Source organism: Necator americanus, chromosome III, assembly GCF_031761385.1.
Source record: "Necator americanus strain Aroian chromosome III, whole genome shotgun sequence".
Classification (NCBI taxonomy): Eukaryota; Metazoa; Nematoda; class Chromadorea; order Rhabditida; family Ancylostomatidae; genus Necator; species Necator americanus.
Genome location: NC_087373.1, coordinates 34,645,468 through 34,703,170, shown reverse-complemented (window position 1 = coordinate 34,703,170; position 57,703 = coordinate 34,645,468). Strand labels below are relative to the sequence as shown.

The following is a 57,703-nucleotide window of genomic DNA, read 5'->3' as shown; positions in this document are numbered from 1 at the left end:
AACGAAATATTTAAAGAAATTTTAGAGAGTTCATATTCAATCGCGAAGTATAGCCGGGTCAAAACGACATGAAGCACGGTCGTGGGCGTAATGGTTGGAATCTAGAGGGGATCTTCCCTGACACTATTGCTCGCTGTAGTCCCACGTCGATTCCAACCGCAACCTCCACCGCACCGCTTCGATCACAGCCGCTTACGCAACTGCACCGTGCCTCATGTCGTTTTAACCCGACTATCACCGAACCACCCGTACGTATTCTTGGGATCGATACGGGCTGAGATCCGTAGGGTATTAGCACACGACGAAGAGAGAGGGTAGACGCGCCAATAAGTCAATGATAATAAGTGAAAGATCAAAATGCGAGACCTCAGCATTGGGAAGGGTTTTCATTTTGAATTATGCTGCCAAAAAGTAAACATGCAAACACCTTTTCAACTGTTGCTACTACAAGTGTTCGCATGATATCATATTTTCCGTATTTATCTTACCGCTATCGTTCGTAAGTTAGTGTCATCACATGTTTTTTTTTTTTTGTTTGTTTGAAGAAAGTATTTCTCTTCCGTTTCTACCACTGATATTTCAAGCAAGCGCATTTTGTATGTGTTTGTGTGATCTTAGTTGTACCGTTGAAAGAACCTATGGCTTCTATCAACTCTCCCGCGAGTGTGATATGGTGAACTAGTTCAGTTCAATTCAGTTCAACTTCCTAAAGTATTCTAAATATCTCTTCAACGTTTCTGCTCCTTCTTGTGCTGTTTCTTTTTGTTGAACTGATTGATTGTGATTTTTTTCCTGAGAAATTGACATGTTTCTCATAGAATTTAACAAATGCGATACATTCATGGCAGAATTATTGTGAGATGCTTCGATACAGTATCCAGATCGTGCGCCTCTATTTCCATAAGTCGTCGTCGTTTTGGCAGTTTTCACTATAACCAGTCAATTTATTTCCTTTTGCTGATCAATGCAATTTCTTGCATCTTCAACAGCTTTTGCGTCTGATGCAGCTTTAGTGATTGGATCTGTTGGATCACCGCCTTGAATATCAGCATGAAGATTATAACTGGAATCATCTAGCATGTCTTTTGCGCGGATGTACCTGCAATGAGGTACAAGCATTTCTATTAAGGAAATTGCTAACATATAACTTCATAGCGAGATCACATTCAAGAACAATTAGAAAGTGTATGATGTTTTTCTATATTCGGTAGTTGAAACAAATTAGGCTAGAGTGGATCAAATCAATCAGATTAGCAATTGTCAGATTCATAATACTTTAACCGGGTAGGAGGGACGTGAAGTATGGTGCAACTGCGAAGGGGTTCGCGCAGTTGCGATCGACGCGAGACTTTCACGCATGTTGCAACCAGACTACACATATTAGTGATGGTCCCACCTCGAGCCCAGCTGCTGACTACTTCGCAACTGTACCACTTTTCAGGCTAAAGTAAAACACCGTTTTCTTTGTTTTCTCTGTGTAAAATGGTATCTATAGTAGTGTCAAAACGACACGAAGCACGTACGCAATTGCGTACGCGGCTTCTCTTGAGGCGATTCGGTGGAGCGTAGCGGCTAGGAGTGTGGTGAAACCCTTGCTGGGACCACCTATCACTGCAGTTTGCGACGGTCCCAACTCGACTCCACCTGCTGCCTCCACCGCGCCGTTTCGGGCGTGCGTGCAAATGCGCCGCAACTACACTCGTGATTCATGTCGTTTTGACCCGACTATGGAAATTTCGAGAAGTGGATATGAGACAGGAACGAAAGTTTATGTGAAAGTAATGTGTTATTTAACATCAAAAGTGGATGCATTCACAGTACAAATGAACAGTGAACAGGAGTCTAACCTCTCTCTACGACTCTAATAGCTCTATCACAGATAATATATGTGTAAGAAAAAAATCCCGTTCTATGTTAACTTGCACACTTTTTAGGCGTAGTAACCAATGTGTGAAGTGGGTATCTTGTCGTCCTGTAGTTTGAGAACCATTAAAAAGGTAAATGGACGGAAGAAAAACAAAAGACGAAGGCAAAATGAGATCCAAAGGCAGCTGGGGAGGGACACTCAACGCTGCTCTACTTGAACTGTACTTCTGAACGCTAAACATCTGTAGAGCAGAAAACCGTTCATAAATGACAAATGTCTGTTCTATTTGAGAAAGTGATAGTTCATCAAACGACTCGACTATTCATCAGTGGAAGTGAACAGCTAAGTCAGTCGGCTCCTTAATCACCACGAATCTGAGGTGGTGCAGATTTCAGGTGGAGTATTCGTATACAGGATGGGAGACTACGGAGAGGGGGGTGATTCCGTCCATTTCTTCCTAATTTCCGTAAAAAACGGCTCGGAAGATACGGCTTCATTCGTTTTGGCGCACCCTTTTTTACAAGAGGTTCGATTGGAGCGCGCCACCAGTCTTGTGCGACGCCGCATATTCCGGGCCGTTTTTTACGGCAATTAGCAAGAAATGGACGGAATCACCCCCCTCTCCATAGTCTCCCATCCCGTATACGAATACTCCACCTGAAATCTGCACCACCTCATATTCGTGGGGTGATGCCTTTAAACCTAAGCAGTAATCTTCGAGGATTCATGACATGTAAGCTAAAGCTACTAAGACAGAGTTAAAACATCAGTAGTTCTTGACCTATCTTCTTTTGTTTATCTAAGTATCTTTAGCCTGCATTTCTTCGAGGATAACGCTAGGCTATAGGGCCCGATTGACTTAGTAATGAGCTGTCGATTGATGAACTATCGCCTTCTCAAATGCTTTTCAAACGAGAAACCCATTTGTCACCTGAAGGCAGCGTACCACGAATCTGACGTGGTATGGATTTCCCATGAGAAATTTCTATACAGCGTCGTAGTTTGCAGAAAACCAGGTGTTTCGACTCATCTCTCCGTAGTTGCGGTCAAAAACGGCCCTGAGGGCGGCTTGCGTTGCAACGCGCCACACTTGCGCACGCGCCGCATCAACGAGCGAGCCTTCGAGGATTAATAGGGGTTCCTGCACCAGCCTATTCAAGTTAAACTAATGAATACACTACCGAGGGAAACGGAACGTGTGCATAGAGGCGTGCTCTAATGCATCTCGTAGAAACTAAAACGATTCCAATGCGTTTCTTACGACGATCACGAAGAAGTGAGCTACGACTTCGTGTAGAACCTTTCCATGAGAGATCCATACCACATCAGAATCATGATGCTGCTGCCTTTAAGAACTGTTTTTGTGATCGATAGACGTTTTACGGACAAAAGTAGAGCTCAATTACAGCAGCGTTGAGTGCTTTCCCCCTCCCAACTACGTTTGCACCCAAAATGATTTGCGGCAAATTATCAAAGGGAAGTAGCTTCCAGTCAAGATGTTATTCCCCATGATTCCACTGATATTTTGCTTTGTCCCCCAATAACTAACGCTATTTTTCTTGAAAAGTACCGTCATGTAGTTAAATTTGAGTAAATTTGATGTGAATTCTTCTATCACCACACCTGCTCACGTATTCCCTGCCGTGCGGTCCTTTGCTTGAGTAACTGGACATCATTGGCGTCGATGATTCATAGATATCCGGACGCCACTTCCTCAAGAGGTAGATCCAAGCTGATATTTCCGTATTATTATCCATAACTATCTTAAATCTTCAATATTTGTTGGACTTATGCACACAGTAACCATCAAAATGAATAAGAGTTCTTACCGTTTCTACTTGACGCCAATACAGAGTTGGGTAGGCTTCTAAAGCATCCAGTATTTTTAATTTTATGTCATCGACTTCGTATACTTCTCCTTGTATTTGCTGGAATGAAATTTTATAGTGAACGAATGAAATGGAAGCGAATGGGTCCTCGTGACCGAAGAGAGAACTAGGAGTGTACAAGTGATGGTTTAGCTGATAAAAGTGGTCTTGTTCCTTCTCCTTCCCTTTTCTATGGAGCCGTTTCGCGTCAGACGTTTCGTTAATATAATCGGGTCAAAATGACGCGAAGCTAGATTCAGTTGCGTAAGTGGCTACGATCGAAGCAACGCGGTGGTGCGTTGAAGAACCTTCGCTAGCACCATCCATCGCTGCAGCTCGCGATGGTCCCACGTCGATTCCAACCGCCATCTCCACCACGCCGCTTCGAGCGCAACCGTTTACACAATTGCACCGTGCTTCATGTCGTTTCGACTCTACTATATATGTTGTCGGGGAACGCTTCTAAATAAGAAAAAACAAATCATCGAATAGTTTTCTATAGTAGAGTCAAAACGACATGAATCACGAGTGTAGTTGCGGTGCATTTGCGTGCACGCCCGAAATGGCGCGGTGGAGGCAGCAGTCGGAACCGAGTTGGGACTGTCGGAAATTGCAGCGTTGGGTGGTGCCAGCAGGGGTTTCACCACGTTCCTAGCCGCTACGCTCTACCGAAGCGCCTCGAGAGAAGCCAAGTACGCAATTGCGTACGTGCTTCACGTCGTTTTGACCCGAATATATGAACGGGCGTGTTCAATTCTGATTTAGTGTGCAAAATACTGTGAGGAGACACTTACGTGTAGAGTGGCGCGGGTTCTGAGGGCAGCATTTGGGGAGGTTTCCGATGTTTGTTCATTCCATTGATACAGGTAATGTTTTAGACTTGTATTTTCTAGGATGGTGAAGATCTTTAACAAATGTAGAAATCATAGACTTCAGCTCACATAACGAGGCAATTTCTTGATTGCTTTGACCCGACTGTAGCACCAAGCATTGGAATTAATTGATTTTAATAGTTAATCGCTACACCTCATATGTAAGCTATAGCACTTATGTTTCCCTCATGACAGAGTTGTGATTTCGAGCGGGGAAGTGTTGAGAGTGGGGTAGAGAGTGTATCAACTACAGAAAGTGCGAGTTGCTGCTGGAATGTTGCGTTTCCCCAAACGAACATTGGTGAATCCAACTAAAAATAATTACTAAGCTCTTAGAAAAGAAATAGATATCTTGCAAAAGAAGTCTTTTGTAAATTCTCTTCCTTTTAACCGCAAAATGAAACGCTTATTAGCTAATGTTGATTTTATCTTGAAGTCTTAATATGACTTTAAAAAAAGAAGAACATAAGCAGGTGAAAAGACTTACGTGTCCTTTCCCCGGCTCGTTAATTACGAATGGAATGTTATATTTAGATCCAATAACAAGCGGATACGGCATTTTTGTGCGTCCCACACCAATGAAACGATATTTTCCTTCTGTTTCGCTGATTACGTTAGCATTTGGTTCACCTCGTTTTAGAGTTCCATAGACGAATACTCGAGTAGGAAAACTGATGGTCATACCTTAATAAATACAATTAATTCTACTGTGATACATATACTTACGTACTTACAAATGTGATCATTTGTGCAAATGCGGACTTGCATAACGTCTGCAGAATTGCGTGACGCTTGAGAACTTGTTTGGAAATGTCACCATCGATTAGCAGAGTGTTGTTGCATAAAATGAAGTGGAGCTGCTATTAAGAATGAGTTCAAACAGGTGTTAAAAGAAATTCGAATCGTGGAGTTCGAATTCGAGAGATTCGAAGCGATCGGGAAGTACAGTAGAGTCAGAACGACATGAAGCACGATCGTTAACGTAACGGTTAGAATCCGCAGGGGATCCTTCCTGGGACCATTGTTCGCTGCAGTTTGCGATGGTCCCACCTTGATTCCAACCGCTATCTGCACCGCGCCGTTTCAAGTGCAGGCGCTTACGCAACTGCACCGTGCTTCGTGTCGTTTTGACCCCACATAACTTCGCATGATGGTTGATGGGATCTGAACCTACTGTATGTGACCTGGTTAGTAGGTTAGTGCAGTAAGTTAGCAGAGGAATGGGACAAGGGTAGCTTATTAATGCTCACCGAATCCCTGTCGAGGACAGTTCTTGTGATTCAACACCTCTCGCCCTACTTACCGGTTTCAGCCTTCACTCTGCGTGCGTTTTTGTTTTGTTCCCAAAATGCATGGTGTTGCGGGCGTTGTTCGAAAGATGTAATGTTGATTAAACAAAAAATGACGTCAATACTGTAGCTTTTATGGGAACGGAATTTTCAAAAGAGCGCTTTAATAACTTTGGAGAAATAAGAACAACTTCGTATAACGAAGAGAATTTTCAGTTTTCCGAAGGAAATCGAAACCTAGCCGGAATATAACATTTTTTTCTAAGGCTTATCACAGAGTCTGTTGTTACCATAAAGGAAATAAAACAAAAAGCTTCGAGAATATATAAAATGGTGAACTTAAAGAAAAGAAAAAGAATTAGTGACGCAGAAAATTGTGCTCTGACTGCCTTTGACCGCAAAAAAGTGCAATAATCAATCTTTGCCTATTAGTTATCGGCTAGGCGAAGATAAGGGAAATACGACCGCTACGTAACGCTAAGAAATTTGTTCTAGGTTTCAAATCCTTGCAAGTAGTCTGATAACCTGGAATGAGTGCTTGGGACTAACAGCACTAACGATCACAGAATCCGAATGCAAATTAAATTAAATATTAAATTATATAGATGTTCAGCATTGCGAACAAAGATATCGAAAAGGAGACGTTCGTACTTCGCTAAGTAACTAACTAACGCTAACTAAGTTCGGAGCGGGACCAACAATCACAAGCTTAGAAATTTCATGCCACTACGAAAATTTCAATCCCCTTCATATTTTTGCCATTTTTTTACCTTGGCTACATGTTAAAAAGCACAATGGAACTGTTAACTATGCATTTTCGTTTTCTTTTGCTCTTATAGTGCTTATGTGACCATTGACGGAAATAATATCCAAGGATTTTTGGATGCAATTTTGCGTGAACTAATGCGGTGTTGCAGAAATCTTTGGATGCGCCGGCGGGCTGGATCTATCGTACATTGTTTACAATGGTCGAAATATCACTAAATAGTGCTTGTTATGCTCCTTGCAGTTTAAAATACCAGCATGGGTCATATTCTTGTTTTTACTATTAGTTACTCCTGACATAAAATTCCAGAAACGATGGCCAAGGGATCCAGAATTGTCGTCTGCGTTCTCAGATTCTTCTCGAGTTTTTATGTAAACTTCTGTTCTGATTTTGAAGCACAAAAACTTCAAAGGAATCTGTATGGGTGTGGTACTGTAACGCCACATGATATGCAGAGGTTCTCGGGCATGATGGAATCGAGAGGGCTGTCCGAGCGCCTTTAAGAGGGCGAAATTCGCCTTATTTCCATATGGAACTTCTACTATTTATTAAATGCGCTCTGACTTTGGGATCTCGTTGTTCGGTGGTCCACTACAGCATGGAACAAATGTTTATTAAACTTCAAGATGTATTGAAGGAAACTCGGTGCTTGTTCACTCACCACATCAAACAAAATTCTTCGAAGAGTCTGGTTGGACTGCTTAACCCTGTAGTAGCCGCGATTAGTATTATTTTCTGATCTATACCATGTTCAAGATTTTCACCCATCTTTTTTCTCGCATTTTTGGTAGTTGTGGAGCGATCAACGTTGTCGTGTTGAATATTAACTTAGAGTCTACCTTCTATCTTCTTCATTACCACTCCAACTTATAGATGATCGCATCATTTTCTGGTGGAGTTCGGCAGTCTTTGCGAAATTTGGCTGTGACGTCTTTTCGTACGGTGAGATTTACTATTTAAAGCGATTTAGCCCATTTTGTAAGCATCACTATAGTCTTCCGTTCAACGCTTACTATTTACTTTCATATGAAAGGATAGGGTTTTTGCAATCTCTGAGCTTTTTTGTTTTTAAATTGAAAATTGTTTTTAAAACTGTCCAAAGGTTACTTTCGTTGAGTTCTCCTCAGTAGAAATATTTTCTGTGTTGTCGGTTTCCACCAATCTTATGTTTAGGTGCGCACAGTTCCTTCGTCAAGTGCATCCGCGTCGAACTCAATGATTTCAACTCCAGAATCGGTGATGCCAGACAAGCTGTTCAGGTATTGTTCCTTTGTTCCTTATTAGTCAACTTTCTGTGAACTTTGTATTCTTGATCTTTAAATCAATTTGACAACTTCTAGTCTTCTCTGTGCTTCTCCAATTTCAGAGAAGAAAAAAATCCTCATTTTGCAATAAATTCCTTCGTTCCCAAAATTTTATTGTCTATTCCAATGATTTTACGCTACAATCCAGTTTGCTAGGATTGGTGATTCTTGTAGGTCTCGACAAAGACAATCTTGAAATGTTTTCAAATCGCTATAATAGGGGGTGAAAGGTGAAAGAGGTGTAGCTCAGGAGGTGCAGCTCAAGTGATAAGGATCCCTTCGCCAACCGTCCAAAGGGAAGGGGGTCCTTTTGCCAACCGTCCAAAAGAACGCATCTATGATCGCTACTCGAAATTTCACGACAGGAAAGATATGATGTGAAAGGTCCTACATATAACAGAAAGGGTGGCGAACATTGTTGGTAGGTGCGGATGTTATCGCGAACGGTAAGTTAAGACTTGGTTATTAAATCTTTGAGGTAGAAAGACTCGACGTAACGTAGACGTAACTTCATACAAATACGGGACTGCAACCACCGTCTATTTTGTTCGTTTTCAGTTCGATAGAGTTGGAATACCGCGGTCACGATCCGGAAGTGCTGAAATCCTACACAAAGTTCCTCGAGGTAGGTAGGTTCAGGCAGTTTGAAGTCTAGATTTCTCCCCTGAGCGAACGAGAAAAGCGTTTCCGAGTGCTATGATGTTTTTTTTTTTCGTATGCGGAAGTGAAAATAAGGTAATCAGGTGCAAAATGAAACAAAACAAGATATGGTAGGATTTGGTGGTATGTTTTGCTTCATGACCCGGAGAAACCTGTAGGGAAACTCTTGTCGAGCGATTTTGTGTAAAGATTACAGGAATTTTCAGCTTCCCTTATTGTGAGTTCACGGACTTTTCCGACAGATTTACAGTTCTTTTCGCTGTACGAAGATTTACTCTCCAATAGTATTTTCTTATGCGTGATCTGAACTTCTTACCTATTTACAGTCTGTATGTACGCACCTGAACTTGACACGTGGTCGGTTTGAGGTTTTACCATATGTTCGGTGGATTCAACCTGCGCTGCGGTCGAAATTCGTCCACAAGAAGTATAAACTGCATTACGAAACGCGAACTCATATCACAAAGTTTGAGGTGAGCAATTGACGCACATCGTTTTACAAGCATATTGTGTATTTGTGTATAGTTTTTTCTGGTTATATCAGCAGATATTGTCAATTTAGAGGGATTTGCAGAAAGTGCGCTCTCTTTAAATTGATTTTTTACTACTTCTTGTTTTTTTCTAGAATTAGTTTCCTTCATCATCTTATGGTCGTTGCGTATCTTTTTCTTATATCTTATTTTGCATACGTCAAAATTTTTTCGGATTAAAATGAAATTTTGGTGCCCTTTCCTTCAATTTTTCTTTTATCATGTTCGTTAAGGTGTGATCTCTGCGAAAACAGTACAGATAGAATCACTATGCACTTTTGGACGAATCCAATAGGAAATAGGCTGAATAGTTCCACATTTCGGTTGAACGCGCATAACATTTGTTTAGTTTTAGAGTAAAATAACTTATCACGCTTATAAATTGGATAATAGTGTCGATCTATGAGTACATTAGAGTTATGCACTCACGAATGGGTGGTACTTTTGTGTTAGAACCACTAGCACTTTAATTGGACTACGTTAAGTCATGTGCTCTTTTTTTCAGGTCAAAAACCTTACTGGAAGCACTGCTAGCACATTCCTAGAATACATCCAACGAAATATCCCCGAAGGTGTAGGAATGCGTGTTGGATACGTGGAAATGCAGCCCTTACCGCAAACAATCAAACCTAAGCAATAAGTCAGTGCTTAAAAGGTCAAATTGTATTGTTTATGTCCTACTACAAATATATTTCAGTGAATATAACGTATGTTTTTTTTTTTGAGAATTTGGGTTAGATTACAAGAATATACTAGGTTGAGCATGTGAATATTTTAGGTCAAGTTCGTTGCATCCTTTATAGTCAATTTTTCCGTATTTTTACAGTCTGTTGCAAAGTTCTTACGCTACTGGAATCTTGATTTCCAGTTGATGTTTACTTGTTATGATTTTTATTTCACATATATTGTTTTAATTGATGTGCCTTTTTTCCTCGAAATTAATTTGAATCCAATAAAAAACTTTATTCATTCCCTCTTTAATTGAATAATGTGGTATAACAAGGACGTGTGGAAGCATCGCTTGATTTTTTCTTCTGTATTCTTGCATCGTTTAATAATATATCGTGTAAATAAAGAGATAACTGTAGATGGTCGCTCTATCAGAGTCGGAAGTAGATGATATAACGGACGAGTTTCTAGCATTGATGCTAGGTGAGCGCGAGTTCATTGATCGGTGGACGTTTAATGTAGAGCAGGAATTAGTTCGCACAGAAGCTGCAAAAGTGGTGAGTAAATGCTTCATCTAGTTATTTTTTATTTGTTTTTCATTTCTTCCTCGAATTTCTTTCTAGTTCACTCATTTTAAATTTCAGGATGCTCCTGCTGTAACACCTGGTCAAGTAACAGGAACTAACAAACGGCAAGAAACAACAAATGCGATATTTGAGGAACTGGTCCATGCAATAGACGCTTCCTCACAGTCTTTTTTGTCATCAGGTGATGGAAATTCTCATACCATTAGCATTTTTCTTGAAGTGCTCTTTCTTTAAGTCGATTTTGCGATTTGTCATTGCGAACCTGAGTTTAACAGAGATGCATCCTTATTATTCGCTGCTCGGCTTCAAATTGATCGGATTTCGTCGAAGAAAGTGGATCGAAGTCGGTAGGTGCTTCAGAAACCTTACGTTTTTTTCCTTCTGCAACCGTTATCCCTAAGTAAACCGAAATAGACTGAACAATTGAAGAAAAAGGGAAAAGATGACGACAGCGCTTTCTTCTGCTAAACTCACCTTCCATGATGTAGCTCTATGTTGCGTAACTTTATTATTGTTTTTTAATGAGATGTCTGGATTTTCTGGATCGTTCTCACCATCGTCTATCATTTTTGACGGGTAATATCATCGAACACCGAGGCAAATCTCATTCATTCTGTCAGTTTTGTACACAAATATTATATTATATTATTAATATTATTATATTTATAATATTAATATTTTCTCAATATTATTATCTTTAGCTAGTTTCTCAATACATTAATTTTTAACTCCTCATCAGCAATTCTTCGTACAGCAGCAGCGAGACGAACGTAGAGCCAGAAAACGCTGTAACCATAGAAAACCGCACATGTTTCCTTTCTTTAGCGAGAGATGTTTAGACTTGTATTTGGAGATATCATATCATGTACTTTTGTCGTAATATTAATGACAATTTAGGGTTTATAATTAATAAAAAAAATAATTTCCGAAGATATGCATTCGCAGAATTTGTAGTATTTCTGAAGACAGGTGTTCGCAGAATGAAAGAATCCCTAGGAATACTGCAAAATATTTGCTGGTCACTATCTCTGATGCTATAAAAGAAGTTCGATAACATTGCCTTTTTTCTTGGAACACACAGATTCATGAAATATTCGAAAGTTCGATGTTTTACAAATGTATGTTGCAGACGTGAGGCAGGTGCTAGACGCCTTTTACAGTTGGTCCGGCTCTTCACAACAAGAATATCGTCGTAAGTTTTGTAACGATTAATCTTTTTACATCACCTCGGTACACAAATTGTTACGATTTTATTCCAGAGCGTTTCAAATATCAAATACATGTGCTTTTGCTACCTCTCTTTGTGATATGTTGTATACATTCTGTGATGGTGTTTCCGATTCAATCAATGAGAGCGAGGTAAATTCACATAACAGTATTTTAAAATGCACTGCTATCTTTTCGTTTGCAGGTGAGGATCATATCAGACATCCGACGTGCAACAGATGATTTTAATGAGCTCGTGGTGGAGAAATTGTCGAAGGTTTTTGATTAATCTCTTATTATGGAAGTTTAGCAAAGCCTTCAGCTTTACCTTCTCTATCCGGTCTGAAAGAAGAACTGAGTCGAAGAACGGTTTTCCCGCTCCTACACTCTTACATTACTTGCAGGCTACATTTGAAGCCAATTGTGCTAGAAAGAGCGCTGCGACCCCACCACGTCAACAATTCTTTAGTCCGCAACCGGCAAAAGTGCGCCGGCCACTGGTTCAGATACAGCAGCGTAGTCCAGGGTATCTGCTTCCTGCAGAGTTAATGAAGGTAAAGTTTTCCAAAGTCATTTCTGCAGAATTGAAATTTTGTACATAATATGGTCGTCGCGTGGTTTCAAATCAAATTAATGGTTGGTTGATAAGCATGGTCGAAGAAATGAAGTCTCATGTTAAATATCATGATTGGTGTTAAAATTTATAACTGGTAACATATTTCTACGGATAACCTAACTCTAATACTATGTTATGTGTTACTATCGGGTTTGAGCTAATGTGAAGCCTGGTAGTACTCTAGACTGTATACCAGGATAACGTAAATTTTTAACCTTAATTATGAACGTGTGGTCACGGAGGTGTCAGTGTTGCGTTGCCTACACCTTTTGTGTAAAAAAAAACCGGAGTTTTCTTGATGGGCTCGATCTTCGGTGAAACTTCTGACAACGTTTTATCTTGCAGTACCAATAATATATTCTGTAGTTTAACTACAATTCTAGAAGTGATAGCCGTTACTCTCGAATTTTTAACCTTATTCTGTACTGAGGCGGAGAAAGAATTCAATTCATTGTTACAGAAACGCCAGAAAATAGCTCGCTCAAGAAGTCAACCACTACTGTCATTGCCTTCGTCGCAGAGGGTTGGCTCCAGAAAGCCCTCATACAAACCTTTTGCATCCGTAATGTCCGTAACTGGTAGAGGTCAGTATTTTTTGTGTATATTGTCGTGTACCATGATTTTTTTTACGGAAAAAGTGGAACAAGGCGAGTACGAGGTCTAGAAAATTTCATTGAACTTTTGTAGGTTTGGAGCACAGACGAGATACAATTGCACCAGATGCATTGTTGCAACAAAAATTCGCCAGAGCAAACAAGGAGCCAGATGTTGCCACCATCCGGTGATTCGCTTATTAGTTTTGCGTGTATAATACAGTAACTCTGGTATTGGTAACGGAAAAACATGATCTATTCAGGCTTGCGAAGAAAATAAGTATGGAAGTTATGAGAGATCTGCGCCAAACTTGCGGTAAGATGGATATTGGCATTTTGGGGATCTAAAGAAGTACTATATGCTCGGCTAGCATGCCTCCGTTAGTAATCTATCCAATCGCAAGCCTTACTAACTAATTAGTCTTTTATTTCTGTATTTACTCATTTTTCATTCATCCACATCATATCATATCAGGACACTAACCTGCTGGATTTTTTTTCTTATGTCTGACTGCCCTAACACTCAAGTGGTGATGTCGCTGATTTTTCGACGTCCATTGAGTCCTCTTTTTTCTTTGGTGATCTCTTCATTACTTGTTTATCAGGACGTGTTTTATTCGGATCGTTTTACATAATCTTTTAACATTGTTGTACCTTTTATTAGCTAATTTATTCAGAGTTTGTTCGATATTGTAATAGAATTTACGTTGTTGTTGTGAAAGGGCGTCATGTTTGAAAAAAAAAATGTTATTTAGAAGGTGGAATGAACGGAATAAGTCCTAATCTTTAGTGTTATTTTACCAATTGTTTACGTTTTCGCTAAGAATGGTTGGAGCAGAAATAATTCCACACTTTCATCAATTACACGAAGGGAAGGAATGGAGATTGCAGGGTTTTCTTTTCAAAACACAAGGTGCATTGAAAAAAACAAGATGAACTGTGCGCACTACGCTTAGCTGATGAAATAATGGGGCGCACATCGTGACTAGCACTTGCAGCAAACCAACTCACATAAATTAGAGTACACCTCATATTGATTCCCTTATGTTCGTAATTCGTAATTGTCAACTTGAAATCGACGAGTCGAGGAGTGATTGAAGAGGAGTTGTCTGTATTTGTAGTCTTTTGGGAATATTTGAATGAAATTTTATTGCTCACTTTGTGACACTTATTTCTATCCAGTTGTTTCTCTGTTACATCCATCGTATTTCGCTTGAGGCGCTGATTTTTGTGATGGCAAATGGAGTCGTAGTGCATTTCATGAGCATAACACCAATATCTAGTACATAACACTTTGTACAACTTTTGTATTTAGTTTGTGTTTTTTTTTAATGACTAAAGTATTAGTACGAACTGATTCCAGTTAATATTTATGGATCACTGTTTTAAAAGTTTCTTTTTCATGTGCAAAATGGTACCATGTTTAGTTGGAAACGAGATGCATCATTGATAGTTTCTTTACTATCATGAAATCTGTGAGTCTATACGAGAAAAATGAAGAATTTGTGTGAAGCACAGGCTTTTGTGATTTTCCCCTTCTGAAGATGTGCTATTACCGCGCAAAAGAGGGAAAGGCTACTAAACGTTATCTCCATCTGATGACAAGAGACTCATACTAACGCGTTCTTTTTCTTTTTGGAAATATATGGATTCTTAACTGGTTCTTCATCTCTTTTTATCCTTACATTTGCGCGTGTTTCATTTCCTTCCTTTATGCTGTCAACTTGTTATTTCCAATTTTTTCTGTACAGTATAAACACTTTTACACTTTTGCAAGACAACACTTTTATCTATTTTGATAACAGAGATGGAATCTTCGAAAAAGAAGCAATCCTCGAAAGAGAAACTGAGACTTGGAAGGAAAAGGAAGGTCAGTTCAGATCTAACCTCAGAGGATTCCTCAGATGATGAAGAAGCGACAAGATTAGTTCCGTGGACATTGGACTTCGATGATGACGCTTCTTCGTCAGATCTCGATAAAAAGGCTGGCTCCTTACGAATTACTGAACGAACTAAGCTGTTGGATACCGGAAATGGAACGAAGTCCACTGATGCAGTTGATGACACAGAATCTTTAGATTCGGATGACAAAGACGAGACTGAGCATGTCGACGATGAAGAGTGAGTGCATTTCCTCCTTGTTTTCCATTTAAATCAGGATCCACACAGTTCCTCCGTTTGTGAAGCATTTCTCATATTGTGATGTAGATTTGCTGGTTCTGATGAGGTGGAGGACATGGATCTGGGTGATACGACCAAGAATCCAGAGGAAGACGACTACCAGAAAGAATTTAAAATTCTTGGCCAGACTGAATTCGAACCACTAAAGAAGATCAAGTATGCTGTTTTGCTATTAGTTTTTTCTTTATCATCTTCTATCGTATTTTCTTGGTAGTTATTTGGACTGTAAATCTTCAGAAGTACTGATTTTAGTGTCACAACGTCATGGGTGTCGAATGCTACTTTGTTTCCTGCTGAGATTATTAAGGAGAATGTTGCAGAGTTATCCTATGTAAGCGGTTTACCCGAACCTGTCGAAAAATTAGTAAAAGAAAAGATCAAATCGTGGTTTCCAGTACAGGTAAGCAGTTCGCAACCGAGTATTGTGTTCCTCACAGTTCTCACAGTTTTCAGAAACTCGAATCTTTATCTTATTTAGAAAGCGGTTCTTCCTTTTCTCGTTAAAGATATTGTGGATGTGCCTGTTATACGACCTCGAGATTTAGCTATTTCTGCCCCCACAGGTATCCTTATTTACGAAATTCCTGGATGGTTAGCACTCAATTATTACATGATTTTATTACATTTACATAGTGGAATGATTTTTTCCTATTGAAACAGGATCTGGTAAAACATTGTGTTATGTGTTGCCAATATTGGCTCAGATCGGAACTCGTCCACGTGGACGATTGCAAGCGCTTGTTGTAGTACCAGTACAAACACTTGTCAAGCAAATAGAACAGGTTCGATTTCTTCTGCTTGTTAGTAATTTTTTTTTATTCTGTTGAGACTCACAAGCTGCTCCAATTTCATTCCTAGTGAATTTTTAATGCGATTGTTTTATAATCTTTCCTCGTTTGTATTCAGTAACGTACACATGTACTCTTTACTACTCTTTTGCTGTTGTTTATTTGTTCCTTGTATACTTCGTTCACACAGCATGGACAACCATGTTGAGAAGAAATAAATGAACAATCTGTGTTCAAGGAATTCAACACCTACAACGCATGTGGAGTGATCATCACTGCGCTATCTGGAGCCACAGAATTCCGAAAAGAACAACGTCAACTCGCTCCAGAAGGTGTATGCATCTCAGATGTCATCATTTCAACACCTTCAAGGTTAATGGATCACTTGACCAACCCTCAGAGTGGCATAAAACTCAACTCTCTAAGGTAATCTGGCTTTTTCTTTTTCCTTGCTCCGTCATCAGTTCAAAATATTTTTAGATTCTTAGTGGTGGATGAAGCCGATAGAATGGGACCTTGGGTGCGGCAGGAATGGCTGGGTGTTGTGGAACGTCGCAGTGGAGGTGCGTAAAATAGGTTTTGCTAGTGTAAGACTTCAGTCTCATTTATTCCAAAGACAAATTCAGGTCTTACGAGGGCCACTTGCTTGGCAGACATCCTTGCAACAAGATGGGCACCACGAAAGATTCTATTGTCGGCTACTTTATCTAGAGACGTTGAAGAACTGCACATGTGGAATCTTCACCAACCTATTTTGTTTCGTGCTGATGACTCGACAAACAAGGTTGTTGAGCATCATTTAAAATGTCCTGAACGTTGGAATTTTGTTTCCTCTTTCATTTTACTTGTAAAGTAGCGAAATATTTGCCAAAATCTTCATTTTATTGCTTCTTTCTTGGTGTTTATATAAGACTTTCTTTAAGAGTATTGATTAGGGCAGGATATTTGAAAGTTCTTGATTTTCTCATTGCCCTTTTATCTAATCTGGATCGTTTTCAGGCGGACGTGAATCTTCAACCCTCAGATCATATCTCTGGCTCACTTTCTCTTCCTTCGAGTATACATCATACGGTGTTAGCTGTGGAGCAAAAATTCCATCCGCTTATATTATATTTGAAAATTATGGAAAATGATTGGAAGAAGGTGCTTGTGTTTACTAATGAAAAGTAAGTTCATGCATCTTCTGGATAATTACGATAACAATGGGCAAATTAATTTAAATGCTATTTTATGATTCCATTTTGTGCCATATTATTTGCATTTCTCCTCGCATGTTTATTTGTTTATCTATTTATTTTTTTATTTTCATTTCTTTACCTATGTTTTGTTGTAGAGAATCACTACTTTGATTCGCGAGTATGTGCTACAGTTCAATTACTTTGCAGCCATATCGTTTGAATTGTAGGGAATCTTCCCTGCGATTGTCAATACTTATTTCTCACCTCGCTAAATCTCAATTCACTGTAGAGCAACTTACTGGCGACTTGTTTGGAAATCGAAGGGCCAAAGTGTTGAAACGATTCAAGAATGGCACTGTGGGTGGTTTTTTCAACCTTTATCTGCTCCTGACCTGCTAAAAGTGACAAAGATAAAAATTTCTTTCGAGTTTTTTCATTATGTAAGCGTGCCACTACTGTTACCCATTTTTCTTTGTTAACTCATGGGCCTTTTACCCGTGCGACTCCTACGACGTCCTGCTCTCAACATTATTATATTGGTCCAAAATCGTTTTATTGCTCGTTGTTTGGAGGTGGAAAGTCCCTGAGTATGTATTGTTGCCGTTATTGTAGTTGTTGAGAGTTCCACAAGTCGCACTTTCTTCTTGTGATTTCCAGTGGTTGAATGTTGTGATCGCCTATTGATTTAAGACTCGTGTACTGATCTGTTCGGATGTATTGTCGCGAGGGGTTGACGTAGATGCAGTGGATTGCGTTGTGAATTACGATCTCCCAAAAAATGATCGGTTGTTTGTGCATCGAGCTGGACGCACAGGTAGAGCCGGAAATACGGGATATGTATTGAGTCTCGCCGAAGGAGAAGCGGTACGTAAGTGGTAACTAAACAATTTTGTGACGTCTGGTCAAATTAAATCCTACTCTAGAAATAGATATTATTACAGCGGAAAATCTTCGTGAAAAACGTATTGCGGAAGAACGGATTGTGGGTGAATAGCGAAGAAGTGGTGATTGAGAACGAGGTATTAGAACCTCATTTGAATCGTTACAAAGAAGCTCTCGGACATTTGAAAAAGACGTTTGAGAAGAAGAACGCAACAGGTGAGCCATAACCAATTCGTTTCTGTGTTGGAAAGAATATTAACGACTGACTTCTGTTCTCTTAATGTTTGGAATTCATTTTTCTTGTCGCTAGTCGCTGTCGCATGACTATATTGGTTTCTTAAGATATCTATTGACTTTAGTCACTTTGAAAATTCTTGCTGCTTGAAGAAACGCTGTGGACCTGCCACGATAATCTCTTTTTTCAGGAAAGAAAAACAAAGTCAGCGGTTTCGCTTACAGAAAGAAGTCCAGATATCAAGCAATTAAAGAAAAAATCAAGCTGAGGGCCAAAAAGAAGTGAGAGAAAAAAAATTTCATGAAATGTGGTTTGGCTGATTTTCAACTTCCTAGTTAATGTTTGTGGCTCATTTCCTCTTGTTACTGTACGTTATTGTTATCGTTTTAATGTTTTAGTGTTGTTTTTGTTGCTTGTTCTGTTCCTTGTATATTTTCATGTTGAATAAACTTTTATCTCATCTTGGTCTACTTTGCGCTATTTTATAGGCATGTCAATGCATTTTATACTTCTTCGACCCTACAATGAACAGCTTATTTTCAATGTTTTTAAGGTTGCCTCAATGACTGGGTTGTTGGCAGAAATTGTTTCGGATTCGTTAGCGTTGAATGCGTCGCAAGAATGGGAAGATGTGTTCTTATACACTCCCTTTCTTAGTGAGTTTCAGTTGTATTACAGTCGTCGTTTGCAGAAGCGAAAAAGGACAGACAGCTGCGGTTACGGTTACGCCAGGGGATATTCAGTTCATAGAAGGGCATTGATTTATTCGATTTCTTCATCACTATTTCGAGTAAAATGGGCGGGTGTAGCGCTGTCGGTAAGAGGTTCCGCTACTTGCACGATCGATTGGAGGTTCGTATCCGCCCTAGTGTTCACCAAGCCTTTCATTCCTCCGGGTCGGTAGGTGGGTGTCAAACTTGTCTACGAACAAAGAAACACTGACCTGACACATCGACCAGCCCCTGCAAGTTAATGTTTAGCCCAGTTAAACGTTCGTAAACCTCAAACGATCCTGAATTGAATTAAACGTGATGGCGCATTCTTAGCGGGTTGATTAACACCAGTCACTTTATACTCTTTATTTTGATGAGTTTTTGGAACCTGCTGCATTTCCCTATCGTTGTCATTATAGATAACGATCGCTTAATGATCTGCACTATGCTCACTACAATAATGGTCAGTGAAGTATAGAAGCTCTACGCTGTAATTTTTACCCTCTTTAGCCAGTGGAATCAAGAAAGTCGTTGATTCGAATGGAAAAACGTGACTGTAGTGAAGAATCAGTGCGCCTAGAATGACTTTGTTTCCCCAAACCTAAGCACATAGATCCGAAAGTTACAAATAAACAGTAATTGTGTGAAAAGGTTATTTTCGTGCACTCTAATTATGTTATCGGTGATCGCCGCTTGTAAGAGGGAATGTTCCATATAATTTATGTAAAAAATATCCCTCATAAAAGAGACGGCTGCAAATTTATTGCTAGCAGATGGCTTCTCTTCTGAAAGTCTTTTCTTTCAACTCTGAGACGCTAAAAAAATATTGCAGACGACCAGGCACTTTCATATGAGTACGCTGAATGTCTAGCAGCGCAAGCGTTTCTTCGTATGGCTCATCTAAGCTACTTTGTGAAGCAGCGGCCCAATGCTGAATTTATTTCCCCAACAGGTGAGTTCTAGCTGTTTTTGAGAAAGCTAGCACTCTCTCGATTTCGAGAAAATCTAGAGAAATTTTTTTTAAAGGCAAAGTTCCTCTACTCAAAGTCCGACGGACGCTGATACCCGAATTCAGTGGAATAGTGGATTTTGTGGCTAAAAAGGTCCGTCTTTTTTTCAAATTAAACATAAGCGACATAAGATTGTTTTTTTTTCTAAAACATATATGTGTTCTTCTAGGGCGTGAAGCTGTGTGCTCACCTGAGTGATTCGCAAATTGCTGAAATGCGTGCTCATATGTCTGTGATGGACGTTCTACTACGGAACGTCGAAGTAATTCATCATATCTTGCAGTTATTTTTATAATTTTCAATTGAATGTGTTTTAGATGTATGTAATGTGGAAGCACAACGATACTTATACGCAACTGACACGATATCGCTACGGATCCGTGTATAAATGGCCTCTGAATTGGATTCTACCAGCAATGAAACGAAGAGAAATTCTCACAAAACTTCAGGATAGTGGATGGGGCGATAAGGTCCGTGTTTTATACTCATAAGTTTCTATTATGAGTGAAAGATATGTGGGTTAGAAGAAAGGTTTATTTTCTATTCTACAAAGTATCGTTTTCCATCCTATGATGTACACCCAACTGCTATTTCGATGCATTTCTTTCGATTTCCAGAGTACAGAAGAAGTGCTGGAACAGTACGAGAAGGCGCTGCGAGCGTTATCGTCACAACTGGGTTCAAAATCGTACTTGTTTGGCAACGAGCCAACAGAGGCTGACGCTTTACTGTTCGGACATTTGTTCACAATAATCACAATGTCACTACCTTGCATGGATTTGAAGAATGCAATACTCAACTATACAAATCTTCAAGATTTCGTCACTCGAGTAGAGACAGAATACTTCAAGATTTAACACAAGATAATAAATTCATATTTGTAAATTCTTTACGTTGTTGGAATTAGATCTTGAATGTTACTTGATCATTTTAGTACCATTAGAATAGGCGTTAGATGCCAATTTATTCTATACTTTAAGTTGAAGTGTTGCACAATATGCTGCCCTTTTTCGCTTCTGAAAATTTGATAGGATTTATGTTCATGGCAATCCATTTTATTCCATAAATAAATCCATAATTGATACACACATCCATATCGATACTGCGAGACGGACATGTGTGGGAGTTCGTTTTGAAACCAAAGAGGTTGGGACTGTTTGTCCAATAGTTTCGTGGATAACGCGGGAAGTGTGTACTTGCGTGCGTCTCGGGACACAGGCGGTAAAATGTTGGAAGAAAAGTACAGAACTTCGCAGTCGATGCACATGTACTGGGCTATAGTCGAGTCGAAACGCCCAGAAGCTTGTTGTGTGGGGCACCGTGTTAGAACCGGTGAGGTGAAGTCAGAGGATGCGGTCGAGAAGGGACTATTTTGCTAAAACCACGCAAACTTCAGAGATGAGTAGAGTTGTCGGGGTCCTACCCAAATCGCAACCGCTGGCTCCACCGCGTCGCTTAAGCAACTGTGTGTTGGTGCGAAGGAATTGCATGATTCCTTCTTTATGCCCTATTAGTAGAGCGATAAGGCTAATGCCTCAGAATACAGGTGGTTCAGTGGTAGTGACAATTTATAATAGGCAAACGACGGTGTGCTCACTGGGAGCCACAAACACAGGAATGCCCGTTGTGGGCGGTCGTTAATAAAATAGCCTCATCAGCAATCGTTGAATAAACAAACTTCGTGGGCGGTCATCTCGATAAGATGACCACTAAAGTATAACTCTTTACAATGCCGAATGTTTGTACAACGGATATATGATACTGTGCACAAAGTATAGCATAAAAACAACACAACAGAACTGGGGTCCTGATACAAATGTCAGGACAAACTGCATCAAGTTCCAGGATTTGACCTGACTGTAGACAAGATTTGGTAGAATTCGGTTGGTAGCTCCCTTGTCAATTTAAACGAGAGAATAGTAGAATATACTTTGCATACTTGATCTCCTTCCCGGGTAAAGTGTCGTTGGGGTGGAGGCACTCAGTGGCGCCCTTATTTCCCGAAGCTCTAACTTACTTTTTTCTCTTAATAACTTGAGTTTACATGTCATAGATCTTCTAAGACTAATGCTTAGACCTCAGGGCCCCGACTGATTTCATTTATTTCGAGAAATAAGGGGGCCACTGAGTCCCCCCCCCCCAACGACACTTTACCCCTCCTTCCCTAAGTCTTGTTGAACGCTTGAAAAAAGAAGAAGAACCAGTAAGGACTGTAGCTTAGAGTAACAGTAAGGATTGCGCTACCCTCTCAGAGCTTTCTTACCAAATTGGCTTCATTGAGGAATGTGACTGGCCTTAGCCCAAATTTTTAAACGCGTTCTTGACTCATTTATGTTACATCCATGTTGACATGCGGTAAAGTTGACCTCATTCTTGAATTATATGAATGGGACCTTACTGTACGTTGGCGAAAAAGACTTCTCTTCCTTAAACTCAATTATTAAATTTTTCGAGTTTGGATTTTTATTCTGTTTATTAAGGGAAGTATAGTGTAGCATTTAGAGGTTCCACTTCCTGCACAATCGATCTGAGGTTCGAATCCACCCCAATGCTCACCAAGCCTTTCATCCCCCCGGGGTCGATAAATTGGTACCAGACTTGTCTGGGAGGATAAAAGCACTGACTTGACACATCGGCTAGCCACCGCAAGTCATTGTATAGGCCAACACGCGTTCGTAAACCTCAAACGATTCTGAATTGAAGTGAACGTGGGGGCATTGATTCCAAGCAGATTGATTAACGCCAGACACTTTATCCTCTATTCCGTATTCTGTTTACTGTGCAGCGAACATGTTCGTGTTTACGGCACTTCTAATATGACGACAACAAGGCAGCATGTTTACTTATGCGCACGCTTATCCCACTACTAATGTCGATGTTGTGGAGTTTCTGCTATCTAAAATAAGATGGACCTTAATCCTGTACCAAATAGTATATCTTCTGCTACAAATGGAGAGGCAGGAGATATTCGAAGCCGATGTTTAGCAGATTATGAAGTGAGTTGTTCCCGTATGAAAGTACTTTTTATATGTTTTGTTGATCTTCCCATTAATATCATATCTTCTGTTACAGGTAAAACGAGAAATCGGCCAGGGGTCTTTCAGTATTGTTTACGCTGCCGTAGAAAAAGCTGATCCTCATCGGGATGTTGCAATCAAAATGTGCTTTAAGAAACAGATTTTGAAGGAGAAAAGAGTTTGTTATTGTTTATTCCCTTCCTTCTTGTGGTTTTCAATGTTTTAGCTTGGCTAGATTAGCAGGGCGCACTTCTTTGAACCCAGAAACTGTATGTTCAGCGTTCATTTAAAGATGTGTATTTGTTTTACTAACGTTAAAGCTTCAGAATAGTGGGAAGTTGTTGTTTTGGTAATCGCTTATAAGTAAAACTAACTTATATTTCTGTGATATCAGATGACATCAGATCGACAAATGAGGAAAAATGATTATAGAAATGTGCAATTTCTGGTTTCTGTTGGGTTGTAATAGTTGTAGTTGAGAAAATACACTTAAAATTTCTTTAAAAAATTGACTGATGTGCTTTATTTGCTTCATATATACCTTATTTACTAAGGTAGCATCGGTTCATCGTGAAAAGAGCGTTCTTGCTCGGTTGTCTTCCCAAGAACACGATCATCCTTTCATAGTCACCTTGTATGCTACATTTCAAGATTGGGATCATCTATACTTCGTCTTATCCTATGCAAAATGTTAGTTCTAAATTAATTTTCATAATCTGCTATAGCTGTTCTGAGATCGTTTTCAATTCCAGATGGGGATCTCCTTCATATCATGCTAAAGAGACCGGAGAAACGTTTCACCGTTGACGACTCTCGTTTCTATGCTGCGGAGATCTTTTCAGGCCTTCGTATGATTTATTAATTTTATTGTTGTTTGGTCGATTTTTCTTCTCATTCTTCAAGAACTTTCCTAACATTTTCTTCGACACAGTTCAATACATAAGCACAATACACAATACTTAATACATACATACACATTTAAGCACATACTTTTTCGTTATGTAGTCATAATCACAACTTCTTAGTGTTCGTTTCGTCACCTTGTAAAATAGGATTTATGTAGGTTGTTCTAATCTGTAATTTAATAACTTAATCTTACCATCTTAATTCCCTGGTAGAATGGTCAGAGGATAGCATTTGTTCCCACTTTAAAGTTACAATGCGCTTTCGTAACAGAGCGTTACGTATACACAGTTCTTAATTCTAATGATATTTAACGTATTGGGCACTCCTTCGATGTCGTTTAGCCTGATTTCGGTCCGTGATTGCGTGGTGACGTGACGACCTTAGGCTTCCTTAGACTATGGCAATTGCACCTCTATCTTGTAGAAGTACGAGCGTTTTCGAAAACTTGTTGTTTAAACTTTTTCGAAATTCGAAATCAGGACGAAAGCGATTGTCTTCACATAGTAACTTTGATTCGCATGTACATTGGTGGAATTTTTTTCTTATCACTATCATCCGAAACGAGTTGTTCGATAGATATCTCGGTGTTTTGCCGGTTCCTCATGGTCCAAGCGATAGCGCGGAATGCAGATAATGTGAAAAGTTGCTCTAGCAAACAACCCCTGCAAAATTTCGGTTGGCTCGTATTTCAAGGGAGTATAAATATGATATAATTAACAGTGTTTTAGTAGCTGTTTTTCCTTTTATTTTTGAGATAATAATCTTTACTGCTTTTCACCTATCCTTTTGCAGAACATATACATTCTCTCTCCTATGTACATAGAGACGTAAAACCTGAAAACTGCCTTGTTGCTGCCACTGGGCATGTCATGATCTCAGATTTCGGAAGTGTCAAGGATCTTTCTGTGAAGGTATTCATCTGAGCAGATCGTTGTTCACGCTTGTTCACGAGCTAACTATGGTAAATTGCTACTAGGAGGAGAAACAATTCGAGGAAAAAGCTGGAATGCGAGTCAGAAGAAGTTCTTTCGTGGGTACTGCCCAATATGTCAGCCCAGAGGTGACCGCAATTTTCATCCTTCTAAGAATTGTAGGACAATTTACTGTTAGGAGTGAATTTCCAAGTGTATATTTGCGAATCCATTACTTGTGTTGTTTGTATCTGTTTTTGTGTTTGTAAGAAAACTACGCGTTTAATTTTGTTCCCATTCAAACTGTGGGCGTATTCATAATCATGAATTTCTAACTGTTGAAACGTAGAAGAGGAGGGCTCGTATGGCAGATTTCCGTTTTTTGTTCACATCTTGAAGAATATGCATATTTAGGTTTTGGAAGGTGCAGAGGTATCGGCAGCGACTGATTTATGGTCGCTTGGCGTTGTCATCTACCAGTTTATTACAGGTAACTGATCGATTGTTTTATTATTGGGCTATTATTTACTAGTGTTTGTTGGTGGTTATTTATATCTTTAAATGGATGGACGTAGAGCCTTGTCCTTCCATTCATATCTCTTTTTCAAATTTTGAATTAGAGACGATTGGTTTGTTCAACCCCAGTTACTTTATCTTTTATTTTTTGTTTTCTTTTTGTTCGAACTATGTTGTAAGTCTAACTGTGAAGAAGTAAATTACAGGGTTATGGTTTATTCAATTTGATGTTGTTATAGAAAGAGTGATAAGGAATAACTCAGTTGTCCTTTACTGGCCTTCATCATCGTAATTCTCTCATGGACTAAAAATCCACATAGTTTGTAGGAAAACACGCATTCCATGACGAGTCGGAGTATTTGATTTACCGACGTATTCAAAAATTGCTGTTTTCCTATCCCCCGGACTTTCCTCAATCTGCAAAAGACTGCGTGGATCGCCTTTTGGTCATCAAGGTATCAGTCTACTACAGTTTTCAATTTTTTTATTTTTTCATCAGATCAACTATTATTGATTAACCACTATTATCTCAGCCAGAACATCGCATTAGACCAGATGCGCTTCGAGATCACGATTTCTTCATTGGCATCGATTGGGGTAACCTGAAGAATAGCAAACCACCTTCTATCCCTGAATAACTGTATTTTACATATATACATATACATGTGTATAGATTATACGACGGTTTCTCGTGCAATCGGAACTTTCACGATATTTTATTTTCGAATCTTTAGTACTACATAAACTAGTCATTGTTTTTGTGCTGTTGTTGTTCCAAGGTTTCTTGGCCTTCATATTCATCTTTAGATTTATATGTATTGAAAAATAGGTAGAATCCAGTTTTCTTGTTTTCAGCATCCTCCTAGAAAATGGCAAAGGTTATAAGAAGTAAGTTACTTTCTAAGAGAGTTTTGCTATTGATTCTGTTGATTCAATGGCTTATCCCACCTACACGTAAAAAATGATCTGGCAGATCGATGGGTGTATCGACCGCATGGTAGATGGCATCGCTACCTTCCCCGAAGGAACGATGCAATAAAGGAGTTCAACTATGAAGCAGGAGGATCTTTAGCTGAATTCCAAGAGGAGATGAAGAGCGAGGTTAGTTTTGCAGCGTAACATTACTTGCCAGCAGATGCATTTATGAAGTTTCATTATTAGGTTGATGAAGAACCAAAATCTACACCGTCCAAACTGTGGATGGCTTGGTTGTATCGCGATTTGAGTGGTGAACCTTACTGGACAAAAAACCGCGTCGCGAAGTTGTTTGGCTCTGATTATAAGGTTGGAAATCCTATCATTCTCTAGGACATTGATGGGCAGTTTATGTTTAAACACTGCCCGGAGTTGGAACAATCCCAAGCACTCAAAGGATCAAAAATCTCACATCCTTTTTGAAGTTCTCTTGTTCTGCCGACTCCGCTTAGGATCGAAGCGCGTTTAAACTATGCGCATTGATTGTCTTCAACTTGAATGATAGAAATGATAGATGCTTTCTCGTCATAACAACAATAGGTTATCACACCATAACAACACACCTTATCATAACGACCAACTATAAAGAATTTAATTCGGAAAAAATAATGGTACATTTATTGATTTTTTTATTCCTCTGTGCAACAAACACATAACCTCATCTCGTTGGCAGTCTCACTCGGGCGTTTAGCATCTCTTGGAATCCACTTTAACCGAGACGTCAAGTAGACACCACTTCGGTTGGTGAGTAGTTAATTGGTAGTCCATAAAATGGCACGAGTAGTGCCATTTTAGCGATTCCCACGCCTGACGACGATCTTTCTTCATGATAAGAGAATTCCCACGAAAGAGGTTAACAACCGGGTGAGACTACTGCTGTTTTCATTTCTCTCCTTTGGTCTTTCCTACTTTTGCGTTGAAGTCTCCGACAACGAATTTGTAAAAGGACTTCTCGTTGTGGATCTTTTCCTCCAGCTCCTCATAAAACATGTCCGATTCGGATTCATCAGCTACTGATGTTGATGAGTAGCAGTTGGTGGGTTTTTGGCGCAGAGGGCGGAGGCGAAGAATGACCAGACGAGGTGACAGGATCTCGTGAGAATCGACAAAATGGAAAATAGATAGATGTACGAGAAAAACAACACAGCAAACATTTCGTGGCGGAACTTCCTCTCCGCGAATGACTGTCATTCATCTGTCGTACGTCGCGCCTTTTGATTTTGATCTCTTGCAGAGCAATCACGAGGTACATTCTGCAGCTTCGAGAAGGGCATGTAGGTCAGCGTTTGTGAACACTTTTCTCGCGTTAAAAGTGCAAAGTCTGAGACAGTTTTTATGACAAGTAGTGCATGTTTCGCTCTGATCCAGAATCGGAGACGTCCTGAGCAACATGAGATTTGATCGCCTCTTACACGTTGCCATACTGTCCGAAATTTGAGACGGCAACGTTCTGTGCGCAAAGTATATGCGGGGGGATTTTTTCCCAAACTAAGGAGACCTGTCATGGCGAACTTAGCTTTCACTATGGATCGTCGCCAACCTATGTGGAACCGAGTGCGACGTTCTGCTAAGACAGTGGTGAATCCTAGCAATGGTTGTTCCCTTTCACTTTCCGAGAACTAGGATTGTCGGATGTGTCGAACCCTTTTTCAGCTTGAGAGATACTGCCAAAGGACGTACCTCCGTAAAGCATCGCGATTCGACGCCCAGACCTCTACACTACCATGGGACGGTAAACCGTTGTAGAGGATTGCATATTTGTGGGGAAAAATTTGTTTGAAACTCTGGTTCGAATCTGACCATACTGTTTCTTGTTATCAAAAATGCGTGACTCATTGATGTATCACGCAACCACCAACATACTATTATTAACCATCACCAAACACTTAGAGTATAGTCGCTTAATAGAACTAAAACAATTTTAGAGCAGAGAAAATCCTTGCAAGTGCTCTGTTTATTAAGCGGAATTTATTTATATGTATATCTTTTTTTAAATGATGTTTCAGTTACCATCAATTCACGAATTCAACAAGTGTGTTCTACTGACTAACACATTTTCAGGTCGGAAAAGTGGAAGTGTTTCCGAATACTGCAGCAACGAATGAGGATTTGTGGCATATAAAACATCTTATAGAATTGAAACCCATCACATTTCCTAGTGGGGAACCAACTTCAGATGACGTATACGGAGTAAAAGTGAGTGTGGAACTGAGTCATCGTTTTCCTTCATACCTAAACAAGACTTGGGGGAGCATTAGTTTCTTTTTTTTCCTAAATTTTAGCTTCATCCGGATGGACGCTGCGTAGTTGCAAAGGATGCTGCACCTCTCACTGAAGATCAACTACGTCTATTTGATCCAACGAAGCAGGTAAATTGTATTTAGATTTCATTTGAGAGAGAGTGAATTTCTATTGCCTTTTCTTTCATTGATGGATTAGTGAGTTTGAAATTACAATTGAATTTGAAATTGGAATGTCTGAAGTATGTTTCAGTGGAGCTCGAAGGAACTTAACACACAATTGGCCAGTAAATACTTTGGATATAAAGATATATTCGAAGCTAATGTTTACACCAATTCAAACATTAGCATAGTAAAGTGAAAATATTCGTTCTTCTTTGTGATTCGAAAGAACGTTTCAGGGAAAGCATGGAATAGCTCTTTTAAGATTTTTGTTGTTGTTTCTTTACACTCATGTCTATAAATTTCATATTGCTGATTTGTGTAACTAGTAATTTAGTAGTTTAGTTTAATAGATTTGCTTTTCAGATATCATTTCGAGATTCTTTTTTTTTAAATTTGTGCTTGGCTGTTAGGTCCCATTTGCTGATTTCAGTCGTTTTCTTAGAAAATTTCAAAATTTTACTCATATCTGGTAAATTTGAGAATGTGTTTCTTGATGAACTTGATGAAGTGCGAATTGTTTGTTTTTGATCTTTTAAGAACATTTTAGGTGTTGTATGATGGATTTTCACCTTAATAAACTCATCCGGATCGTTAATACGGACTATGAATGAACAGCTCGGACATGTAGCAACATCTTCTCCCATTTCAAGCACTTCTTTTGTGATTTCGAATCGATCTACACAAGGGCAACCATAATTATAGAGCTGCTTTTCTTCGTCATATGTGAGGTCTTCAGTCTCGTAATTCAAACTTGGGTAACTAAACCGGTAATTAATTATTTTGGATAGTTTGGGCGGGTGTAGTGTAGCGGCTAGAGGTTCCGCTTCCTGCACGATCGATCGGAGATTCGAGTCCGCCCTAGTGCTCACCAAACGTTTCATCTCTCCTCGGTCGATAAATTGGTACCAGACTTGTCTGGGAGGGTAAAATCACTGACTTGACACATCGGCTAGACCCCGCAATTTATTGTATAGTTACACGTTCGTAAACCTCAAACGATTTTGAATTGGAGTGAACGTGGGGGCGCATTCCAAGTGGATTGATTAACGCCAGACACTATCCTTTCATGGTGGACTTGCAGGTTTGGCTTTTATATATTCTAAGATTTTAAACTTAGTGGCTGCAAATATGAATAATAGTCTAGAATTGTCGTCATGGGCAAAATGCTTTGATTTCTTGTTCCTGAAATAGAGGACAGAAAACTAGATATGAGCAACTTGAACAGACGCATACACGTCGATCTAATCTTCTGTTTTCGGTGTCCTCAGAAAGGAAACCAAGTTAGAGCCCAGCAACTATTGGTGCTTCAGACCTACTAGTAAAAGAACTGGTGGTTTTTTTTTACATTACGATAAAATCCAGCATAACTTCGGAAACTTTTGGAACTTTTGGAGCTTTGTCCTGATATTCAGTAACTTCTATAGAGATGCTAGATGGTTGGGGCTCTCACTGCGTGATGTTGTTAAAGACGAACATAGTAGAATATTTAAGATGGATTTGAAGAAAATTGGCATAAGCTGGTGTTTCAATATTGATCTCTAACCGCATGCCTCTAGCAACTCTGATGCTTGATGTAAAGGGCATGGAACCGGATCACGGATTCCCACCAATGATACCTCTTGGTCACTCCATTTCTATTTCATTACTCCATTTCTTGCACTGTTTCTCGTATAGTTATTTTTTCCAGCTTACTGCGAGGTTACTCTTTCCCTTCTTCCGACATGCGAAGTCTACTCCGCTCATTGAAGCTCATTCGCTAACAAGGATACTAATATTTTGTGGTTAAATCTCTCTCTCTTTAATTTGTTCCGTCAGATTACCTCCTCTCTCAACAACTTCTGAATAACCTCCTCTTACTAATTTCCGCATTTTTTAGCAGGTCTGGTTTTGACTGCCGCCTATCTAGATTTTGGTGGTCAGTCGTTTGAGTATCACGAAAGTTGGTGAACTCCGTTGCTTGAGATCCCCGTCAGATTCGCCCCTAGTTCCGACGTGCCTCTTACGGATTGGGCTAAGTTGGCAGTCCGAACCCTTATATATCGAGAAGTGGACCAATGGTAAGCGCTCTGGATGGGGGAGTACATTTTACTGTTCTTAGTAAAAATCGTAAATTTTTCTCGTAAGATTTTTTGACTCAGGCAAAGTGTGTTTCACTTTTTTACCCTTCTTTTCTGGTACACTACTGGTGTATGTTAATCATGATCATGATATATAATAACGGCTTATTTTGTCACGTGTGTGTGTCAGTCAGTCAGTCAGTCAGTCAGTCAGTCAGTCACGAAATTCGAAAAGGGGGGTGCGACGGGTCCACCGGCGTTGGATTGGTGCACCGCCGCCAGATACCTATAAAGGGGGGTGTGACGGGTCCATCGGCGTGGAGTTGGTGCCTCGACCCCAGAAAGCTATAAAATGGGGTGCAACGGATTCAGCGGCTACGAATTGAAGCGCCCGAGCACCAAACCTATGAAATGGGGTGCGACGGGTCCAACGGCGTCGGATTGGTGCCGCGGCGCCAGATAGCGCCAGATAAAATGGGATGCAACGGGTCCAAAGGCATAGAATACAGTATTATAGCTCAGTAACTTCGTGTGCATGTCGCAAAAGGTAAATGTGACGTCGCAACCGTTTCGTACCCATGACCACTACGCGCGTTGCTTTTCACCTCTGTTATCCTCCGTGGGTCTGTTTCCCTGCACTTTGGTAACATGTCTTCCTGAGAAAGTGGAACATGAATGAAACCGGCTGCTTAAATAGTAGCCAACAGTTTACACGATCTGACGAGGAACGTTATCTTTATCAGATTAGAAAGCTATAAAATGGGGTGATGTAGTTCTGGTCATTTTGTTTTAAACATCATTCGTCCGCAGCTGTTGGGGAAAACAGGAAAAAAGCCTGTACTTCGAATAATGCTTTAAAATTGTGCCTATATTATTGAATCTCTTAATTATTATTGATTATTTTCTTATTGGAATCGAAGGAGTGTTTGAAGCTAAAGTTTGAACATTCTCAAAATGTAGAACTGACGCGTTTCGAAAGAAAACTACAAAATCTTTCGCTTTTATTTATTGTAAAAAAGACAGAAATTTTTGTTAGGAAAACAGAATTCTAATTTCATAGAAAATGTCACTACCACTAATTTTTGATTGATTTTGATTATGCCCACACTGCCCAAAATGTTCATATTAACGAAAACAAAACTGGGACGCACCGTGGAATGCAAAACCAGGAAACCATGGAAAAGAATGACGAAATTGCATAAACAAAGTCGTGGAAATGCAGCGGCATCAAAGTGTGGAATATATTTGTGCTATTATCCAACAATCCAACAATTTCCGCTGTTATTTTTTTGCGAATGCTTCCTTTGGAGATTTTTTCTTCACGATTTTCTTTAGAAACGATATTTCTTTATTCGACCTTTCATCCAAAGTATAAAACAAAAAAATAGGATTGGAATTGAAAATAGCCCTGTCATACTATCACAAGTACTGTCATGTACGTCTGCGTCTCAGAAAATAACTTGTGCAGTAAAATTTTTCAACACGGGTTTCATCGATTTGAACGAGGACAGGACCAACGCCGTCAGACAGCAAGTGCGTCGACAGCAGAGGGTAATGAGAAGGGAACCGTGATTCGCTAAAGGAGAAGTGACGGTCAAAATATTGAGATCCTTATACTGATACTGCCTCACCGCTCTTCCTTTCGCCAATCAAGGGTGCATTGTTATTCCTTTAGCCAACGCCAGCGCACTAGTCTGAGGACGTTGGTGCTTTTCTTAATTAATGCAAATCGACCAAGCCGTAATTGAAAAATTTTGTTGCACTAGTTATTTTCTGGAGGGTGGGTGTGGCGCAGTCGGTTAGAGGTCTGTTGTAGCCACACGGTCGAGGGTTCGAAACCGCCCTAGTGCAAACCAAGCCTTTCATCCCTCCGGGGTCGATAAATTGGTATCAGACCTGTCTGGGAGGATAAAAACACTGACTTGGTCATCGGCTGGCCCCCGCAAGTCATTGTATAGGCCAACAAGCGTTCCAAAACCTCAACGATTACGAATTCCAGTAAAACGCGTTGGCGTATCCCGAGTGGATTGATACGCCAGTGACTTTATCCTTTATCCTTTAGTTATTTTCTTCTGAGACACGTGGGCAAATAAAGCGTCTGTTATAACATGATCATTTTTAATAGCTTTTTTTGTCTTATACATCAGATGAAGGTCTAATAAGGACATATGTTTTATTCCAAAGAAAGCACTTGATGTCTTTACGCAATTTGTTAATCGTTATCGTTTAAGTATCATCTTTATTTCTGCGGTGGTTCAAAATCTCCACAACGAAGAAAAAATTATCTCAACAATCATGCCAGTGTTTTTTCTAGCAATCAAAAAAAAATAACAGCAGAAATTGTTGGATTGTTGGATAATAGCACAAATATATTCCACACTTTGATGCCGCTGCATTTCCACGACTTTGTTTATGCAATGTCGTCATTCCATTCCATGGTTTCCTAATTTACATTCCATCTAACGGTGCGTCCCACCTTTGTTTTCGTTAATATGAACATCTTATGGCCACTCCCAATGGAATGCGCTTAAAAATGTGTTATATCAGCTTGGATATTTGTAGTCGTTTCACATTAGCGCATTATATGCGCTTTTTGTCCGAGCGCTAAACATCGCTATACCGCATTGATGTGAACTTCTACACAACGCAATATTTATCTCTCTCTCCCTTTTTTCCAAATCATTCAAATCTTTATACTCTCTACTTATTAGGAATTGAATTTCCATGAAGTTCTTCAGTGAGGTGTTGTCCTAAATTGTTGGTGAAATAACTTGTTCACCTATGAAGATGCGCCAAAAACACTTCCATTTCAGTGAGATGGCAAACTACCTAAAACAAACGGTCTACGTAGTTAAAATGCTCCATAACATCACACTTTAACACTGTGACTAAATAATTCGTTTAGTACAAATTGAATTCGATTCATTTTAGGATGATCACCGCTTTCGCCGTTTTTGTGGCCGTATTTTTTAATCCATTACTGATTCAAGGTGAATGTACACTATGTCACTCAAGTATTCTCAAATTTCCGCTTCATAATCTTCGATATCATAGGTGCTGCTGTTTGTAAGGACTGCGACTCCTGTGTGGGACAGAAGGCAGTGAAGAATATCAGAAGCCATCTCCAGAGTGCAAAGGACGTTTTGGAAAGACTCGATACTACAAAAACTAAGTTCAATGTCGGTCCCTGGATCTCCTTTTTCCAGCTTGCAGACCTGTACGTTGGAACCAACAAAACGAAGAAATCGGTGTGTCTGAGAAATGGTTTGCAATTAATGCACAATTTTTTGATTGCGAGATGGAATGAAAATGAAACAAAGGCAGAAAGGAATAAAAAAAAAATCGCTCAACCTGCAGAAGGTGAAAATGGTACCAAACGTGCTAGACGCTTCGCTTGGAATGTTGAAAGTGTTGTCAAAGTATTGCTCTATTTCTAAAGAAGTAGCTTCGCTTCAAAAGGCTTTAAATGATGCCCGTAAAAAAAGAAAGAACACTAACGAATTTTTTTTGGCGGAAATCCGTGCTGCCGCCGATGCCATAGATAAGGTTGAGAATAAATTTCCCAAATATCCCAGCTGTTGGGATGAAAGTGATTTACTCTCGGTGAGGGGAAAACCTTAGATATTGCTCAGTTTGATTTTTGAACGTGTCTGTTACTGGAATTAAGTACCATTGCATGTTGTTTGTGTTCTGGTCGACGAATAAATTTGTGAACAAGCCATTTTATCATAAATAACGTGTAGAACAAATATTTCTATTTATTTACTGGTTATCACACCTAAGGATTTTCAATATATGAACATTAGATAGTTTTTTTTTTCATATCTATTTTGTTATTCTCTATTTAGCTCCAGCGATATGAGGATCTCGCTTGTGTATCTTTCCAACAGATCACAGATGATCCAAAACTCATTCCCCAGAAAAGAACGAATTCTTCTAATTAAAGATACGATATATAGTAACACACAAAAGTCAAAAAATTGAAGATAAGTCTGGATTACAGTACAATATAATGTTTTGTTTTGTTTGTTTTTAATCCTCATTACCTATGGGCCATAGATAAACTCGAAAGAGTTCAGAATAACTTCAGCAGAAAACTTATGATCAGATCCTGTGGAGTTGATTACAATGCAATACCTAGTGCATCATCCAGAAATAGACTCTTTGATTTAGAACCTCTTTTATTGAGAAGAAGAAGGGACGATCTCAACATGGTTCATAAAATCCTCTATTTATGGTTACACTAGTTTGAAAATCTCTGAGTTCTTCTCCTTAAGAAAATCGATAACACGTGGCCCTACATTTAAGATTAATTTTACTTTCCTTAGGTCTTCGGTGAGACAACACTTTTTCGTTAAAGGCATCACCCCACGAATCTGAGGTGGTGCAGATTTCAGGTGGAGTATTCGTATACAGGATGGGAGACTACGGAGAGGGGGGTGATTCCGTTCATTTCTTCCTGATTGCCGTAAAAAACGGCCCGGAAGATACGGCTTCATTCGTTTTGGCGCACCATTTTGTACAAGAGGTTCTATTGGAGCGCGCCAGTCTTGTGCGGCGCCACATATTCCGGGCCGTTTTTTACGACAATTAGCAGGAATCGGACGGAATCACCTCCCTCTCCCTAGTCTCCTATCCCGTATACGAATACTCCACCTGAAATCTGCACCACCTCAGATTCGTGGGGTGATGCCTTTAAACAGGCAAGTGATTAGAGGTTTCTCCACTTGTGTTCAGTAACCTACGTATGTACTCACCGAAGATTTTCATCAAGCGACACTATACTATATCAAGGTTTTTAATTGATTTCCTTGAGCTGTAGCCAAGATTGGTATTGATCGCCTTTATTAAACAACGGCTAAGGTTTCGGCGTTATCGCCTTCGTCAGAGCCTGGAAGGTTCAAAGCCATTAGTGATTTAGTGAAGCCCTCAAGCGCCTCATCACCCTACCGAAAGTATCCAAACGGTAGGCAAACTCATAGGCGTTTCAACATGCCGAGATTCAAAGACAGTCGAACATGGGCAATACTATACAAGGTGTTTGATGTTAGGTTGTTATTTATTAATTTATTAATTTATTAATTTATTAGGTTATTGATATTTAGTTGTTGACGATAGCGTGATACACCAATGACTCACGCATTTTTGATAACAGGAAACAGTCTGATCAGGCTTGAATCAGGGTTTCGAACAGTATTTTTCTTTTAACGAAATTGTATCAAGAAAACATGACATAGAATAATACAAAAGGGGCGGTGTAGACCACACAGTAAGAAGTTCCGCTGCGACTGCACGATCAATCGATGGTTTGAGTCCGGCCTAAGGCCAACCAAACCTTTCATCTCTTCATCACTGCACGTGCGGCCATAAAGTTCAAACGAAGTTTGAGTTGAAGTCGAACGCGCATTCCCATGGGGATTGATCAACGCCATGGACTTCATCCTTTATCCTTAAAACGTCCGGCTAACGCCGCACATCAGACGTGTCGTGGTACTCCCACCGCTCGCCTTCAATGGCCAGTGGAAATAAAAAACAGTGCCATCTTCGGTGAAACTAAATTCGTATTTTTCTAACGACAACTTTTTTCTCTTTTTTCTTCAAACATTGATAAAAGGTCCTCCTTCTGAATGTACCAGTATTAAATTTAAAGAGTGATAAGAGAACTTGACTTTAAATCCATACTACTTACTTAGATACTTGGATGGCCCGTCTTCACTGGACATGCGGGCCCCAGCATCTCTTCCACTCGTTTCGTTCCCTCGCCATTGTCATCCTAGATGCTCTCAAATTTCGTGAGTGACGTTGACGAGATCCTTGAGTCGTTTCCAGTTGAGCTTTCAGCTGATCTTTCCGTGCAGCGAACACATCACCACATCTCGTTGGCGGTATCAAAGGAGTATTTAAAGCTGATGTTTTAATCATCTCCAAATGTGGAACAATTAGAAAGAAATGTAAAAAATCTCGCCCCTAATTTTATATATAAAAAATAAAAAGTATTATTAGAAAGACACCAATCTAATTTCACTGCTAAAGCCGCTACTATTAATTTCCATTGATCAGTGAACGCGACCGAAGCGAACGCCACAGAAAGTCTGAAGTTCGGCGTTAGCCGGACGTTCGGAGTGGTAACAAGTAACAAGTAGTATATTCGACTGAAATATCTTAAAATAGCGCATTGATTTTTAAAAAGACAACGTACACAACGTTGTTAAATAATTTTATTGGCTAACTTCAGCAAAATCACTTTCAGCGGAGCCTGAAATGGTCGATTCGATTCATAATTTAAACAACTAAATCTCTCCATAACTAAACAGAAAAGCTCTAAGTCTGGTTTTTCAACCACTGACGTAGCTACTGCTCACGTTGGATCGGAGATGCGTGGGAGAATGCGAATAAATAGCGGTCACGACGTTTCATCAATATGCTCGTCTCCACAGCTCATGCAAGAAATCAGCTAGTTTACACCGGATGTCAAGCACTCATCTGGTCTACCTCCGGGAGAAATAATACATTTCGATGTTGCACAGATGGTGTCGTACAAGTGATTCCGAACTGACTGACTTTCATATTGTTTGGTGGAATATCAAATACCTAGATATCATCGGATATCACCCACTCCTGGACTTTCCTTGAACAACTTTCTCCGAGGTAATTCCTTAAAGACATCACGCCACTGGATGCCACTGGAATCTGGAGTGGTACGGATTTCCAGTGGAGTATTCGTATACGGAATCGTAAATTATTGAGATAAGGGTGATTCCGTTCGTTTCTTCCTAATTGCCGTAGAAAACGTAGCGGAAGATAAGGCTTCGAGCGTTCCGGCGCACTATTTCCTACAACGAGCTCGATTGGAGCGCGTCAGCCTTGTGCACGCGCCGCATCTTCCGGGCCATTTTTTACGGCAATAAGGAAGAAATGGAAGGAATTACACCCCTCTTTATAATCTACTATCCCGTATACGAACAATCCACCTGAAATCCATATCACCTCAGATCCGTTGGGTGATGTCTTTAAATTATCCGTAAGCACCTGTTCGGGGGTTAGGTGTCCACAAACGGATATAGGTACTAGTCTGGGATCCGCTTCACTACCTAAGTGCTTCAATTATTGCCATGGATGTGAGTATTGTTATTCCTGTCTCTGAATAAAACTTCCGAAAGCAAATTTCCGATGTATTAAGCTTAAAATTTGTTAGGGCTGTTCTGCAGAACGCAGAAAGAAGCAGAACATCTAGTAGATTTGATCTATGTTAATTGTCACTGATTGTCGTGATTTATCACTGATTTACGTAACTCTAACAATTCCCTTCTAAAATCTGTGGAATTTCCATTTATGCCTACTGGAAATGAACACTTATTTCGGGCGGTTCACGTACGCAAAAAGAGCACTTCGTTTAAGATAGAAAAACTCTTCAGGTGCTCGCTCAAACCAAATCCTGGTTGGTACGTGATTTGACCAACCTGAATAGCCCCCGTATATGAACCAAATTCTCACAAATATAAGGCACGAATAAAGTTAAAGCTATAAGTTCAAGGTCAACAACACAATTCATGGAAGCACTGATATGATAATAACTAAGGATAGGATACGTAAATAAGGATAATTGCGACTGAACGAAATCAAGTGATGCAGATAATGTGAATAGTATACAAGTACAAACAAAACAAATGAGTTCAAAGGATACGCGCATTTCATGCGAACAAGACCAGCGAAGGTTAATCGAGGTCGTGAAAGTTACCATCTAACAGATTTACACTACTCGTATCGAATACATTAAATAGCCCTGAAAAATGTTGCACCTACTCTCTACCAAACCATGACTCCTATCAGCACTGAACACACAGAATCCTAGTAGTTCATGCAGCAAAACTGCAGCCCAAAGAGAATTTAGAACACCAATGCTATTAAGTAAGACCCCGACCGCTGCGACCGTTAGTGGATCTTGTGAAAAAGGTCAACCATCGAGTGGTTCGCCTTCAAGTTCTTGCCGGCTCAATATCGCTAAACAAGGTTCTTGTTCAAGAGATGACTTTTAAAACTCATATACGGCCTTCATGATTCCTTCCATCTTAGAACAGTCGAGAACATCCCCAAATTTCAATAGTTGACTCCGACGTTGTTGTTGAGTAAGGCAGAGGTTTGAATTTGTTGTATTGCACCCTTCAAAGGCAGCGAGGGATAAAATTGAGATCAGATTGAGATCAACGTCAAAGTTGTAGTTGAAGAAAATAACGAGCTCCCACGGAAGAAGCTCTTTAGAGCGGCTCCCTTTCTATTTTAATCGTTCCTATGGTAGTATAAAATTAAATTTAACAAGTAGAAATAGAGAAAAAAATTAGACGCCTAATAAATAAATTAAAATTCAATAAATAATAATAGTACAATAATAATACAATAATAAAATACAATTAAATGCAAGTAAAATAAAAATTTATAATACAATGCAGACGCTAAAGACAGCAGCTCACTGCAAGGATTAGAAACATGTCAGTGCAGGTATGCATACATAAGCTGAAAACAGGTGTAATGTAGGGCAGAATTTTCCTGTTTTAACTCTGATTACGTATGTTCAAGAGTTCAATCTCCGGCCAATTCTGACTGATGCAAATTGGAGGTGATTTCAGCGATTAATATTGACTTTGATTAGAAATGACCGTTGGACAGCCCACATTTTGTTAGGTTCAAATAAACACCTACAGCAAAGAACCAAAAAAAAAGAAAAGAAAAACTTTGAAACAAGGGAGTCCTTTGAAGAGAAAGGCTTTTGCTATAAACCATTCGAATTACCTTTTTTGAAAAACTTCTGGTTCCTTCTCAAAGATTAGTAGAGAAGTGAGAATCTGAGCAAATTTTTCAACTTTTTCTCAACTAATGTTTGAGAGAATAGGAAAAACCGTGAAGAACATCAAATCGAATTCTGCTAGAAAAATTCTACATTGTATTAAAGTAAATTGTTTAAACGGAATTAGTTTTATGAAGTACGAGTTGAGTTACAAGACTTTGTTGAAAATCATACACATTTTTACGCACAGCTGAGAATCCGAGGTTCAGCATTTTCTGTCATTGTGCGGTTACAGTAGCCCAGTTGAAATATTCGCTGCATTTTTTCATGAGAGCATCAAACAAAACCCTTCCCTGCAGATTTTGGTCTGTATAAGTATTCTATTTTTCTTTAAAAGCTAGTTGAGAAAAACTCAGGAGTAAGTGAAGAGAATTTCTCACTTTTCTCAACTAGATTTAGAAAAAAAACGCTGAGCATGTTTTTTTTGCTTAGTACCAGCATAAAAATTGCTTCTTCGTAGAGAAATGAAAAGTCACCATTGATGGATGAGAAATGTTTCTATTAAATTATTCACTCTTAGCACTAAAAACAAAAACTTAACTTTTATCAGGAGCTTGGGCCTGACTGCTTCAATGAAAACGGCAGGAAGAAATCCTCCGACATTGTTTAATGGTGTCACTGGTCCTCTCATCAAAGTATAATACATACCAAATTACTAGAAGTTAAGTCTCAAACTCGACCTTCTTCGAATCTTGGCATTGCACAGTTGGATCGTGCACTACGCAAACCGTTCTGATCGGCACCAGATGGCAGAAGAGAGGGCAAAGAACTCTTTATCCCCTTCCTTTTATTTCGGATGATATGAGCAACGCAGTGCGAGGGGGCTTACGACAGATGGGTCTACAACAGCTGAAGAAGCAGCTAGTTGGGAATCGCGCTTATGACAGACTTCCGGGAGATACTGAACTGCGTCATATGTCCGAATGGAAGGCAAAGAGACTGCGTGGTACATATTTATTTATCTGATCACTTGTAAGCTATGGGGGGCTGAGTACATTGCCGAAACAGGAAGAGCGCTATGTGCTCGGATCACCCAGATGAGCTCGTAAAATCAAAATTGTCGACCCTTTCGGATGCATATTGCAAATAGTGTCAGGAAAATACCCACTTCAACGTAGCAGTCACGATCCTGGCACGCAAGCCCGACGTTCTGGCGGTGAAGACATTGGAAGCGTTCTACATAACATCGGGAAGTCAAACCATAAATCGTAAAGAAAAGTGCATCTTTGTGAGCAACAAGCTTGTGCTGTATCAGGACCTATGCGGGTTTTGACCTACGTAGTCAAATGCAAGGGGCATTGTTATTGCTTACTGTTAGCGACGGAAATCAAACAACCGTTGGTCCGCTAACATCGCGGCCTAACGGCTATCAAGATGAACGCTATTGTGCCCTTCTGCTAAAGTGCCGTTCTCTTGAACAGTCTCTATCTCTCGCCATATCTTGTGGTTTGACGAGACATTTGAGGGGATAGATTACATGTGTCTTTGATTTTCCAGGCTCTGAAGAAGGCGATGACGCCGAAACGCTAGAATAATAAATAAGAATAAAGGTGAATAACAATATTAGAACATAATTTTGCACCCTTTAATGTGAGTTTATTTGACTATCCTCTTCTACTTTCTTCTTTGCTCTCTTTATTCCTTTCGTCGTCTTCCCTCTTACGACACCCTTTTACTCCCTCACCCCTCTTACGATTCCTTCTTCAGAAAATCTCAACGTAGGCTTGAGCCTGGTTGGGATCTCTCCAAAAAATGGCAAGGATTGATTGGCGTAGATCATGAGTACGAGCATAATTACGCTCATTTTCCTCTAATTCTCGTGAAAAACAGCCTGTCGATCAAGTTTTCGTACGACATACCTGACAACGTGTCACGCCTGTATGCAGGCGACTCCAACAAATTGTTTGCTGATGCTGCTTGCTGTCGCCTCCTTCTCGTAGGTAGATGTGATGCGTGTGACACGTCTGCCGTAGCGAATGTGAAACGTTGCTAGGTGCCTCGTAGGAACATTTGACTGACAATCCCGTTTCCTACGCCATTACTGAACGCCTTTGTTCCGACTGTTAGTGAGAATTGTGAGTGATTGCGCACATACTCGTCATCTTAACCCCTATCATCACGTAGAGAGATCCTAACGTCGTTAATTTTTGTGCTATGCTGCCTTTAAGCAGGGTGCTACCAGCATCCCGTTGATCAGTCGTTCAGTAATGCTCAGCGCATTTTTTTTTAACTACGTTTATGTCATTCAAAGTGTTTATAACTTCTGCTACGTAACTCAAAGCAAGAAAAACGATGAGGTGACTGGAGCTGGACTGGTCTTAGTTTTTGCTTTTCATTTCACTCTAACTTTGATGCTCTAGTGAGTACTTAATGTTTCTTTTTTCCTTCTGCTTTGCATAAGTTTACAATTTTGAGTAAACATAGTTGGAATTCTTCGGATATGTTGATTGCGATGAGCCTAAGCAGAACATCAAGAACCCATCTGTTTGGCATAAATTCGTTTGCTTCAAGTTGCACTAAACGGCTGTTTTTTCCACCAAGTTTTCGCCGAATTGAGGCTGGTGTGGGTTGATGTTCGGTTCGGAAGTTCGGCTGCTATTTCACGGGCTATTGGTTCGGAACCGTCACAGAAACACGTCGTGTCTTTTGTCCTTTCGGAGTCGATAAGTTGGTATCAGCTGACCTCCGTAAGTCATTGTAGACGCTACGTTCAGAAAACTTAAACCACTTTGAATAATAGAAAGTCGAATGTATCGGGACATACCAAAATACTAAATGTTTTTCGTGAAAGTCGCACTCGAATTCTATTCTCAACGTGTAATCAAGTGCTCGAAAGGAAATCCGTGCATGGTCGGGTCAAAACGGCATCAACCACGGTGTAGCTGCACGAACGGTCGCGCCGGGGCAAAGCAGCTTCTGACCGCTCGCGGACGGTCTGCGAGCGGTTTGCTTGGCAACTTGCCAAATTTTGTCGGGTGATGAGCGATCCGAATTAATAATGGCCGCAATTTTTCGGTTGTTTTCATTCTTTTTGCTTTTTCCTTATTTTTTTCGTTTTTATGTTTCTTTTTCGTATTTTTGTTATGTTTGCCGTATTTGCTTTTGTCAAATGGATCAATATTGTATCTGTATCGTATTTTTCATTGTGTTATTTTTGTTTATGTGTTTATTTTTATGTTTTTTCCAAAACCCAACACAACATAACAGAGGTTTTCTTGCTTCATAGCCGCTTTTAGTAGCTAGGATGAGATGGATTTTTTGCCCGGATTTCGAGTGGCGGGACGTACTAAGGCGTTTTGCGTATGTTTTGAGTACTACTGAGAATAAATCTCTGAATTCTGTTTCATATTTAAATTTAGGAACATCGTATGCGGCAAATACGTTGACAGGAGACGTTACCGTACTTCAACCACTACTACTTGATATTGGAGATCAAAATTCATGGTGAAATGTGAAAAAATACTAGAAATAATTCTATTTTATTGGATTGAATATTGAGAGGGGATATAGGAGAAAATAAATCTAATATTAGGAAGTTTTGCTTTATGGAACTAGATTTTAATTAGAACATTAGCTAGGAGTAGATCTCCTGGCTCATCGATCGGCCAAATATGACCTCCTATGGTTTGGCTGACTCCTGGGGAAGATTGCGTTTTGTTGCTTGTGGTTTCAAACCGATTTTCCGATGCCTTTTTCTTCGTTTTCCAGCATTTTTCGTGTTCTCGGATCCTAAGAAGTGATCTGTTTGGAGTACTGATATTAGTGATTAGTAGCTTACTCTTTTAAATCCACTCCATCAAAAAGTTCCGCAGAATCCTTGGATTTACGACGTTTCTCTGATCACTACGGCTATTTCCAGCTACTTTTAGAGCTCACGAGTGATGAAATTAAAGAGAAAAAGTTAAAACAGCACAAACTCCTTAAATATTTCACTTCTCATGAATTCCTTAGATGTTGTTTACGACGACTGACGGATAGAAGAGGTGGCTTCAGCTTCAGCAGAGTGAAAATATGTCTATCCGTTTAGAACGTGACTGACACTTCTCGTTCAACGCTGCGTTTGTGGCAAAATCCCGACACAAAGTAAACATTTTGTTGTGAAGTTGTTTTCTGAATTATTTTCGAGTGAAAAGGAAGCTTTTCATCCTCTTCCTTGTTCAGTTCGTTTTTTTTTTCTATTCTCGGTCTAGTAACCGAATTAAAAAATTGTGCTTGGGAGCATTTGTTCCAGTATTTTTTTAGACTTTCGCTGCTTGAGTCGTATTCAGTGCTTCGAGGTTGATACAGTAGTTCAAGGTTAGTCATCGTTGATTTCTTCATTTAAATTCAGTCAGTTTCAATTTTTAATTTTTTTAAAGCTTAATTTTGCTTCATTGTGTCACAAAATTTCGAACTGGTGGGAATTCTCCTCCGAAGAAATCCAGAAAAACGTTAGTTTAGTTAGTTACCCCTTTGTGATTTCGTGTGCCCAACGATGCAACTCATTACGCGATAGAACGAGAGCTACTCCATCGTCGTCAAAAGTCCGCCATCCCACTAATATAACTCTATTAAGCAGCAGAAATTGCCCCACCAGCAGGATCGTGGACGCATCCCGAATGGCCGTCGTTCTGTCACCCGTAATGAGTAGCATCGTTGGAGAGACCAGATCACACAAAGTTGTTCCGTACTTCTTTTTCTGCATGTGTAGGAAAAATTAAATACTATTAACTTTGTGATTAAACTTCTGTTATCTTCTGTTTTTAGTCTGCTAGTAACATCTCTTCTTAGTATCTATGAAATATAAGTAAATAAACAAATAAATAAGTAAATAGGTAAAAAAACACAATCAAATAAGTAATTAAATGCTCGAAATCATTAATTAAAAGCTTAATTGCTTCCTTTCCCCTTCCAATTATTTATTGGTGCAGAGATCAAAACATTGTCAGTTTTCTGATATGCTCCTTTTAAAGTAGATTTAGCAGAGAAATTAAAAATTCTTAGGGACTCGTATGAGCTGGAAGTACATTCTAAAAATTCTAAAAAATTCTAAGAAGCTCGGATTCTAAAAAAAAATTCCAATTGATCCAACACATTTGTCCAATTGTGATTGTTGAAAATTCGTTTTTCTCTCTTCTTAGAATCTTTGACCGATTGGTGTATTTAGAGAATAGCTCTGCTCACTAATTCATCCACGTCCGCAATCACACCCAAGAACACTCGTAGAGGATCAAGTGGCGCATATCGTGGCGATTCGCGATTCAAACAAACTTGCCGACCGAAGACTAATGATGTGTGAAAGGATCCGTACGAAAGCGTCAAATAACGCATCAACGTTAGCGATGGGTATACTTTAGCTTCGTGATGATCTCAATTTCATCCAGAGAACCTCTGGCTAGAGGTCATTAAGATTAACGAGACTCGACGATGTTTGGGGTTTCGAGTGTGTTTCGTGTATCTTCGGCGAAACGCGACAAGAAGGAAGATATGAGGGATTTAAAGATTCTGAGGATGCTGATGGAATCAACATCCTGTCACTTGTTCCATCCCTCTTCTGCTCGGTTAAATCTGAGTCACATTCTTTAATCCTTGCTTTCAGGCTCGGCTTAGTTGTCCTGGCTTCAGTTTCGAATACGACATCGCACCACGCACGCTAACGAGGGGTTTCCGAGAAAGAAAATCCCGGATACGGCCGGCGTACTCGGCTGATTTCGGCTTTTTCACTCGGAGATTTTCGCTCTTTCTTCTCCGAACTAGAATTTTATTTGAATCGCATGCGGTCTCCACTATTCTTACATCTTTCCATGTACCGTAAGCCTGCATGACAAATGAGTACAAACCAATACAGCTGAACAGGAATTGGACCAAATTGCATTTCTGCGTTTTGGCTATAATTACGTCCTAATCTGTGTCAGGGTTGCCTACTCACGCCTTATTTATTCTTTCTTTATCTTTTTTCTTTTTTTTTTCTTTCTCCTCTCTCCCTCTTCGCCTCCCTTTCATGCTCCAAATGAACGCGGATCGCAGTCATCCGTTTAGACGTAAGTACTAAGTAGTAGTTTTAGGTGAACATGTTGCAATGTAATTAGTTTTGAACTTTAGCCTCATATGATAATTGGAGTCTAACGAATCTATTACCCATAATCTGTTTATAAATTAATATAATTTAGTTTAGGTGAGGTTTTGATGTTGTTTCGCCGGAGAAGTAAATTTAATTCTAGCGGAATTTACTTGAAGACGTTTCCTGTCAATTACTTCCTGAAAAACTTCAAGGTAAACATCAAACCAGTACCCCTAAAGCGATGAAAACAACAAAGTTCTTTGAGTTAATTTAGGAATGCGGAAGCAGTACGGGTGAATCGTAAAATTGCGCAGATTTCAAAGATTCTTTCAAGATGCGTTTTTTTTTGTTCGGTTCTTTTTTCTGTAGAGATGTGCCCTATTTGTGTTAATATATTAGTTGCCGCAGTTAACACCTGTTTCTACGGTACGCATTTTACGATTATCGATCGATGCAGAACTCCAAATCTAACCTGTTAGAAGGCGCACGCAACCGCCAACACTTATGTTTGCACGCGTGGCCGCGACGCGTCCGCCAAAACTAGTGCCCTTTCGCTGCCTTCGTCCAACAAAGCGAGCGTGCCGTAGTGGTTCAGGAGAACATATGTGGCTGCGAATATATAAATGCAATAAAAGGATAGAAAAATATTTGATAGAATATAAAAATATAAAACAAAATAATATTTAAACAATAACACAAACAATCAACAAACAAAAATATAAAATAATATTATATTTAAATATTAGTCGCGCGAATGCAATTAGTGTAATGATCTTCGATGAGTTACCATACTACACACCCTGCGATAATATTCACTTTAAATATTTACAGTTTAAAATCCATGGGATCTCGGGGATTCGGGATCTCGAGACAACGTAGACGTTTTTTTCTTCGCCTGATTTGAAATTTTATGATGTTTTGCCGAATACCGATGTACGGGAGTCATTCGTAGTCGAACGTTGTGCCTATGTGTGTGTGTGTGTGTGTGAATCATTGTGTCACGGACTACGGCACGGTTACCGTAAACATCCGTTGATTGCAAAAATTGCAATCAACGTGATTTCCGTCTTGTTTTCCCCGTCTCGTCTCGTCTCGTCTCGCCTCGTCCAAAACGTCTAATGAGCAATAAAAGTCTCATTATGTTGTTTCACCGGTCAATCACAACAATCTAGGAACGATGTTTCAATTATACGGATTGAGAAATTAAATATCCAAATTGATATAATCCAGAGAATCCCTGTTGTGGCTCAGGAGTATTCTCTTTCTATTTTTCTGGTCCAATCGTTTTCTGGCTCTTTCTGGTTTTTTCTGGCATTTTTCCAGTATGTTAATTATTCAGGGAATTATTTCTTTTCTATAATTGTTTTCTTTAATTGAGCCGGACACGACGACGTGGTCACAATCCGTTATTCGTGACTATTTCCTTTCTATTCTTCTGGTCCTGGGAATTTTCCCAAAACTATCCATATTTTTGAAAATTATATTCCAAGCACCGCACTAATACACCCATTCCCTGGATTGACTGGAGCTACATTAGTCAGTTTTTCTTTATGATATCGAAGCATATAAGAAGAATTATGCACCAAAACGTTATTTTTTATTCTTATATAATTTCTTTTAGTATTCGATTCCGAATTTTAAACTTCCTGTTGTAGCCATCGATTTGTAGCAATTTTTTCCTAGTTATTTTTATTCGATTTATTTTGTTCAGTTTATTTTTACTTTGTTATAATTTTTATCTTTTGCTTTACATCTTCATAGCAGAACCATTGAATTCCTAATCGTACCCAAAATTATTCCCTTTCTATCGTTTTTCTTCCCAAAATTTTATTTGTTTCATTCAATCATTTCTTAAATTTTATTATAGTTTTTATTTTATTTTATTATATTTATATTATTATTTTTATTTATATTATAGTTTTTATTTTATATTTTATTTGTTACAATATCCGAATATTCAATATGCCCGAATTGCAAATATTTTGTCGTAGCCAGCAGTTTTAAATTTCTTTAGAATTTCTTTCTTTCTTGTTTTTTTCTTGTTATATTTTATTGATTAGCCGTATTTTTTACTTTATTATAATTTCTATTCGCTGTTAGGCATTAATGGCAAATTGTTGATGTTGTTTTACTTCGGTCAACAATTATGTAAGTGTCTTAGCGTTTCTTGAGGGGAAAAAAGTAAAGGTCTTGGATAGGAACTTCTGGTCATAGGTCAAGGATATATGAAATTTATCTTTCCAGGGACCACCTTATCACCACAGAAATCCCCATTCAATAAGAAAATAATCTAAGAAATTGGCTTGTTATTCTCTCAATAACAGGATTTTTTTCCATGCATAATCAAATTTCGCTGCTTGAATTTGTTCTAAGAAGCTTAGCGGGGGGCGATAAGTAGTGAGCGGATGAAAATTGCTTGGATGTAAATAACGAGACGATTTGAAATTGCATGCCCATCGCGGTCCTAGTCCGGCGTATCGCATCGTAGTGAGCATGAGGAGGAGATCCCACCCTCATTTCTTTTAGTAGTAGTAGTAGTAGTAGTAGCAGTAGTGGGAAGATCTATCCACGTTGGAACGAAAAACACGAGAAAAAATTCTTTCCTACGATAGCTTTTCTCCGCTCCCATTGAATTTCTCGTGATCTTGATGATCTTTGATCTATTTGTATTTAATACGTGTGTTTCAATTCTTCTTTTTGTCCACAGTCATCGGCTTTTTTCTTGGATTCCAACAATTTCCGCGTCGTCCTGAATTTCCATTATATCTCTGTATTTTCTGTAACAGTATATTCTAAAAGTTTTCTGGAACTAAACCTATTTTCCGGTCCTATCGAATAATATTCGACCTAGAGGTCATGCAAAACAAATCTTTGCTGCTGTGTTCTAATCTCCGCTATCGATTGATTGACTCCTAAGAGCTGTGGGTGGTTTCATAAACGTATAGAGGAGATTTTCTTCTAAGGTATTCTTACTAAATCTTGAATTTTTTTTTTGAAATTGCTCTGTGTTAACAAATATGATAATAATAAAATAATATCCTAAATCTGTACAATATATATGGTACGATGAGCAAAGCCAAAAAAAACTTTAAAATTCAAAATTTAAGAAATTACGATTAATTCAGGTTAAAATGTCATTTAATTGAGGAATGCGGCATTGAACTTGAATTCAAGTTTTTTTTTGCTGCTGGATTCTAGAAATATCTATTTTACAATTCAAGAGTTCTGGAATGGGTTTTGATTTTGTACTACTTTTTTTTTTTTTTAAAAGGATTATTTACTCAACAATTCATTTGCCATTTGATATATTTTTCATTTCTCCATTTGAAGTGGAGGTCATAAGCACCACTGCGAAGGACTCTTACCTTCATTTTTTCGGAGGTGGTGAAACCCAAATCACAATCTGTAACCTCTTTTCGGAAATCGTTCTCGAAGCAGAACATTTTCGTTTCTTTTTCGTGGATCCAGAGGAAGGTCCCTTGTTGTGGTTTTCTGTTCGTGGATGTGTTTGATTTTTCAATGTGATGAAGTAATGATGTCATTTTTTTCCAGTTGGTTCCTGGTTTCTGTTTTTTTTTTTTGCAAACATTGTCATCTATTTCAAGCGGTTTTTTCTTGCGTTTGAGACTATTTTTCGCCTTATTTTGGGATTGGTGGTTGATTGAGTGTCGGATCGGAGCTCACGGTGTTGGCTGGGCCGGGTTCCCATGAGGATGGGACCTCTACAAATAGCGGCTATCATCTATATTTAGCCGATGGTTTTCGTGTTTTTCTTTGCTAGTCTTGACTTCCTCACTTCCGAGGATTATTTATTCGCGCGCCAACCTCTCTTGAGACAATATTTTTAAGTGTGAATAGTTCCTTTGTTTTTTGTGCTACATATTTATGGAAAGTGACCTTATGGGCTCACTTAGAAACGTTGAAACAACCGTTCTTCCTTGCCTGGATGAGATTTACAGGAACATATCTTGGAAATAGTACAAACAATGCGGTGAGGATTATTGTAGATCAGGGATCACAGGACACTCTCAGAATAAAAGTGAAAACTTTATTCATTTTTTAAAAAACGGTAATAATAGTTATATACAATAAAATAATAAAATATAGTAATATATAAATCTACATAAAATAAAAATTTAATTTTATTGATAGAAGACGGTTCGCTCTGTTTCTTTGCTCAATTCTCTTCTTTTTCCCAAAAATTGTGGTACGGAATTCGCGTGGTGTTACCTTGGCGCTTCGCCAAGCTTTTTATCTCCCTTTTTTACTCTCACTTTTCAAGGTTTATTTTCTTTTCCTAAAGATCACTGCGTAGTTTTTTTTTTTCGTAAATCTATTCGCATGCTTTTACTATTGCACTTTTAGCGAATAGTTTGAGCATCAGCTGGTTTTGGAATTCAATCTACCTTGCATTTTAGTCCTTCTAAAATGTATGCAGAAAATTGTGCTAATATTTTTTAAAGTTTTTTTTTAGAATTTATTCTCACTTGTACTAGACGTCCTTTTATGTATAGAAGTTATAGTATTATTTTTTAGAGACTTTTTTTTCCAAAATTTAATCAATCTAGATCTCCTACAGTGCATAGAAAAGTTTTTTCGCCACTCCTGATTTTCTTGCCACCTAATTTCGCGTGCTGCTTCCTATCCGTTCAGGTTTTCTTCATTCTCTGATTCCAATTTTGTAAAACGCTTATATGGATCTCAATTTCATCAATTCGAGGGCTCTACAGCAGCAGAAACATTCTCCCATTCTCCTCTTCCACTCTGTGTAATTTGATGTTCAATGATCGCTACTAACGCAACATAAAAACGAACTAATTACTCCAAACTCTTCTATACACGGTATGTAAGACCTCGAAAGATAACGAGTGTCGTATAGAATGTGTTTTTGCATCAGCTGCAGTATCGCATCTAAGAATACATCTATACTGAAGGTGGGATGCTATTTGGAAGCGATGCGAGCGTCTCCAGGGAGCGGCGGGAATAGAGATCTTCGGCCCTTACTCTCATCTCAGCGTTTCTTGAAAGGAACTTCCTTATCGCTTGGAATTTTAAAGCCAAATACTAAGTATAAACCCACTAGTTTCCTTAGTATAATATATACTAAGGGGACTTTTAGCGTGATATTTCCGGATAATGTGATAATATGATACAAATAGTGGACGTCCAATAAATTACTAATTATACAAGCTATGGTGTCGCCTCATATATTTGAAGGTACTACTCCAGGAATCTGAGGTGGTACAGATTTCAGATGGAGTTGTATTGTTGGAGGAGTTGTTTTGGGCTTCGGTAGTTGACGGTCTCGTATTATGTGCTACGCGGGATATTACTTAGCAACTTTATTCAGCACCACCTCAAACTTGGGTAATTAAACCATAACATAAACAGTAACTAAGGCAAGCAAAGCGAGCAAATGATTAACAGTAATAAAGGCAAGAGATACATGTAGGCAAAATTATAAACAACATGAAAAGCAAGAAAAATGGCACAATGAACTTTCGACGGCTATTTATATGGTACGTTGAGGGCGGAGTAAACTGTTATGATGTCCTGTAGAAGCTAACACAAAGAAGTACTCGGCTGGCCTGTAAACATCTTTGTCCAATGAATCATTTTTTGCTACTGCGGACCTAAGGACTACAAATTCGGCCGCCAGACTGCATTAACTCAAGTTATGAATCATCGACAGCTATGCATTGCTATAAGATACGAAAAGCAGCTATTGAGCTAATTAAGTAGTATCACGTTCGTGATAGGAGTATTCTTATAACGGATAGTAGATTATGGAGAGGGGATTGATTCCGCCCATTTTTTCCCAACTGCAGCAAAAAAACGGCTTGGAAGATGCGGCGCGTGCGCGCGGCTGGCGCGCTCCAATCGAACTCGTTGTAGAAAGTAGCGCGCCGGAACGCTCGAAGCCGTATCTTCCGAGTCGTTTTTTACGGCAATTAGGAAGAAATGGACTGAATCATCCCCCTCTCCATAGTCTTTCATCCCGTACACGAATACTCCACCTGAAATCCGTACCACTTCAGATTCGTGGAGTGATGCCTTTAATCGCGGTAGTCCCTTTAGTAGTCGGCGCTGGACTTTGTATGAACTCTGGTCCTGTGGCCTTCCACGGGTTGCAGCAGCAATAAGGATCTTATGGTGGGTTTAGAAGTAGTTGTTTGCCTTCCTTTGTGTAGAGTGCCACGCTGGTTTGCCAGCCGTCATAAATATTGGGTGCCGTTGTTGTGCTACCTCGAACTTGGGTAACTAAGCCTATATTATAATATACACAAATGTAATTAATATAATATTAATTATTATTAATATAATATTCCAATCAGCGATTAAAGTGATGGAAATCGCCAATGGTATCAAGATAAGATAGCGAATTTAGTTTGGTGAAAACAAGCAATCTGTAGAGATGCGGGCCCGGCTAAGGCAAAATAAGCCTAAGCAAGCCTAAGCTGACTGGTAGTCCATTCGGATGGTTTTGGAGGTGGTTCATCAGATAATGGATTAAATATAGTGAAATAGTAAAAGACAGGAGGAGCCGAATGTAGAGAAGCACCGTTGGGAGGCTATTCATTCAGTGCAAACAATCCCGCACAGCTGCACCGTATTTGTTACGTTCCCAAAAAGTACTGCATTTGTACCAGAAGAAGTGAATCGCGCAAGAAATCAAATCCGGCAGCGGAGAACGAATTCTCAAAGCAGCTACAAAAACACCTGGGGCTACATAGGAATACAATACACAGATGGCTACAAAGTTTTATAGGTCTACGAATGAAGAATAATGAATAACGATGTTGGAGTCGTTACAGATCTTATTTCATTGTTGTTTACTGCTTGGACGTTATTATACTCATGTATAGATATACAAGCATACAAATTTGTTACCACCACGGATTATCGTATTCTGTGTTGATTGCTAATGTGGCAATTCGCTTGCACAAAACATCGATCTCATTGGTGTCCTGAAAATTGCTTTCTGGTTGGCAAAAATCTAGACATTTAAGGGCATCACCCCACGAATCTGGAGTGGTACGGATTTCCGGTGGAGTATTCGTATACGGGGTTGTAGATTATGGGGAGTAGGGTGATTCCGTTCATTTCTTGTTAATTGCCGTAGAAAACGGCCCGGAAGATACGGCTTCGAGCGTTCCGGCGCACCATTTTCTACAAGGAGTTCGATTGGAGCGCGCCAGCCCTGTGCGGCGCCGCATCTTTCGGGCCGTTTTTTACAGCAATTAGGAAGAAATCGACGGAACTACAACCCTCACCATAATCTACTATCCCGTACACGAGTACTCCACCTGAAATCCGCGCCACCTCAGATTCGCGGTATGCTGTCTTTAAATGAGTCGAATGAAAAATCGCGCACTGTAGTTTTTGAGCTAACCATAGGTGTGGCTCTACTTGAAAACGAAAAACTTTGAAAGTTGTCACCTTATCTGCTGATTGCTGAGGAAAGTCAGGCACATCTGGAGATCAATATTGTATGATTTGCTTACTTGACTTAAACGGTGGGCAGAAGTTATGGTCTGACGCTACTTATTCGCATCTTCGCTGAGGTGACGTAGGTCCATGTACAGAGTTGAGGCCATCCTATTCGATCGTCTGCTAGATCATGCACAGATCTGCCCATCCGTCGCTGTTCCATAATCCGCGAAACGTTCCGTCTCGGTTGAGCTGCCTGCCGAAGTCATGTTTCTTTAGATTCTCCTGCACCACTTCCTTCCAGAATTTTGTTTTACGTACATGTGGTGCCCTTCCAGTTTAGGTCTGAGAACATCTTCAATGCAACTTGGACAAGGCGATCCGTATTCTTATAAAGTAAGAAAGCGAAGGCGCTTTTCCGCGACCAAACTAAAGGGCGAGGAAAGATGTTGATGCTTTTTCTCGCGTCATCCGCCGTTCTACATCACTTTTGGGTAAAGTTCTTCGTTGCCATTGTCCAAAACTACCCAAGCATTCGTCTAAGCAGCTTCCCTTCCATGCAGCCGAGCTTCTCCATCGGCGCTGCTCACTTCTTCAATCAGCTGTTCTCCAGCATACAGCCCAGATAACAGAACTCGTCAAACAGAGGGGAAGAGTTAAACAGAAGGGTTCCCGCAACAGTCCGTTTTCTGACACCAGTTTACACCCCAGACGGTGAAGTAGTGATTCAGCTAGGGCTTGAACATCAGCAAATATCTGCTAGAACAATGGTTTTTTTCAGAGAAGAGGAGAGTTCTTCATATTGCATTAAATTGTACCGCAATCCTGACTTATCTCAATTTTTTGATTTTGTACCTTTCTCAAGTTATATGCACTCTGTACTCTCCCTCTAACAGGAGAAACACATGTTCTTTTGTGTGGAAGAAGTTTTGGACCATCCATGATCTTCCGGAACGGCACTCAAGCGAGATCTTCATATCGCAAGAGCTAAACAGAGAACAGCAACTCCACCGATTTGAGAAATCTACTCATTGTAAACCGTTAGATGTGATAATCACGTCCACTAAGATGAAAGGATAAAGTGTTTGGCGTTAATCGATCCGCTTTGGATGAGTCACCGAGTTCACCTCAATTCAGAATCATTCGAGGTTTACGAACGTGTATCTGGCCTATACAATGACTTGTGGGGGCCAGGCGATTTGTAACGTCAGTGCTTTTATCCTCCCAGACAAGTCTGGTACCAATTATCGAACCCAGAGGGATGGAATGGCTTGCTGAGCACTAGGGCGGTTTCGAACCTCCGAACGATCGTGCAGAAAGGGGAATGTCTTACCGATTGCGCTAAATCCGCCCTCACATCCACTACATAAATAGAAATACTTGTTCTAGACCCTATTCATGATAGAATGGATTGCTCTCAAATTTATTCATTGATTACAAGCAACATGCAATGGTGCTTAAAGGCATCACCTCACAAATATGAGGTATTACGGATTTCAGGTGGAGTATTCTTATACGGGATCGCAGATTATGGAGAGGGTGGTGATTCCGTCCATTTCTTTCTAATTGCCGTAAAAAACGGAAGATGCGGTGGGTGTACAAGGCTATCGCGCTCCAATAGAACTCGTAGAAAATAGCGCGCCGGAACCCTTGAAGCCGTATCGTCAGGGCCGTTTTTTACGGCAATTAGGAGGAAATGGACGGAATCACCACCCTCTCCATCATCTACGATCCCGTATACGTATGCTCCACCTTATATCCGTACCAATTCAGATTCGTGGAGTGATGCTTTTAATTCAGAGACAGGCACGTTCAAAAATTATAATCAATCATGTCTAATGTTATTCCCTTGGATGGAACTTTTACTTTTAATTTACTTTCTTACCAATAAATGGCATTTCCTAGAAATACATCTGGATCAAGAAACCTCTTGTCAGTCTTGTCAATGCATAACGGATTTCCGCCTTTTGCAGCATAGCGGATTTCCGCCAAAAATACCTCTTCACTGTTATTTCTTTTCCCGTAGGCATCATTTAGAGCTTTTTAAAGTGAAGCCATTTCATCAGAAACCTCCGATCGATTATGCAGAAAACGGGACCTCTTACCGACTGCGCTACATCCGTCCCAAAAGAAAATTTATGGTCACCCTTAATGGGGAGCTCTCAAAGACAACATAGACGTTTGCATTCGTTTGAAATTAAGTGTATTTCAAGATAATTCAATTGAATATAGTACTTATTTGATACAGCTTAATTAGGTATTTAATTAGGTTAAGAAAGGTGTGGAAGAAAACGAGGTAGGACATTTAATATGTTTTGTGCTTGTTACTGTTTATTATCCATACTAATCTAGGCGTCCGGCTTTAGTGCCGGATTTCAGTATTTCTTGTGTTGCTATCTTCTCTCCTCATCAATTGTTAAGAAAACAAAGTGTTAAAGCAGGAGCACTTCCCGTAAATTTCTGCCAATTTATTAAAACTGGTTTTTTTTCAAGCAGAACTTTCTTCGCTCTTTTTTTCAGAGGAAGCGCGCACATTGATAGAAGATATCATCGATATCTCCTCGTAGTCAGTTTACTATGAATGTCTGAATATTGTACACGTGTTTCTACCTTGGAGAATACTTGCTGTTGATTCTAAATCTATATTTCTTCGTTACCCCAGTGATTTGAAAACATATTTCGAAGTGTTAGACAAGGTTCTCGTCTTTTTCTAAGCAATTAAAGGCATTACCCCACGAATCTGAGGTGGTACGGATTTCCGGTGCAGTATTCGTGTACGAGATCGTAGATTATGGAGAGAAGGGTGATTCCATTCATTTTTCCTAATTGCTGTAGAAAACGGCCCAGAAGATACGGCTTCGAGCATTCCGGCGCGCTATTTTCCACAAGGAGTTCGATTGGAGCACGCCAGCCTTGTGCACGCGCGCATCTTCCGGGCCGTTTTTTTATGACAATTAGGAAAAAATGGACGGAATTACACCCCTCTCCATAATCTATTGTCCCTAATAAGAATACTCCACCTGAAATCTGCGCCACCTCAGATTCGTGGGATGATGCCTTTAAACAGCTGTTTAATGCATGTAATGCTTGCACGTGATGAACACGTGCTGGATACAAACCACAATCGGAATGGGATGATCATTCATGCATCCATCATTCATGTACCTTTGAATAGTTATCCGGCAAAGGTAGCGAGGATAGTTATAGGCAGGAGTATATCAGGGTGCAAACAGTTATGTACCATAAAACGAACGGTTCACAGTGTTTACTTGTTTACATTTACTTCAAAACCGTCTTTAATTGTCGCGCGGTGCTGGTTCACCAATAATCACATTGATTCCAATTTCTAGCGTCGTCGTACCAATCGCTTACAAGGAAGTCCTATTGGTACCAGCGCACCATTTCGACGCCCTGGGACCCGTATCACTACTTTCTGGAATTTCGTTCTCACTGCCTTCTGGAATCTCACTGCTTTTCTCGAATTTCTGAAGCACACACTCCACATACACACCATTCTCACTCGTTAACGCGCTCCAGTCGGACTCACACGGGGGAACGTAACCATTGGTACCTAAAATAATAAATAATAAGTAATAACTTCAAAAATAACTAAAATAATAACGAAAATAAAAAATCAATAATTATCAGGTGATTTTCTAGTAGTAGGCGGATGAAAAACAAATTAAAACTTATTAGAATAGTTTACTTTGCACTTGAAAAGTTACTTTGGAGCCGAAAATCAAAGGCACCAGCAAAATCCAAGGATTATTTAGTCGATTCGCAATGGGGACAAAAAAAAGTCATAGAGGTAAAGAGAGGTGAAAAGTTCTGGAAGTAACATTTAATCTCCGAGTGTAGATAATTAAACAGTTTTCCTGGTGCTAAGCTTAATTACATTCTTTCAGTAATCCGTAAACCTGACCTGATTTATTATTTTTTTCATTTGTTTTTTTTTGTTTGTTGTTTTATTTGTTTTTTTAGATCCATGTTTGAAAGGGATTATCGAATCGCATTGAAAAGTTTAAAAAAACTGTGTATGTCTGTGAGTGTGGAATTCTCGCACCGGTGCACTCATTTTCCCACGATTTGCTCCATCGCGCCGTCGCACGATTTTAATTGGAGTGGTGGTCCTTGGTCGTGGGAATTCACTCCCTGAGCTTATGAACACGCATAGATCAGCCGGGAATCACTCGTTCAATTTTCCACTGAGAAATTTCGAGCAGTTTTTACTATTATGCTGCAATTATTGATTTTTCCTTATTGTTTTTTGAAGAATTGAAGGATCATTGTAAGTGAATAGCAATTAACAAAAAGAAAAACATTTTTGAGGAAGAAATAAAAGAGAGGAGATGTTCTGGTTGTTTTCTACCGCGTAACAACAAAAGTAAATCCGTGAATTGTTATTAATAATCAGTAAATTAATTATTATGTTCTTTATAACATAAATACTAATAAATAAATAATAATATAACATAATATAATAATATAATATAATATAACATAATATAATATAACATAAATACAAATAAATAAACACAAATAGAATTATTAATACACTAGTAAAATTACTCATTAAATACATAATTAAATAATGTGATTTTAAATGGACATAATTAGTTGGTGTAATTAATTTCCAGTAGTTGTTAATAAGGATTTTACAATCTTTAATTCTATATTTTAGTTTGGACAAGGAATTTGGAGCTGATTTACGCTCGGATTAAAATTGAACGGGTGAAAAGCAAATTTTCAGCGAAGCGTTATTCTCACTATTCTTCTTTAGCGCAAAAAT

At 39.4% G+C, this 57,703-nt stretch overlaps 7 protein-coding genes across 12 annotated transcripts; 6 read left to right on the top strand and 1 right to left on the bottom strand.

The window, feature by feature from the left end:
• Window positions 1-939: 939 nt before the first annotated feature.
• Window positions 940-5,427, bottom strand: RB195_011925 (uncharacterized protein; the record flags this gene model as incomplete). Of its 3 annotated transcripts, XM_064193551.1 has the most annotated exons (6): window positions 940-1,099; window positions 1,928-1,972; window positions 3,491-3,630; window positions 3,697-3,795; window positions 5,095-5,291; window positions 5,370-5,427. In XM_064193551.1, the coding sequence occupies 6 exons, from the start codon at window positions 5,425-5,427 to the stop codon at window positions 940-942; spliced, it is 699 nt and encodes a 232-aa protein (XP_064051132.1). The 3 variants fall into 3 exon arrangements, with proteins under 3 accessions (XP_064051132.1, XP_064051133.1, XP_064051134.1); XM_064193550.1 differs by lacking the exon at window positions 1,928-1,972; XM_064193549.1 differs by lacking the exon at window positions 1,928-1,972 and having other exon boundaries at window positions 5,342-5,375.
• Window positions 5,428-7,535: 2,108 nt separating this feature from the next.
• On the top strand, window positions 7,536-9,796 carry RB195_011924 (uncharacterized protein; the record flags this gene model as incomplete). The annotated part of the gene is made up of 5 exons (XM_064193548.1): window positions 7,536-7,604; window positions 7,836-7,921; window positions 8,525-8,591; window positions 8,953-9,099; window positions 9,662-9,796. The coding sequence occupies 5 exons, from the start codon at window positions 7,536-7,538 to the stop codon at window positions 9,794-9,796; spliced, it is 504 nt and encodes a 167-aa protein (XP_064051131.1).
• A 448-nt stretch (window positions 9,797-10,244) lies between these two features.
• RB195_011923 (uncharacterized protein) lies at window positions 10,245-18,376 on the top strand (the record flags this gene model as incomplete). Of its 3 annotated transcripts, XM_064193547.1 has the most annotated exons (24): window positions 10,245-10,382; window positions 10,470-10,593; window positions 10,648-10,759; window positions 11,542-11,604; window positions 11,672-11,771; window positions 11,824-11,895; window positions 12,023-12,172; window positions 12,695-12,818; window positions 12,922-13,015; window positions 13,091-13,143; window positions 14,605-14,697; window positions 14,798-14,948; window positions 15,036-15,164; window positions 15,261-15,408; window positions 15,487-15,571; window positions 15,669-15,790; window positions 16,035-16,222; window positions 16,277-16,359; window positions 16,423-16,580; window positions 16,796-16,962; window positions 17,202-17,331; window positions 17,665-17,838; window positions 17,916-18,072; window positions 18,282-18,376. In XM_064193547.1, the coding sequence occupies 24 exons, from the start codon at window positions 10,245-10,247 to the stop codon at window positions 18,374-18,376; spliced, it is 2,910 nt and encodes a 969-aa protein (XP_064051130.1). The 3 variants fall into 3 exon arrangements, with proteins under 3 accessions (XP_064051130.1, XP_013298692.2, XP_013298690.2); XM_013443236.2 differs by lacking the exons at window positions 10,245-10,382; window positions 10,470-10,593; window positions 10,648-10,759; ... (5 more) ...; window positions 12,922-13,015; window positions 13,091-13,143 and having other exon boundaries at window positions 14,635-14,948; XM_013443238.2 differs by lacking the exons at window positions 14,605-14,697; window positions 14,798-14,948; window positions 15,036-15,164; ... (9 more) ...; window positions 17,916-18,072; window positions 18,282-18,376 and having other exon boundaries at window positions 13,091-13,175.
• Window positions 18,377-18,653: 277 nt separating this feature from the next.
• RB195_011922 (uncharacterized protein) lies at window positions 18,654-20,671 on the top strand (the record flags this gene model as incomplete). Its single annotated transcript, XM_064193546.1, has 6 exons — window positions 18,654-18,747; window positions 19,637-19,756; window positions 19,831-19,907; window positions 19,984-20,076; window positions 20,132-20,284; window positions 20,432-20,671. 6 exons carry the CDS (start codon window positions 18,654-18,656, stop codon window positions 20,669-20,671), a joined length of 777 nt encoding a protein of 258 aa, XP_064051129.1.
• A 2,049-nt stretch (window positions 20,672-22,720) lies between these two features.
• On the top strand, window positions 22,721-25,802 carry RB195_011921 (uncharacterized protein; the record flags this gene model as incomplete). Its single annotated transcript, XM_064193545.1, has 9 exons — window positions 22,721-22,810; window positions 22,887-23,009; window positions 23,386-23,521; window positions 23,584-23,679; window positions 24,530-24,648; window positions 24,714-24,797; window positions 25,063-25,138; window positions 25,492-25,619; window positions 25,698-25,802. The coding sequence occupies 9 exons, from the start codon at window positions 22,721-22,723 to the stop codon at window positions 25,800-25,802; spliced, it is 957 nt and encodes a 318-aa protein (XP_064051128.1).
• A 231-nt stretch (window positions 25,803-26,033) lies between these two features.
• On the top strand, window positions 26,034-28,740 carry RB195_011920 (uncharacterized protein; the record flags this gene model as incomplete). Its single annotated transcript, XM_064193544.1, has 6 exons — window positions 26,034-26,052; window positions 26,138-26,265; window positions 26,326-26,448; window positions 28,201-28,335; window positions 28,422-28,508; window positions 28,633-28,740. The coding sequence occupies 6 exons, from the start codon at window positions 26,034-26,036 to the stop codon at window positions 28,738-28,740; spliced, it is 600 nt and encodes a 199-aa protein (XP_064051127.1).
• Window positions 28,741-33,533: 4,793 nt separating this feature from the next.
• RB195_011919 (uncharacterized protein) lies at window positions 33,534-34,823 on the top strand (the record flags this gene model as incomplete). 2 transcript variants are annotated; one of them, XM_064193543.1, is made up of 3 exons in its annotated part: window positions 33,534-33,591; window positions 33,656-33,818; window positions 34,775-34,823. In XM_064193543.1, the coding sequence occupies 3 exons, from the start codon at window positions 33,534-33,536 to the stop codon at window positions 34,821-34,823; spliced, it is 270 nt and encodes an 89-aa protein (XP_064051125.1). The 2 variants fall into 2 exon arrangements, with proteins under 2 accessions (XP_064051125.1, XP_064051126.1); XM_064193542.1 differs by lacking the exon at window positions 34,775-34,823 and having other exon boundaries at window positions 33,656-34,038.
• Window positions 34,824-57,703: the final 22,880 nt, after the last annotated feature.